The 72,089-nt window shown below is 39.1% G+C and overlaps 1 pseudogene; it reads right to left on the bottom strand.

The window, feature by feature from the left end:
• Nucleotides 1-11,794: 11,794 nt before the first annotated feature.
• On the bottom strand, nt 11,795-70,809 carry LOC149216667 (gamma-glutamylcyclotransferase 2-3 pseudogene; annotated as a pseudogene).
• Between the last annotated feature and the right edge of the window lie 1,280 nt (nt 70,810-72,089).

Raw genomic sequence — 72,089 nt, 5'->3', positions numbered from 1 at the left:
CCTATTTTTAGAAATTCGGTCCAAGTTTAATGTAACTGATTCTATTTTGAAGAAGATGGTTGAGCCCAATTCCCTTAATACAGGGATGAGATAAATGTATAAATTTTATGAATTTCATAGTGTAGAGGTTTGATTTTAGTAGCAGAGAGGTTATCTTGGATTTGTGTAATTTTTTTTCCTGAATATCATTTTAATAAAGCAGTCTTTTGCCCTTTGGATCTAGGATTCATCACGATGCTGATGTTTAGTATGTTTTTCTTCTAATTAATTTACACATTATGTTTTTTCTGCCTTGTTACAGCATTATCTAAGTGATATGTTAGGAATTCATCCGTAATGATTCTCCTTTCATGATGATTTTGTTGTTAGTTGTAATGGTTGTCTTAGCAGAATTCATCCTTAGCTACATGCTCTGTTGGGCAACCTTGTGATTCTCTTTCATCTAAAGTTTCCATTGCAGATCCATCCTTTGTCTGATGCCTGCAGGATAGTGTGCTTTCTCCCTTATAATTCTCACATTTACAATCTTCATTTAGCTGAACATGGCACTTAATTTGCCCCAGGTTTACCAGCAGAAACTGACATCGATTCCATAATCCAAATCATCCTTTCTCTTGTTGTTTCGACCCAAAACAAATCCAATCAAATCCTCTGAGCTAATATACCTAGCCTAAAATCTACATTAAATTCAGTCATCTCAAGCCTTAATTACCAATATTCTAATTGAGATTGACAAGGAGAGAGCCCTCTCCCGACCTAGTACGCTAGCTACCAGGTTAAGCGTGGTTTGATGTTACCCTAGACCTGCTTCCTTCAGCCTGAGGTAGATTTAGGCACTAACAAACAACACCATTGAAAATCTCAAAATCAAATGAAATGGGCTTACCATGCTGTAAAAGAACTACACCCATGGAATAGTCACTTGCATCTGTTTGTATTTCAAATGGTTGTTTCAAATCCGGTAATGCTAAAACTAGGGCTAAACTGATTTTTTATTTCAAAGTATTGAGTTCTTTTTGTTGTTTGCCTCCCACTGGAAGACAACCTTCACTCTAGTCAAAGCATGTAGTGGAGTTGCTATGGAAGAAAAATTAGCAGTAAACTTCCTCCATTACTGCGTTGATCCCAGAAAACTCCTTACTTCTGTGACTGATTTGGGTATTGGCCAACTTACAATGACTGAAACTTTAGAGAGGTCAATCTTCAGATCATCTCCTACAACTATGTGGCCCAAATACACTAAGGAAGTTTTCCCGAATTCACATTTAGACATCTTCAAAAATAATTGTTCTTTTATCAAGACATCCAACACTTTCCTCACATGCTTGACATGCTCTTCTCATGATTTGCTAAATATCAAAATATCATCCAAATAGACAATCACAAACTCATCAAGAAAAGATCTTAAAACATCATTCATAACTCTCATGAATGTAGCTAGAGCATTACAAATACTGAAAGGCACAACCAGCCACTCAAACAATCCCTATTTGGTTTTAAAATCAGTCTTCCAAATGCCTTCCTCAGCTATTCTAACTTCATGATATCCGCTTCTCGAGTCTAATTTAGTGAAATATTTTGCATTCTTCAACTGATCTAGCAAATCATCTATTCTGGGCAGCGGGTCGACTCTTTATTGGAATATTATTCAAATCTTGATAATCTACACAATTGCGTCGGTTTCCATCTTTATTGGGTACCAAAACAATTGGTGAACCACATGGTGAAGTAGAGGGACGAATTACACCTTTCTCTAACAATTCCTGGATCTATTTTTTGACTTCTAAACTTTCCAGAATTGACATTCGATACATACCAATGTTTGGGAGCAAACAGTCTTGCTGTAGCTGAATTCCCCTTTTTGGTGGAAATCCCTTTGGCTCTTGGAATACATATCCATATTGATTGACCACATCAACCAATTCATCTTTTAGCTTTACATCACAACCTGCAAAGGATTTCTACTCCGTGTCATTCTTTTGCTTGATCATAAGGAGCACACGACTCTTGACCAGTCGCTTCATTTTCCTTGCGCTTGCCAAAGACATATTAAGATTTTTGTAATGGGCTCTTACAATTTACTCCACTCTGTCTTTGAATAGATGATACTGTTTCTCAAATCGATGGAAAATGACATTCCTATCATATAAATACCGACTTCCCAACACAATCCCAGAAATATCCAATGGCACAACATATAATTCTACTTCATCAACGAAACTAGCAGTGATTGAAAACCTGAAAATGCATTTCCGTATGACCTGAAAATTGGCATCCTTGGTTATTCAACCCAATGGATATAGTTTATCATGAGTCACGATTTCCAAATTCAATTTCTTGACCAAATATGTCAAGATTAAATTGGCCTGGGATCCATTGTCAAACATTGTATCAATTTTGGTGTGTTTGGAAATAACTCAGATATGGAACAACTCTATTCTGTTTTCCTCATTTGAAACGTCATTGGAGTTATTTTCTATGCCGATGCTTTCCACGGATTCCTGTTTGCTTATATTTGCCACGACTTTCCCTTTAGTGACTATGGCTGCAATCTTAGTTTCATCAGTTGAGTCAGAACCTAAATCTTGTTGTGCAACAACGTTTGTCCTATGTTTCCCTTTATTGTTAAATTTATTCAATCTTAATTCAGGATGAAGCTTCTAGCAATGTGCTTCATCATGACCCTCTTTGGAACAATTCTCGCACATGAGTTTCTCCCCTTCTTTCTTAACATAAGAATTTTTATTATGCTTTCCTTTAAATTTATTCCTCTTTTCACCACTTTGGAATGGCTTCTTCTTACCTTCTTTTTGAACATTTTCCCCTCTTTCTTTGAGGTGTGTAGGTTGAACACGGAACTCATCAAGATTCGTGGGACTAAACATAAGAATGATATGTCAAAGATAGCTATGCAACCCTCCTATGTATTTCACCAAGGTATCTTGTGGCTGTAAGTCTACTCCTACAATAAGATATCTTCTCCTAAACTCTTGAGTATACCCTTGCATATTTTGACCTTTTAGTTGTCTGAAATTTTGTCAATTCATGATAGATTTTTGGATATGAGCTAAAGGGTAGAACTGTATTTTTATAGTAGTAATGAAATCATACCAAGTAATAGAGATCTTACCACGTTTTTTGATCTTGTCTTGAGTCCTTGATTCCCACCAAATGAGTGTTGCACCCTCCATTCTCAATGAAGCCAACTGAATTTTGATATCATCCTCTTGAAGGATCTGAATTCTACAATACACCTCTAATTGACGAATCCAGTTATCCAACTTCTCTGCATTCACTTCAACATTTTACATAGGCAACTCGAATTTAACATTAAGCTTTAGAAAAGGTGATTTACCAATCCCTTTTGAGGAATGGTGATGAGTATGAGTAGCGGTGGTATTAGTGGAAGAGTGTGAAGATGATTTCGAAGAAGAAGATGAAGAGGATGGTGGAGATGGTGGAGGCTTGTCTACATTCCCATTACCTCCTCCTGAAGAGCCTTCTCCTTTGGGAGGCTTGGAGCTTTCTCCTTGCAATCTGCCATTACTCTCTTCATAGAGGACCTTCACCATCTCTCTCATATCAAATAAATCCTTTTTGAAGTTATTCTCATCTTCTGTCATGATAGGTTCTCCTTCATGAGACATGATCTCTGGAGATTCAATTGCAACTTTTGCAACTTGAGTATGTACTAGTGTAGAAGACTTTGGAAACCTTGTTGTTCTTCCACTTGACCCAATTTCAGGGCTTTCAACCAACTTTCCTTCACCTATTTTGAGCTTTAACCTTGTAAGCATGACATAAACTTGCAAACAATTATATCCTTCTTTGCATAAGCAAATCTCATAAGAAAAACCAGTGCTCTGATACCAACTTGATCTGAAATGGAGAAGATTCGTAATGCTATGCTAATTTCGCATTTAGAATAAAACCCAAAATTCTTATCATTTTCTTTTCAAGTGCTTAAGGATTAAATACTTTTGCTTAATTAACTTATTCCCGTGAGTGTTTCTTATGTAAATGTTATAAAAAATTTAACATAAAAACATATGCTGAACAACATAAAAATAATAGCAAAAAACATCAAAATACAATACACATCAAGCACATGATAAAGGAGTTCACCCCTCCTGGGCTACGTCTCCTTGGTATAGCTTTCAATGGCTTGGGCCTCTCTATTATGCTCAAATTATAACAAAAAGTGTGTTTACAATGCTCAGATGCCTCTACAACCTGTCTCAATGAGTTCAGAATCACTAAAACTATTGGAATTGACTCTTTTTGCATCCAATTTAATAAAAACTGAAGAATTTATGACTTCTCCCAGTTCTCTCACTATTCGTTCCACAAAATATTCCAAATCCGACCAAAAACCACATTTTCACTTCAAAATCCGCCAACGAAGAGAAAAATTCGTTGCACCACGGGCCATAATTTTTCAGTCGTATCGCAAATCACAATTAGTGAGTATAGGTAGGTGGAAGGTCTTGTTAATACAACGAAACATTGCGATTGTGATATCAGTGGACTTGACGGGAACTTGAACTGTGATATATAAAATCCTGTGTCTGGGGTCTTATTGTTCATCGCAATCGGCGAAGAACTAGCGACAGTATTTAGCAAGACTTGTGTTTCTTGCGATATGCGATTGCGGTACTGCATCGCAACCCAACCTACTGGGGGCTGATTTCCATCATACAAGTCCATTTGCGATTTGCGATAACGATTAGATCACATCGCAACCTTTTTGCACTGGGGCTGATTCTTTAACCTAAACCACTTACCACTGCAATATGTGATATGCAAGGGCCAATGGCGGGCTGCCACTTGGCGCCTCCTCATTTGCTAAAGGGTTATGCCACGTCATCCAATCCTACCATGTAGACAAGTCAAACTTGAACTTTGACTTGTGCTAACTTTTGCATACAAACTCATATTTGAGTGTCGTTCACACCATTGGATTCAGAATGACGAGATATTCGATCTGAAGCTAAACTTACCAAGATTCTAACACTTTGATTTTTGAGCATAATTATGAGCACTTGATCACTCACACTCCCACTCCACGTAGTTTTCTACTTATATCTTACCTACCACATCCCACTCATCCTCTACCTCATATTTATACTCACCTCTCCTCCCACCTAGCCATTCCACATTCACTCTATTTAAATAAAACTCTTCTAATATTTAACTCTTCACTTCTTTTCATATAAGCCATGAACTATATGCACACAAGAGCACACATAGGGTGCCAAAAGAAAAATGTCAAAACCATTTGCTAAAAGCATCAACGCCAGCAAAGTAAAAAGGTGTTGATAATTTAAGTCAAATCCAAGGAAGAGGAGCCAATGATACATTTTCCAAAAGATGTTGAAAGCCATTCACAAATTTGAATTATTTATAGGGAAAAATAGAGTATCGATTTCCTACGATTGCTCTAGATGATTATACTCATCTCACAACTATTTGAAATCAACGGGCAAGGGAAATGAAATTTGGGTTCGTTAAATTCAACGATATCCTAGATTTTGTTGAATTGTTGCAAAAATGGATAAACTAGATAGATGGGCATCATTCAGAAGTGGAAGTTGTTATTCATGGCAATGTTTTGGTAGCTATTGGATAACGCATGGCAAGGACAAATGGATCTTAAAAATCAGAAACTCTTCACTTAATGTGCATATAATTTATTATCTCTAACCATGCACGTGAAGTAAATAGTAACTATACTCTACGTTTGAAGATTCATGAAGTGTATTGGATGACCCAGAATGAGTCCTATCAGGCATTACTAGAGTTGTTACAAAGATTACTTTGAAAAATAAGATCAGATTGAAATTCCAGATTTGAAGAGATTGATCATAGGTGGCACGGCACTTGTCAAAATAAGGAAATATCATTTCTCTATTTTTAATTATCAGTTAAATTATAACATGAGCATTTCTAGGCTAACACCTCGCAATCAAAGATTACCTTACAGATTTTTAGGAGTCGCTCCCAGTTTCAAGCAGTCAGCCATCCCAAATTTTATGGTAGAAGGATATCCTAGTTCCAGATTTGTTGGTAGAGTATTATTTTGCACAATACCAGATTCAAAGGGTTGAAAGGCTAAGTTTTAGTAATCAAAACTCAAATCCAAATATTAAGGATGCAGTTCCAGATTTGACTCCAAATACAAAGGATTTGACACCAACAACCTTCGAGACAGATTGCACTCATAATAAAATTTAATTTATTTTTATTATTTTCCATAGCTTGTATTTCCAAATAGATAGTAATAATTTTTTTTTTGAAAATTCTATAAAGACTATGATTTTGTAATGATTAAGGGTTAATCTTTACACTTGTGAAGTTTTTAGAATTGCATAAAAGAGCATGTAAAACCATGAATACAAACACTTAAAGAAGAATCAACATAAAAGGAGACCAATGAGCCCTAGAAATGGGTAACTATATGGGCCCATTCTGCCTATTATTTTCATTTAATCCACCATTCTCAATAGTTTTGTGAATGTTTTTGAATATATTTATGTCAATAGTGTGAATGGGGATGGTCACTTTGCCATGTAGTCTAATGAGTGTTTATTGCAGATATTTTTGACAATTTTGGACAAGGACCAGGAATTTATGGGCAAAATGATAGCCAAACTCAAGGAAATAGGGATGAGGACTTATAGGAGGGGTGTCCCCTTCATTAAATGACCCCTTCTTCGAATTCTTCATCAACAACTCGAAGTACAAAGGCCCACATTAATGATTCCAAGGGGCAGTCGAGCAAGTCAAGTAGGGTTGTTGTTATCTTTAGTTCTAGGCAGTTGAGTTCCTTAAGTTTAGGAGGACTGTTGGGATTCCCCACTTGTATAAATAAGAAGGCTTCAAGCCTCAGTAGGTTAGCCATTTCTTAGTCTATTTTCGCACTTTGGTGCAGCATTGTACTCAGCTCATTTTTGAGCTCTTTTTGAGACAATTTTTATGTGATGTAACTCCTATTTTTGATAATGAAGATGAATGAAGTTTTGAGCCAGCACTGATCTTTTTTCCATAGGGCTGAAGCTCTTGGGTTAGGAACTAACCCAAGTTTCCCAGGACCTCTTTTTTGTACTTATATGTTTTTTTTTCCATTCATGAGTTAATTTCTGCTGCATATACTCATTTTACTTCATTAGATTAGGTTGCTTTTGATGGTTAGAATAGTTGTTTTTGCTTCAAGTTGCTTAGGTAAGTTGCTGCAGTAACAGGAAAATATCGAAAAAGGCCACTAGCAGGTCTTGATTTCCTTTCTCCCTCCTTGGGACTATGATTTGAGGTCAAGGCACTACTGCTGCCACCAAAAACACAATTTTTGCTCTTCCAATGCAATTGCTAGTGTGATATTTCGAGTTGGAGAAGTTGATATTAGTTTGGATTCACATGCTTAGATCATTTTATGTTCATATACCATGGTTTTCTCGCATAATTTTCTGCTCATAAGGTTCTATTCAACATTTTTTGGGTTTTAGGTAAGAATTTAGGTTAAAACAGACAAAACTCTGTTTTTCGGTTCTTGCTCTGGTCAATTTTGAGAAGTAAGTGTGCAACTCTCTTGTAGAACATTCCATCTCATCATCCCTCCATTAAACAGGCAACACCAACTCACTTCTCCAAGATTTCCCCACTCTTTCGCCATATTTCACCAATCTGCCCTAATTTCTGCGTTTTTCCATAAAGTTTCTCTTTTGTCCTTGGAACAAATCCAACCATCTCCTTCAGCCTTGATCTTCCTTGACAAGTCATATACCCCTCAACACCTTCATCCAACCTTCATTTCCCATTTCCCATCATTTTTCCACCTTTAAACCTCCAAAAACCACTTTTGGCCTCCTCTTGTAGATCCTCCTGTAGAACCTCCTGTAGATCCCCTGCAGCCTCCTGTATAATTTCCTGTGAGCGATTTTTCGAAGTCTGATCACAATGAAAGTCTTCAGAAGGGTACTAGGGACTTCTTAGGACCCCTCCACACCTTCCTCACCTTCTGCAAAAGCCAACTCCATCTTCCTTTGCCACCAAACCTCTGCACAATCATAACCAGTCAAATCATAAGCATAATAATTCCACATAAAAATATTCAAAAGTACAAAAAGATGATTTCTTCTCATTTCTCTTCAGAAGTAGCATGAATAAATGCAATTTACCTTTTCAGTGGTTAATGGCACCCATTTCAGTAGTTTCCATCTCTTTTTGCAAAAGTAGGGTTAGTGGGTAAACTAGGGTTTTCTAGGGTTTGCGGTTCATTTCAGTTTTCCTTCTCCTTCTGCAAGTTGAATAGCCCATGTAGAGGTAGTTTCCTTTCATCACATTTAAAGCTTCTTTTGACAACTCATAGAAGTTGGCTTAAGCTCCTGGCGAACTTGCACCAACTGATCAAGTGACAACCTACAGTAAGAGCTAGTACTTTTGCATACAGCACCGTCGCTTCCAAGTTTGTTACAAACTACCAGGTTGATAAAAGTAAAGATGGAAGTCCCAGGAGTTGCAGCATTATTGCTGCAATACTGGAGCTCACCACTCTTTTTGGTGCCATTTCTAGGGAAGCGTCAGAGTACTTTGTGATTACTGCTTTTCTTCTATTTTCTATTGCAACATTTTACTAAGTAGTTTATTTCAACAAAAGTAGAGTAGTTGTTTCATTTCAATTCTGCAATTTCATTTCAGCAAGTGTAGATTAGCATAAATGGATTTGATTCTTACTGAACACTATGCCCTTTTTTTCATGTCGTTTACCTAGGGGCAGCAGGATGCTGTCGATTGCTTTGAGGTTGAAGGAAGGGAAGGAGGAAGAGGGGCCACCCCACATAGCCAACAGATTCGGACCAGGCGCCAAGTTCGCTTGGAACTTTCCTGAATCAGACATTCATCGGAGCGTAGTGACACCCACCCACCATGCCCAGTTCGATACGTGTGAACTGTTCTCGATACACCGTTTGAAGAGTTGATTGCTTGCTTTCTTGCACTTTCGGGGCAACGGACGGAAGCCACACGAGATAGGCGTTGGATAGAGGACAGCCTCACCACTGGCCGAGAGGAAGGATAGGGCCACGATACCCCACTAACCTTCACCACTCAATGCTGGTACTTGATGCCAGGAGTCAATGTATTCTCTTAAGGCTTCTTGCCGTGGACTACAGCTTAAGGCATGGGGAAAACTAATCAATATGGATTTGATTATTGAGTAAGAATTCCATTTCATGAGGTTTCTCTAAGCCGGGATGCCGTCATTAAGACATTGTACATGTTTGTCACTATACGACGTTGCATCTCTACGACCGGAGGGGCTCATACGAGGTTACGAGTGTGAGGTTTCACTTTGCCATTTTAAAAGGCATTTCCTGCTTTCATTTCAATTCTACAATTTCATTTCAACAAGCGTAGATTAGGCATTTCCTGCTTTCATTTCAATTATGCAATTTCATTTCAGCAAGCGTAGATTAGGCATTTCTTGCTTTCATTTCAATTCCACAATTTCATTTCAACAAAGTAGATTAGTCATGTCTTGCTTTCATTTCAATTCTGCAATTTTCATCTCAACAAGGTTTATTTTAGTTAGTTGCAATTTGTTGTTAAATCCATTTCAGTTTTGCAGGTACAAGAAGGAAAAAAACAAAAATCACCCAAAAAAGAGATTTCTTTTCATGCCTCGTAGGAACAGAGACAATTCAGGAAAATTCCTACCCAACACCCCTGTTATCACAAAACCAGTACTAGGGACTGCAACCAAGCAAGGTCTCATGTAACTGTTTCAGACCATACTTTAGATTAGGAATTAGCCTTCCTAATCAGAGAGGGCTCTCTCACAACTCTTGACAAAATCCTTCAAACACTAGATGGCTAACTCTTTATTTACTTATGAAAGCATAACTGGTTGGAAACACATCAAACTGGCTCTCATTGGGCTATGGAGTCTATAATATCAAGTAAACAAGGAAAAACACAGTGACCTCATAGAAATCAAGGCTCTTAGCATTACATGTCAAACATATTTCACCAAAACATAGCTTGCTGTATACACAGGAAGTCAGAGCATATATTTATGAATTCTGAGTGATTGCATACAACAAAACCATAAAATAACATAAAGTACCACACATCATCACTACATTTGATCATGACAATCCTTCGAGAATCTTGAGAAGAGAATAACTCTGTTTTACTATTACTGTCAAAAAAGGTCTTACAATGGCCCAAAACAACACTGTTTTTCTATTAAGTATCCAACCCCTTCTTCATCTAACCTTGGCCTATATATAGGCAAGCAAACTAAAACACCTCGAGCTTCCTCCTCCAGCATGAGGGGAGCCTCGAAGGTGGCTATTAACTATTCCTACATGCTATTTAATTAATGCATTTATTACAAAGTGCTGAAATGTAATTGCACATAATCCTAATCAAACTAAAACATTAATTCCTTTCTCCTCGTATGCTTGATTGCTCTTGGATGCTGGACAGCTGTATGATTTCCATTATAACTAAAATATGTTAAGGGAGCATTCACCGAGCAAGCTGGTCTCGGATGCTAGCTGTAAGACAGCTTATTAATTGATAAAATTAATCACCCTATATCCACGGTCCCCTGTCTTCCATTCCTCTTCATCATTTAAAAACCACACTCCAAGTTCTTTGAACCTTCAATTAATCAACGCATAACCACCATATGCTATATGATCTGGATGCTTCAAGGACCAAACAGGTGTATCAACCGAACATTCTGGTAACCACACCAATACCCTAGTAGCTCGGTCATAAATTGCCTTTGAGAAAACTTTATGAAAATAAACAAAATATTTTATTTTCCCTTCAAGACCTACACCTGTCATTGTTAGAGCTGTTATGAAACCCATGTATGATCTCCCTGCCTGAGTTTGAGACCTTCTTTTACCGTTAGCTGACCTCATCATCAAAATTCATTGTTTTTCCATAAAACAGCATTCTACAGCAGTTTCGTAGCGCGCTACGAAACTGCTGTAGATGTCAAAACAGAACCTATGTATCTTTGAAGCGTTTTCTGCTTAGATTCATGATCTCTTCAGACATTTGTACAGCTATTAGGAACCTAAATAGTTTTAAGAAGATGAAGCTTGCTTCTGTCATTACATATCACAGCCAACTTGATTAGCATCAAACCAAATAAAAAAACTTCATAAATCCCAACTGGAACATAAAGTCACTGTAGTATTCCTTGCTGTCTTCGAATCTTCAAATGAGGTGATCTTTTTCAAAGTACAGATCTTAAAGTTGGAAGGATTCAACACTTGGTCATTAAGCTCCTTAGGATTATCAAACCAAACTATCTCACCCTACTGTACCAATTTGACTGGGTCTACATATATCAACTTCGGCTTGTCTGTCAGAATCAGCTGCATCTTTTTGTTGTAAAGTTTCCGAATTTTCTTAACCAATGAAACCATCACAATGAACTCCCCTGGATCTAGAAATTTCACCCATTTAGAGTCAAAAGCATCGATAGTATAAAATTTAGCCTTGTGCTCCTAATTCTCTACTGCCACTGATTTTCTCTTGGATGAAGGATTCGATTAAGATATAATTCCTACAGGGACTCTGTTTTTTATGCATAGAACCTAGAAGTCAAAGCTGCAATGTGGGCACTAACAACTTTATCTCTCAATGGATCCACAATAACATCAGAGATATTCTAGATTGAGGCAGCGCATGTTATAGTACTCAAAAGGCTCGGCAAAATATCCTTTAAAACAATCTCGTGAATAAGACAACAAATTGCTGAAGTTCACACTGAAGTTTAGTACTTTGCATCTCCATTTGAAGTAGCATCTCCATCTTTGCATGTTAATACTTTCCTATCTGCATTTGCGAGGTCTGTCACGTGACTATCATTGCAACCTATCTCAAGTAGAGCTGTCTCTAGTTGAAAGAGATATTCAATGTTAGGCCCGGAAGGACTCACAGCTTCAACAATTTGATGAGCCATCATTTCCAATGGTGCAGGGCCCAGGTAATTCTTATTCGAATTCTTGTCTGTTGATGCAATGTACACAAGGACTCCAGCTATAGCTGGCTCTGTTGAAGCCTCTTCAAAATAGAAATCAACGTAGGCCTTTTGGTCATATTCCTTCTCTCTCACTTCTAAATACGATAAAGCAATATCTTCAGCTTCCTGTCCAAAAACCCTGTAAGCAACGGCCCAACTGGTGTGGTCATCGTGAGGCTCGAGTGTAACAGTCCTGCCGGGATTGGCAAGGGTTCCTCTATGGTCTGTGCTATCATGTTCTCCAGAAAACAAGGCGGAATTAACAACTCCATCGGTGCTAGCCAATATCAAAGGCTTCCTTTCTCCAAAAGGTATGTAAGCTTTTAAGAGGCAAACGTTAAAGCTTAAGATTGCCAAGTTTTACAAGTGAATCGTGGAGAGCGCTGAGCAGACATATAAATTCACCATATAATCGAACAACTGCCTTTACTCGACATAGCCTGCCGTGTCAAGATGCCCTTTTCTTAAATTCAATGTATGCATGCGCAATTTGGCGCATGGCAACCTTTGAACATCTGGCAGCTATAACGGCGCCACAATAACTTGAACATGATTAACTACTTCTCTGCTCTGGCGTTCAAACGTTGCTGATAAATCCCCGTCATTTACATTACTAAAATGCATATCAAAACAAGATTCATGAATCTGCTCACACTTATTCCAGAAAGAAACAAATCCACCATTACATTAATGACATCAACAGGTCCATTACTTGAAATAAATGCAGTCTCTGTTTTACCCAGATTTCGCAGGTCAAAGTTAATTTCGGGACAATCTTAAAACCAGCAAACATCGAAGCGGCTTCAACTGCATTCCTTACATCGCCTTTCTCATCATATTCCTTTTCGAGGATCTTGGTTTTGTGTAGTTACATACAAACTCCTCTTGCAGCTGTACCCTTAAATGAAAATCCTTGCTTATGATTCTCCAAAATTGAACTACGAGAGCATATCTGGGTTCCAGTTCCCTCACGATCAAACGATGGATTAGGGACCTCCCATAAACAAGAATCATGATTCTCCAGCTCCCCTATGGAAGGTATTAGATTCTTGACCTTTATATAACCTCCATTCAAAATATCAGCACGGCTATCTCCAAGGGAAGTATGATATGTTTAGAATTAATATAGTCCTGTGAGGCCACAGACAACATTTCCCCCAGCATTCTTTCTTCTTCAAAATATGCATCCATACGTCCACTCTTCTTGAAAACATGACATAAGACAAAAGCATTCTTTAAGTAACTCAGCCGGAGCCTTGAATTTATAAACCAGATTTCCTCTTGTAGAAGTACAGATCACAGATTAATAGCAGATTTGAAGTCACCACTGAGAGGCAGTTCTTGAACATTCAAAGAGGTGTTGAAGACATTGTTTTGAGCATAGCTGAGCTTGGTGACATTGTTGAGTAGTCTATTAAAGGACCCCTGAAGCATTCTTATAACACCTGATGTTGCGCCCTATATGTTTTCAGACATGCTAAGATTTAGACCTTCGCTGAAAACTCGAACCAATTCCCAATTTCGTAGCACGCTACGAAACCACGCAAACAGGTAGCGCTGCGAAACTGCTAAAAATAATTCAGGCGCTGCGAAAACACCCACTCTTTAAGCCAGGCTAAAAATTTTTTAACTACAGCATTTTCAGTGATAACAACCCCCACCACATCACTGAGTCACCCTTCTCTCTTCTTTGGTGGAAGTGATCCAGAAGAACCTATAGGTGAACCTCCAGAGATATACGAAGATCCTATAACAGAAGAAGAGCAAGAAACCATTCCTCCTGAGACCATGGCTGAAAGCAGAAACGTTAGAGGAAATGGGGAAAGAATAGAAGGTGCCTTTCCTATCCGAGAGACCAACGGGGACACAAAAATGAAAAACATAAGCCCTTTAGCCTTACCTCACTTCCATGGATTGACTACTGAAGATCTTGATACCTTCTTGTTTGAATTTTCTGTTCTCTGTCGAACTTATGACTATGCAGAATATGAGTAGAAGTTGAAACTATTTCCTTCTACCCTCAAGGATGCATCCTTGCATTGGTTCATGGGGTTACCTGGAAACAATATCACAAATTGGGCTCAGATGCAACAAGCCTTTAACAACAAATACTAGGACTACTGTAGGTCAAAGGATACCAAGGAAGAAATCTTCCGAATGACCATGGGAAGTGATGAATCTTTAGAAGACTATGAAGAAAGGTTTCAACTCAGTTATAAAAGGGCCAGGTGCACACTTGACCCCAAATCTATGAAATTGGTTCTGCTTAGAGGAGTCCTTGAAGACCTTCTAGATACCCTCCATTTGTTGGCTGGGGGAGACATCTACGAACTACCTTATGATGACATAAAGCCCGTGTTTAGAAACCATTCTAGGTCAGCTAGAAAGAGAGGTAGGGGAAGTCAACCTTTAGCCAGTACATCCTCATCTAGTTCATCCCTTAGAAATGAACTTGAGAATCGGCTGGAAGATTTCAAGAGCGAGGTGAGGCAGACTCTTGCCATGCAAATGGATACCTTGCATATCAAAAGGAAACAAGAGGAAGCCGAGAGGGATTTGGCCATCTTTTGTCCCAAGTGCACCAGAAAGCATCTTAGGAACGAGTGTCCATTGCACTCTATAGAGGTGTGTTTAGTTTGTGAAGAAGACCATCCTACAAGTCAGTGCCCTTCCTTGCTGGGAATCAAAGCTGCATATCAGGGGGTTGAAGGAGCCATTGAAACACTCTATTTCATGAACCAAAGGAGGCTACATGGACCCAGACCTTACCAGCAGGGAATGCAAGGGACATACCAAAACTATTACAACCCCAATTAAGCCACTTCCATGCCTTCTTGGGGTCCCCCTGCTCATCCTTCCTGGTCCACACCCCCTCCTTGGTCATATCCTCCTCAATACCAGGCTCCGCTAGTTACTCATTCGTTCCACTCTTATGCTCACCCACAACCTCAGTGGAATGCACCTCATCAGGGGTGGAGGCCCCAATATAACTCTCTTGCCACACTTTTGCCTCCACCACCTTCTCAACCACAACCATTACCTCCCATTCCACCAAGAAAACCCTAAATACCTTCTCAACTGAACCCGAAGCCTAACAACAGACAGGTCCAACAGTTATATATTGGAGAAACATCATGCCTGACCTACGCTGTGGAGATTTAGGAGATTAACCTATGATCTGGGAAGGTTCTCCTCGATAGCCAACCTCCTCCTAAGGATAATTAGGAAAAAAAATAGGAAAGTGAACCAAAAGTCACTCCACCCTTTCCTGAGAGACTAACTGGAACCACACAACCGACCCGAGAAGAAACCGAACTTCTGGGAGAACTGAAACAGTTAAGTGTAAGGATACCACTTCTCCAAGCCATAAAAGATGTGCCCATATACAACAAGATGATCAAGGAGAAGTGCTTCAGGCACCCAGGCAGGCGCAAGAGAGATACCCCAACTATCAATGTCATAGGACAACTATCCGACCTGATGTTGGGGCAGGTAATCTGTTCGAAATATCTAGACCCTGGGAGTCCTGTAGTCGATGTCCACATCAATGGCACCGTAATCCCCCATACCTTGATTGATTTAGGGGCTGCCATTAATGTGACGACCAGGGACACTATGCTCAAACTCAACCTTCAGGGTTTCTGAGAAATACCTCCACAGTACTGTAGTTAACAGACCGCTCCACTTTGACCCCTGAGGGGATTGTGGAAGATGTAATGGTCTCTATTGATTCCTGGGAGTACCCTGCTGATTTCATGGTTCTCCAGCTGAAGGCAAAGCTCACCGGGTATCCTCTCATCCAGGGAAGACCTTAGTTGGCTACTGTAGATTCCTACATCAGTTGTCGAGCTGGGAACATGAAAATCAAGAACGGGCATATGTCCAAACAATTAGTCCTATATCCTCCTACCCAACCTCTGTTAGAACATGATCCGCCAATCTGGTTGGAGGAGGAATATGAGGATGAAGTCTATTCCGCACCGTTGTGTACAGTAGAGGCTACCTTGGGGGGTCCACAAACTAAGGATGATATTATTGAGAACTTGATTCAGAATCCACCCCCCAGTGTGTTTCCATTAGAAGAGTTGGTGGAAGAAACCCAAGCCAATCCTTTAGTTGATCTCTGTGTGGCTGATCTGACCTCTCTCCGAGTTAAGAATGTGGAATTCGGCCTAGAAAAAACCTTGAAGATCAACTCATCCCTATCCACCTCTCAGGAGAAAGAACTATGTAGTTTATTGAACAATCACTTGGATGCTTTTGCTTGGAGCTATAAGGAGATGAAGGGAGTCCACCCTTCAGTTTGTACTCATCACATTTACATTAAAGAAGATTGTAAACCAGTTAGGCAGCCTCAAAGGAGGATGAATCCAGCCCTTAAGGACATTGTCAAAGAAGAACTGCAAAAGTTGCTGGATGCAAGATTCATCTATCCCATCTCTGACAGTGAATGGGTTTCTCCTTTGGTGCTAGTGCCAAAGAAAAATGGGAAGTGGAGAATCTGTGTAGATTATCAGGAACTAAACAAGGCCACCAAGAAGGACCATTTCCCTTTGCCTTTCATAGATCAAGTGTTAGATGGCCTGGTAGGGGAGAAGTTCTTCTCCTTCCTGGATGGGTTTAGTGGGTACAACCAGATCCAAATCATCCCGGAAAACCAAGATAAGACCACTTTCACTTGTCCTTGGGGTACTTTTGCCTACCGGGTCCTTCTTTTTGGGTTGTGCAATGCTCCCGCCACTTTCCAGAGAGCAGTACTGAGCATATTTGCTGAACTGGTGCATGACTGAAGGGACCGTGCTAGGTCATACAATTTCTCAGCAAGGATTACAGGTGGATCCCAACAAGATTGCTATCATCCAAAGGGTCCCACCTCCTCAAAAGGTAAGAGATGTTCGGAGTTTCCTAGGCCTAGCAGGGTATTATAGAAGATTCATTAAGGATTTTAGTAAGCTAGCCTCTCCATTATTTGGTATTTTGGGAAAAGATGTTGAGTTCATATGGAATGACCTTGAATTCAAATCCTTAGTTGAAAATGAGACTGGAAAGAAAATTAAATCCCTTAGAAGTGATAATGGAGGAGAGTAAGTGTCTAATTCCTTCAAACAATTATGTGCGAAGGAGGGTATTAGAACGGAGTTGGTTGCACCCCACAACCCACAACAAAATGGGATTGTAGAGAGGAAAAATGGAAGCATTGTAAAAGCTGTAAGAGCAATGTTGCATAACTAGGGATTGCCACTATACTTGTGGGAAGAAGCATGCAATACAACTATTTATTTACATAATAGGAGACCTCACAAAATTCTTGGGACGATTACACATGAAGAGGCTTTCACTGGGAGGAAGCCAAATGCCTCCCACTTTTGCATTTTTGGATCCATGGTCTATTGTAATGTCTCCAAAGATGGCAGGAAAAAGTTGGAGCCCACTACAGAAAAGGGGGATCTTTGTAGGATGCAAAGAGACACCTCAAATTTATCATTTGTACATTCCCTCACTCAGGATAACTGTTATGAGGATGGATGTGAGATTTGATGAGGAGAAATCCATGTGGAGTTATTTAGAGAAAGAGTTGAGCATACCACTAGAGGAGGAGCTTCTAGCTCCAAAGGAGGAGCCTTAGTAAAATCCAAAAGATTTTGGGGAGCAACCATATGTGGAGGAGTAGAGAGCAGGTTGAGTTGAGGCACCCACTCACATAGAGCCTTCTAAAGAAGGAAGAAAGAGAACCAGGGCGGATGACAGTTTGGTGCAGGAAGCTCAAGAGTAGGTTGGAGCTCTTAGTTCCTTGCACAGATAGAGGAGATCACCAGAAAAATATACCAGATATATGCACTCATGTCAAATTTGATTGATTATGATCCATCTTCTTTTGAAGAGGCGGTTTCCCAGCAAGTGAGGGTAGATGCCATGGTGGAGGAGTATGACTCCATCATGAAGAATGATGTTTGGGAGGTTGTACCGAGACCTGAGGACAAATTTGTTATTCATTCCATATGGGTGTATAAGGATAAACCTGCAACTGATGGCAGTGTTGAGAAATACAAGGTGACATTAACGAAATTTAGGGAAACAGACCTGACCCCCTTTACCTACTAAATTTTCCGCCACTAATATCTTCACGATTATGATTAATCACTAATAAAGGAGACATATTGCGACTTCATTACAGATAAGCGAGATAGATTGCACGCTAAACATTGACTAGCGATGCAATGTGGCACATATGAATTGAGTAAATTGATTGAAGGATAACGAAGCATCATACATGTATTCATTTAATAATGTTTGTTTATTTCAATTTAGATACCTCTGCTCCTTGATGAATGATAAATAAGTTGACTAAAGGTTTTATGCCTCTCCACTCAAATGGGTATGAATTCTATTGACCACCAAACTCATAGCAAATATGTGTTGCAGTTTGGAAATAGATACACAATGGAAACAATTTTGATAGAAACAAGCATTGACATGAATATGCAAACAAAAATATTTTCACAATGATTCCACCCATATATCATCACAGTGTCAAGTGGTAGTTCCATCCATTTGAAATAACTTTGTTGGTTGTCCATTTTGATGGAAGCTCTTCGAAAGACAATACCCTCTCCAACTCATTAATTACCATGCCACCAACCTCTCCTCATTTTATTAGCTGGGCCTATTCTCTATCCATCTATATGGCAAAACCAAATTGAGGGTGAGTGAGTGGAATGTCTTTAAACAATCATGTTCAACATAGAAAGTGGTCCAATTCACCATTGACATAAAGAAAAAGGAGAACTTTATTTCAAGATGCTTGTTATCAATACTTTCCACTATCTGGAGAGACAATCCAAAAAAATACCCAAAGGAAATTCCTAGAATACAATTGAAGGTTGAGCTGGATTTGAGGGTGAGAGATTTTATATATGCAGACTTGAAATGAGTTGAGGGATTTGGACTTGTTAATATCATTGTAGTTTGTGGTAGCGAAAATCTCTCATCATATTTGGTATTCTATGCTTCATAATACTCCCATCATTATGTGCAAGAAGATCAATGGAATCATATCTCTTGTCACCCCTTATGATGAAATAATTATCTTGGGGGCCACTATGTAGTCAATAAATGATATCTAAATCAATAAAGATGTGCAAATTCTTCTGATATCAACTCTTCATGGTGCTAACATTAAATAGAAGGTCCCAAAAGTGTGTGGGGTAAATGGAATGCTCCTTGTCTTTAAATATTTGGATGCACTAAATTACCTCAAATATATCTTCAAGGTCCCTTCCAAATGTCATTAATAGATAAATTAAAGGATATGGGAACTATGGCTATGGAAAAGAAGAGCCAGGCACTATAAGGCAATGAAACAACTTTATCATAAGGTCTAAAATTGATCCAATGAAAAGTGATAGTAATTGATACATCAATAGGAGAGAACAAGTGTTAAAAAGGATAATGAGTTTATTGTACATGATTTACATATAGTCGAGGTACAAGACAACAATATGAATTCTCTCAGTTATTTGAGGAGAGGGATATCGTCAAGATGTCTATATCCATTTGACAAGTTCTATAGATACCATCACACCAACAAATGCTTCAGATATCCTGTTAACATAAAATCAACACTTGTACATCATAAATTTAAGCCACTTCAGTCACATTAATATTTGTTTATTGCACCACACTTATGATCTATGTTCTTCACCATGCATTGTAGATCGTTGGAATAGTTTAGATTGAAACAAAATTGCAAGCTGAGTTAGAATAAATACAACTGGATTTCTTCAAATCTAATTCAAAGCCTCAAAGGAAACACAAGATTCTAGTAAGTTCACAAAGTCCTCAATTGAGATAGTGATGGGAGATTTGCATAGATAGGCCTCCACGTTAATGAATTGTTGTAAACAAAACCCCCCCTAAAAGACTCATGTCTTCCTCATGTTGACGAACTAGCTATTGGAAAAACAACAAGAAAAATTCTAGAGATTTAAGTGGAGCTAAAGTCAATTGAGCTTAATCTACATGCTAAATAAAGATAAATTCAACAATTGTAGGAACAAGTTCAATGCCTAGTTGAGATTTCATTTGGGGCCAATTTCGGTGACCTCACTTCTAAAGACACACCAAAATTTCCATTTATTGTATTTCTTTGTCATGTTGTAAATTTTATTTATCAAGAAAATATAGAAATAACAATATGAGCTGAAAAAGTCATTAGGATTAGAGGAGTCAATAGGAGTCTAAAGGTCATCGGTAATTGAGAGTCCACGGGGAAGGTGAAAGGTCACTTATCCCATTTGTATAGATGTCCCCATATCTACAAATAAGTGGGGAGCTTTTAGCACTTGAGTTCTGGTATCATTTACACACATGTTTGAACTTAGGTGGTTTGGAGCACTCTTGTTCTTGGAAATTGTAAGCTGAGTTTTGGTGAGGCTAGGAGACTATCTTGGAGATGATATAAGAAATCCTCATTTCATTATTGGATTTTGATGGGTTTTTGGTGCATGTATTTTAATTTGCATCTTTATTAGCGAGAAGCTCTTCAATTTCGACATACATTCTCATGCATTTCTCTACTATTTGTAAAGGATAATTTATACTATAGTCATGAATGCATGTGTACTTTCATGTGGGTTATATATTGATGAACTAATTCATACCTTATCGCTCATGTGTTTGCTTGTGTCTTTTCTTTTCATTCCACACTAATTCCAATAATCTATTGTGAACTAATTCACAATTAATCTCTAGCACTTTCTTATTCCTATATGTTTTAGATCGTTTTAGCTCAATGACTCCTCTTGAGGCATACTTATTCTTATTGTGTTGTTGTTACATTCAGTGTATTATGTTATTCAAGTTTGTCAATTGTGGGCTGATTTTGTCCCCATTCTTTGGGAATTTCATAATTTCATTCACATTAACAACTTTTCATTTGAAAGACAAGAGGAAAACCAACATAGTCATAGTCAAGCCCAGATACCAAATGGGGCCCCTATCCCAAACAATATGAGGTCCAATTGGGACTTCATATTGGGGAGACCCCCTTACTGTTGGTAGAAAATTTTGGCACTTCAACATGTATGTAGAGGGCTGGTGGATCCAATGAAATTACTTTAGGAAGAATCAGGGGCAAAGTGTACAAGATTACACCATAGAATTTAGAAAGATGGGCATAATGTTGGGTATCTCCTCAAAGAACCCATATGTACTATTATTTGGGGGTTTGCATAGCCACCTGTAGAAGAAAGTGATGTTAAAGCCTAGATCGATGGATGATCCTTGTGTACATGCATAATACTTGCAGAACATAATCCTAAAGAAATGCAATCAAGTGGATCGAAGCAAAAGGAACATTAGGACACTTCTAAGGAAGGGAATAAATGGAAAGGGGGAAAAGATAAAAAGAAGAAAACCACAACACACCAATGCAAGGATATTAAAAACCACTGTAACCACTATAATATTGATAGACATACAAAAGAGAAGTTCTAAACATTGCATCCAGAGCTTAACTCAAAGAACAAAAAGAAAGATAACATGAAGAAGAATCTCATGGCCATTGATTTGAGAAACCAAGTTGAAAGCAACAAGATCGTCTATACGTCAGTGCATAAAGAGGTGAATCTGAGTAGTATTCAACAATATTAAGAGAAAGAAACAACCAAACTCTTCCACATAAAGATATAGGTCAAGAAGACAAAGATTGATGCTTTGTTTGAATCAAGATCACAGACGAATCTCATTGCAGTAGAGTTGGTCAAAATCTTGGGATTGAAAGTTTGTGATCATCCAAGCCCATATCCATTATGATGGGTAAATAAGGAAACAAAGTTAAAGGTAACAAAACAACACAAAATAAGATTAGTTATCAATGTTTATTTTATTGTTGAAGTAGAAATAAATTTAGTTCCCCTCAATGTATGTGGGGTGGTGTTTGGAAGTCCCTACATGTATATGCCAGATGCAATCTTCATGAGGAGCGCCAACCAGTACCAGTGTATCAAAGATGGAAAATCATTGACCATCAACATGCACAAAGGCGAGTCAAAATTTTCATTGTAAGTTCCAACCAAGCCAATATATTGATGAGTTCTACCTAGAAGTATGTTTTCTTGTTTTTACAAGAAAATCAATCTATAGAAAATCTAGTAAGAGGTAAGACAACCTTGGAGGGGTGTATTAAGAAATAGAAACAACCACTGAAAGAGTTATTATAGCCATATAAGGATGTGTTTTGGGAGCTGATCCGAATTTAAACAAGAACGCAAAAAAATACAGAGATAACCATATACATAAAGATGCAGTGGAAATAATACTTCATTTCATTAATGTAAAATACTGAAATAAGCTTACAAACAGAAATGGAAATAAACTAGCTAAGGTGATGGTAGCTTATCTCTGAGAAGAGATGTGGCAACTACATGCCTATGAACTGTGTTACAATGAGGCTCGAAGGCCTATTTATTATTGGCAAACAATGGAAAACCATAAACATCCAAAAACCTAACCCTAGAAGATGAAACGCCAAACTGTGGGCCCCGTTTGGGTAAATTAGTACATCAACTTCCCGAAGTCGTAACTTTGGCATACGATCTCCTTTTGACATGCACAATATCTTGTTAGAAAGATCTATCCAAGAAATACAACTTTGGGAAAAGAAACATCGGTCCATGGATCCATGTTGCTCACAATTTTCCCAAAAAAACATCATTTAGGGCCTCAAAACGGTTCCGGAAGTTCAAGACTCAAAAAACTGCTAAAAATAGTAAACTATGCTACAATTAAGGAAACTGAAAAGCTGAAAGAAACAATGGTGGGGGTCCAAGTGGACTTGTCAGGTGGCCACCAATATCCACCTGGATCATTCCTTCCCCCCTTAGGAAGCAATGGTCCCCATTGCATTGAGTTCCTCCATGAGTTGAGGAAACTTCTGCTGAACTTGGTCCCTGGTGAGCCACTTGCCCTGGTGAAGGAGTTGGCCTGCTTTGACAACTTGATACAATTGGATATTCTATTGTCGAGTGTGCTTGATCTGTGTGTCCATGATCTGATCAATTTCATCTTGTTCCATGCAATCTGGATTTAACTCTGTGGGTGTGAGCTGTTCTGCAATGTCGGATGTGTCTAGTAATGGTGGAAAGTATGGTCGAAGGCGGTCCACATTGAACATTGGGTGCAAGCCAAGGAATGGGGGAATGACGAGCTCAAATGCATTGTCTCCCATAGCCTTGGTAATGGTGTAAGGACCATATCGGAGTGGTTTAAGTTTCCTGCTCTGGTAAGGCGTTCCTTTTACAAATGAAACCAGATTTTATCACCCACTTGAAACTTGTGTGGCACCCGATGTTGATCATGTCGCTGATTGTACTTGGCATTTGAATTCTCCAGAATTTCATGGGCACGTTGGCGAATATGTTGGATGTGCTCAATGAAGCTGTTTGCCTTATCTGTTTCAGACTGGACATGAGCCGAATCTGCGTGAGTAGCTGCAACTGGCATGGCCACATCAATGGGACATAGTGCCCGGAATCCCAAGCCCACCTGAAAAAGGTTGTGGCCAGTTGAGCTGTGGAGAGCCCAATCGTAGCTATGTTGAACATAGGGGAGGCTCTCGTCCCATGTGCGTGGATGCTTTGAGTTGTACATGCGCAGAATGTGTACGATCATCCTGTTGACAACCTCTGTCTGGCCATCAGTTTGAGGATGGAAGGTTGTGGACTTAGTGAGTTTGGTGTCGAGCACCGACCAAAGACTGGACCAAAATGTACTGAGGAACCTGCTATCCCGATCTGATATGATAGACTGTGGAATCCCAAAGTGTACCCACACTCATTCAAAGAAGAGTTTAGCAGTGGCTTTTGCTGTGGTATTATTTTTGCAGGTGGCCATAATGGCCATCTTCGAGAACCTGTCGATGACCACAAAAACACAGTTGTTTCTATGCTTGGTGGAAGGAATACCTGACATGTAATCCATGGAGATGGATTCCCAAGGTCGACTAAGGGTAGGCAGCAGGGTATAGAGGCCTTGCTTCTTGATGGTCGGATTGGCAATGGCGCATGCAGTGCATGATCTGATTTACTTCCCGACATCGTGTCAAAGATTCGACCAATAGAAATACTTTTGCAGTACTGCCACTATTTTCTTGACCCCGAAATGTCCAGCAGCCCCACTGTAGTGTGCTTCCCAAATCATCTTGGCACGCTCGCTTGAAGGAACACAAAGGTGAACCACGTGGCATAACAGGGCATCCTGGAGGTAAAAATCTAGAACATGATGACCCTCCAAGAGTGTCTCGTATGTGTGGCTGAATTCTGGGTCGCTTTTGTAGAGAAGTGGTCAATCAGAAGTCTCGTGCCCACAAGAGTTGAGCACAATGGTTAATGCCATGATCGGTGGTCGACTGAGGAAATGTGCAACATTATTGGTGCCACCCTTCTTATACTTGATATTCAAATGGAACTGTTGTAGGTATGTGGACCACTTCTGATGGCGATCATTCTGCAATTTCCCTTGGGTTTGTATGAACTACAGGGGTCGGTGGTCTGTGTGGATGACCGTTTCCTTCCCAAAAATGTAATGCTTCCATTGTCTACAGGCCTACACAATGGAATACATCTATTTGTCATAAGTGGGATACTTCCGGACTGTGTCTGAAAGTGTCTCACTGTGATATGCCACTGGATGCTCGTGTTGAGTAAGGACTGCCCCAATAGCATAGTCAGAGGCATTTGTTTCGACCTAAAATTGTTGTTGCAAGTCTGGTAATGAGAGCACGGGTGTCGTGAAGAGGCAATCTTTCAACTCTGTGAATGCCCTCTGTTGATATTCAGACCAAAATAATTTTTCTTTCGCTCCTCCCTTGGTGACTTGACTCAAGGGCCAAGTGATATGAGAAAATCCCAACACGAACTTGCGGTAGAAGTTGGCAAGACCTTGAAAGTTGCGGAGCTCTATCAGAGTGGTTGGAGATGGCCAATCTCAAATGACTTGGATCTTGGATGGATCCACATTCACCCTCTGTTCATCATTAATGTATCCCAGATACTGAACCTGGGTCATGCCAAAAGTGCATTTCTCCAAATTGGCACATAACTTGTGTTGCCGCAGTGTTTGGAGAACCTGTCGGATGTGATGGAGGTGTTCTTCCCAACTTTGGCTGAAGATCAGGATGTCATCCAAGTATACCACTACAAATGAGTTGGTGAATGGCCACAAGATATCATCCATTAGCCTCATGAAGGTTGCAGGAGCATTTGTCAATCTAAAAGGCATCACCAACCATTCGAACAAGCCCTCCTTAGCTTTGAAGGCAGTATTCCACACATCGGAGGGTTCGATTGGTACCTGGTGATATCCTAACTTCAAATCGATCTTGCTGAAATATTTCCCCCCCTTCAATTGGTCCAAGAGGTCATCAATCTATGGGATCAGGTACCTATTATGAAAAATGATCTTGTTCAATGCCCGATAGTCAATAAAGAGTCTCCAAGTCCCGTCCTTCTTCTGTACCAACACGATTAGGATCCCACAGGGAAATGAACTTGGACGGACGTGACCTTTCTGTAGCAGCTCCTGAATCTACCTCTTGATTTCATCATTCTCCAGCACGGAGCGCTAATAGATTGTTCCATTGGGTAGCGGCGCACCTGGGGTCAAATCGATGGAGTGCTTGACCTGACAGTGCAGAGGAACCCCTGCAGGGGAGGTGAAAATGTCCTCGTATTCCTCCACGACCTTGTCCATCTATAGTTGTCATGCGGAGGGGCCCTATCTGGAGGTCGTGGCCACCATCTTCTTCTTTCCTTGAGGGCATATCATCAGGAAAACAAATTTCTCGGTTTTGGAAATGAGCTTACTGCATTGTTTTGCAGTAATCAAAGAGATGACAGTAGGCGGTGCTACCTTTGGTGTCCTTTACAACTTAGTTCCCAAAGTAACAATAACAACACGGGCCTTGATTCATACACAGCATGTCGCTTCCACAAGTATGGTTGTCCTAGTAATACATCACAAACTTCAAGGGGAGCATTGTCACACAATACCTCATTTGTGAAGGGCTTGATGTTGTATGGAAGGCGACACTACTGGCTCGCGCGAAGATCCCGTCCTTGGTGAAGTCACTCAATGGTGTATGGTTGTGCATGTGTTGTGGTTGATAAGCCCAGCTGCTTCATGACCTCTGCCGAAATGAGTTTCTTTTGGCTTCCACTGTCGACAATGAACTGTAGCGGGGAGCCCTTTACCCACATATGGGAGTGGAAGAGACGCTCTTCCTCCTCTGGATCTTCAGGTTCCTCCTTCTGGATATTTTCCGTGGAAACATTGGTGTTGGGCTCCGCATCGATAATCTGCTTCCCTTTTTCATTCCCCTTTTCGAGTTCTGACTCAGAGTCGGAACCTGCATCCAATTTTGAAACTTTTAGCCCAGCCACCAGTGACTGCTTGGCCTAACACTCACTTGTGTTGTGAGTGGAGCTCTTATGGAACTCACACCACTTTCCCATGTCCTTTTTCAGCTTCACAACACTGTTCTTTGCTTGCAACTTTGGTGGGTTGTCTTGGGCCACCCCGCCTTGGCTTTTTCCTTTTTTCTGTGGTTTGGGGGCACCTTTTCCTTGCTTCGGATTCACAGATCCAAAGTCTCGCTTCTTCTGTTTAAACTTTTTCTCAACCCTGACAACATATCGGTATGCAGTGCCAAGCGAGGAGATGTTCAGGAATTCTACTTCTTCCTGGATGTACTTGTGCAGGCAGCCGCGGTATTTGAGTACCAAATGCTACTCTGAATCCTTGATACCCAACTTTGTGCAAAGGGTATGGAAAATATTGGTGAACTCTGGCACATCTTGGTCCCTTCCCTGCCGCAGCGTGGTCCACTTTATGTAGTGATCCTCATAGCTTCCGACAGGGTAGTACTGCTCCTTGATGACTTCCAGAAATGAATTCCAAGTGGGTGAGGCCGAAAATAGTGAGCATGTGCTTTCATCCTTATGCTCACAGTAGGTTTCCCATCAGTCCTTGACGTGGGGGGCTTCTTTGAGAAGAGCGAAAATAATCTTTTCCCAACTGGAAAAATCATGAACAAAAAAATAACCCTCTAGCAGATTTAACCATTTATTGATGGCATCTGCGTCTATCTGACCCTCGAATATGGGGATTTTAAAATTAACTTGTACCTTAAATGGTGTGGCATTTCTAGAGTAGCTGTTGGAAGCCAATGCGTCACCCCTGGGTAGCCACTGAAGGATCTGGGAAAAGTTGTCCATCATTGCATTCCTTTGTCGCTTGAGGGCTTCTTCGAACAAAATTTTGATAGGATCTCCTACCCCCTCGTCTTTCTTATCATCCGCCATGGGAGGCCATCGAGATTTGCGAGGCTGGTCTTGTAAAGGTTCGACCAGTTCAAGCCCTAACTCCTTATATCTCGACCTCGTTGGGGACATGCAAAGAAAAACAAAGAAAAAAGCAGACCACTCTGATACCACTGATTCGGATTTAAACAGGAACGCAAAAAAATATAAAGATAACCATATACACAAATATGCAGCGGAAATAATACTTCATTTCATTAATGTAAAATACTGAAATATGCTTACAAACAGAAATGGAAATAAACTAGCTAGGGTGAAGGTAGCTTATCTTTGAGAAGAGATGTGGTGGCTACGTGCCTTTGAACTGTGTTACAATGAGGCTCAAAGGCCTATTTATTTTTGAGAAACAATGGAAAACCCTAAACTTCCAAAAACCTAACCCTAGAAGATGAAACGCCAAACTGTGGGCCCCGTTTGGGTAAATTGGTACATCAACTTCCCGGGGTCGTAACTTTGGCATACAATCTCCGTTTGACGCGCACAGTATCTCGTTAGAAAGATTTATCCAAGAACTACAACTTTTGGAAGAGAAACATTGATCCATGGACCCATATTGCTCCTAGTTTTCCCCAAAAAATTCATTTAGGGCCTCAAAATGGCTCTGGAAGTTCAGGACCTGAAAAACTGCTAAAAATAGTAAATTATGCTACAATTAAGGAAATTGAAAAGCTGAAAGAAACAATGGTGGGGGTCCAGGTGGACTTGGCAAGTGGCCACCAATATCCACCTAAATCAGGAGCCTAAATGGTTACCACCTAAGAGGGAAGTGGAGCAAGATATTTAACAATTTTTTAGATTCCCCATTGCTAAACATTGGGCTATATAGGAAGTCTATTATAAAAGCAAGTGAGGTGAAGAAACAATTGCACCAACTATTGGAACAAGGTGTCATTCAATATAGTATATCACCATGTGCTTCACCCATCATCATTATGCCAAAAAATGATGAGACTGTGTGGATGTGTATTGATTACAGGGCACTGAACAAAATAACACTTAAGAACATGTACCCCTACTTAGAATAGATGAACATGTACACCCTACCTCACCAAGCTAGACTTAAATTCTAGATGTCACTGGGTTCAATTAAAAAAATGATACTTGGAAAACTGCCTTCAAAATCAATGAGGTTTGTATGAGTGGATAGTCATGTCATTTAGCCTATGCAATGCACCAACTACATTTATGACGTTAATGAATGACATATTCAACCCTTTGATATATATTTTTTTCATATTGTTTATTTGGATGATATCCTGGTATACAATGCTTTCTACGTGGAGCACATGTCACATTTGATGTAGGTGTTGGAGACATTAAAGAAGCACCAATTGCTAGAAAATCTCAAGAAGTGTGAGTTTACACGATAATCTTTGGTATATGTGGGGTATGTGATAAGTGAAGGAAAGTTGATGATAGACCTGCCAAGATGGAGGCCATCATGAAATGGTTGGTTCCTACTAATGTTTATGAGGTTAAGAGTTCCGTTGGGGAGACACAATACCTGAGGAACTTCATAGCCTCATTTTCAGTGTTAGCAGCACCACTCCATGTAGGAAGAGGTCAACAACGAATCTTTGAAGAGTTACAGAGGAAGACCAATCAAGCACTCTCTCTGACATTATCAAAATTGCATTAGCCTTTCAAAGTGGAGATAAATGTGAGTGGGTACACTATGGGAGTAGTATTGATGCAAGGAGGAAGACACATGTGCAACTATTTTGAAGTATTTTATGGGGAAGTTCTTAACTTCCCTACCTATGACAAGGAGCTCTATGCCCTGGCACAAGATGTGAAGAAGTGGAAGCACTATCTTATGGAAAAGGAGATAGTAATCCACACAATTCACCAGAAACTAAAGTACTTATAGGCCCAAAGTAAGCTACAACAGACCAAGCTTAACAAGTGGATGGGGTTTCTACATCAGTTATATTTAGTGATCAAGTATAAGAAAGGTAGCATAAACAAGTTGGGTGACATGCTTTCAAGGCCACCCACATCAAAGATAATAGTTGTGGGAACTCTGATGCACATGAAATCATTCACCCATGATTCATATAGAGAGCCATTTTTAGAGGATGAGAACTTCAAGGAGATGTTTCAACAATTGTAGAGCTAGGGTCATGTGCAAACTGGTGATAACACCATTAATTACCATCTCTAATATGAGTTACTCTACAAGTTGGATAAGTTGTGTTCGTAAAAGTAAGTGATTGCAATTGATCAAAGAGGCATGCACCTACAAGGTTGTAACACATTTTGTGGGGAAGATAATATGTAACTTGCAGAGGTATGTGCAAATGACCCAAGATATAAGAACATGTAGTTATGTTTATAAGAGTATGGATGCGTTGTTGTACTAGCAAGCCTAGTAACATGAAACAATGTCAATAAAATCCCTTAATTATACCCATTCGTCTCTAGGAAATCATTTCCATGGAATTTGTGGGAGGTTTACCAATAACCAGGAAGGGAAATGACTACATGTTCGTGGTAGTTGACAAGTTCAACAAGACGTGTTCTGGTGCCTTATAAAAATACCATCAGTGGTCAAGAAGCAATGAATTTGTTCTTTGGACAAGTCTTAGTTCTCTTTGGGATACCAAGGAACATCGTTTCAGACAATGGAACCACATTTCTCAGTGCATTTTGGACTATATTATGGGAGAAGATGGACATAAAGTTAAATAGGTCTACAACATTCCTTCATCAGATAGATGGGCAGACAAAAGTAGTCAACATAACTTTGATGCAGCTTTTGAGGGGTTACAATTAGAAGCATCCAAAGACTTGGATGAAAACATAGTTTATATACAATACTCTTATAACGAAACAATCCACACTTTTGTTGGTAAGTCCACATTTGAAACTTGTTTTGGATATTTTCCACCTTCACCTTTGGATATTTCATATGGGAATTAATGAGTAAGGGAGAATGTTACAAGGTATGCCTTGAGGGCTGAAAAATCTATTGAGACGATCAAGTGAATATATATATATATATATATATATATATATATAGAGAGAGAGAGAGAGAGAGAGAGAGAGAGAGAGAGAGAGAGAGACTACAACAATCACAAGAAAAATACAAGGCTTAGCATAATCAACACAGAAGAGAGGTTGTTCAAGGTGGGTGAAAAAGTATGTTTATAGTTGAACAATGACAGGCTATAGGGTCCTAGTAGGAAAATTAGGGCTCTGTGATATGGTCTCTTTGAGATACTGGAAAAGATGGGAGATAATGATTACATACTAAATATATCCCCATACATGTACATTTACTCAGTTGTGAATGTAGAGAATTTGAAACTCTATGAGCCTTCCATGTTCGACCAGATTTTCATCCCAAGTCTTCGGATGCTTTTAATTATAACCCCTCAAAAGTTACACCAAAGTTCTATTGACTAACTTCTGTGGAGGATTTGACACCCGAGAGAGCTTGTCAAAGCAGGTAAATGTGAGAGGGGGCATTATAGGGTGATATCAGAGCAAGTTTCGTTCTCTTTGGGTGATATATGATACCATAGGATGGTATCAGAGCTTCTAGGTTCAAACACTTGGATTATATAGGCTAAATGTATATTGCTATAAATGCATTGCAATGGTTATGGTTATCATGCATGTGTTTGTTATTGTAGTCTTGTGTTATCATGCATGATGTTGATGTGTTGATTTCATGATGTATGTATATGTATCGTGCTAATATAGAATGAATTGTGTAGATGAGATAGCCTCCCATGAACTTCATTAAGGTACAATTTTGATTATGTTTCTATTTGGTTTATTAACATGATATGTTTGCAGGAAGAAGAAGATCAGAGATGACGAACAAAATGGTGGATTGCAGTTCACATGACTCTTCGTACAGATCAACTAAGTAGCAAGGAGATCAGTATTCTCCTGATATAGAAGATACGTTGAGAAGTCTAAAGACAAACATCAAAATTTGTAAGGCAAGAAACAATAGGTTGATTGAGACATAAGAAAGGCTTGCCAAGGCTCAAGAAAAGAAAGTTGAGGTTAATGCAGTGATCCTTGAGAGCCTATCATGTTTTCAAAGACAAGGACAACTAAGGATCAATCATGGATAAGAGGAAATGACTAATGGGACATATGGTAGTAGGTATCGATTAAGATATAGGTTAGATAGAGATGACACGGTCATAGGTGGCAAATGGTTGGATACTCCTGACATGAGAGGTAGGGCTTACGGTTCTATTCTAGTTATGGTTCACCGCCATCATACTTATAAGAGTGAGGAGAAATATTTGCTAGAGGAATTCAAGAAAGCCAATCCTCCTACGTTTAATGGAGAGCTGAAGAAATTAGAGGATGCAGAAGCATGGTTTCTTAGGATGAAGAAGTTCTTCGAATTGCATGATTGTTCAAATAATATGAAAGCCAAGATAAATATCTTCATTATCAAGGGAAAAACATATATTTGGTGGGAATAAGTGAAGTGTGTCAGAGGCATCAGGGTAAAGAATCTCAATTGACATGAGTTCAAAAGACTCTTCATGAAGAAGTACTTGTTCGAGAGATATTATGATGGAAATGCCAAGGAATTCTATGAGTTGAAGATGGGTGTTATCGGGAAATCTAGTGTCCACTTGGAGCTGCTAGTCCCACTAAGACTGGTAGCTATCTTAGAAAAAAAAAAAACTAAAACTATTTTTGCTTTCCTTTATGAGAAGTAGATAAGAGGGGAACAAAGGACACCAACCTCATTCTTGCGCTTAGTTCCTTTCTTGGTTCCTCTCCCTTATGACAGATCCTTACCGCTTTGCCTTCGTCTATCCAGCTTCAAAGAGCACCTGTGTAATCAAAGAAGCATAACACTATCGAAGAACAGAGATCTACAATCACAAACAATATAGGACCAGATATATATTGACCACACAAATGCATATATCATCAAACATACAAGAATGTGGAGGAAAACTTGAATAGCTTTATTAATATCAATAATAGCAAAGAGGATTACAACCAATTGTTCTGACCCAGCGTCATCCCCCTAGCATGAAAGCCCTTCTTCACCTCATGAAAAGCTTAGATCACCCAACACTATGATGTTCCACCAAGAAACCAACAACATTTCCTTACAAGATACAAAATTCCAGCCTCTGGATCTCTGGGATGAGGGATCCATATATAGATGATTGTAGGGGGGTGAGTCAGCTTCTAGGATTTTGATTAGTGTCCTCTCTCTGATAGTTCTTGATTCCACTTGGAGATTGATGATCTCTTACTCATCCCTAGGCGAATTCAAAGAGGCAAGTGTCACAGGAGAAGTTTCTAGAAGATTCTATGATCATCCACCTCGCAAACTGTCTCTGCCATTTGCTCACTCTCGCCCATCGCACCCTACATAAGGGCTTTTCAGTATGCATCACACCCTTTACACTGGGCAGGTGAGATGCATCACACCCTTAGCATTGATCAACCTATATGGTCCAGTTTTGACCAGTTCTGAGCAGTTTCCTGTGGAGAACTTCTGGGAGATGATGTAATTAGCTGACATTGTTCTTTTAGGGTATGGAACAACACTTTTAGGGAATTAAGAGCCCTTGGTTTATGGACATGTATGATTGGGGTTGCAGTGCCCAAAAATGTCTATAACAATGGGTTCCATGAAAAATGAAGAGTATAAGTCGAAGTTTTTGGAGTTGTTGAGGTATGTGCCCTACCTTAAGGATGAGAAGACAAAGCTCCAAATATTCATCTTTGATTTTCCATTAGCATTGAAGGATAATATTAAGTATGACGAGCCTCTGACATTGGAGGAAGTCATCGGGAAATTGAAGCATTGTTATGAGCAGTCAAAGCGCAAACCTAATCCTAAGTGTGATTAGAAAGGGAATTAGAAGGCTAAAGGAAAATGGACTCAGAAGCGAGGAATACCTTAGGATGCAGGTGAGAAAGAAAATGTGGCTCCTTACAAGAAGTTTAATGAATTTGAGAAGGGATATGAACCTCAGTCTGGAGAGTAGCATAGTAAAGGTAGTGGAAAATAATTGTTGCAGTGTTGGATTTATGGCAAGGACCATCGTAAGAAGGATTTTCCATTATACCATGGTGGCAAGCCTCAGACCTACAATGCTCAGGAGGCACAGATAGTGGAGGATGTTGGTCAGAGAATTCCTTGGATATATGAAACACTGGATAACAAGAAGGCAGACCATCATGCATCCATTATTGAGATAGAAGGTAATATTTTCGATCGAGTTGTTTCCATTTTGATTGATCCTAAATCTAATTATAGTTATGTTAGTCCTAACATGGTGGATAAGTGTGGCTTGAATAAATAGGTGCATGTAGGGCCTTGATTGATGCAGTTGCCTACAGGGACCAAGAAAATAGTTCATCATTGGGTGAGAGCTTGTGCATTTGAGCTGAATAGTATGCTTACATTAACACATATAAATGTGTTTCCTTTGGGCTCATATAGTATGTTTTTGGGCATGGATTGGTTGTTTACTCATATGACCAAAGTAGACTGCTATGAGAAGGCTATTGATTGCTTGGATAATTATGGAGAAAATAGAATATTGCAGGGAAATAAGAAGCCAACATCAATAAGAATGGTGATAGCCATGCAAGCTAAGCGCAATTGCAGGAAGGAGTGTGTATTGTTTGCAATGCATATTTATAGTGACAAAGGGAAGGATGTTGAGGATGATGAAATCTTGAAGATGTACATTGGTTTGCGGCACTTGCATGATGTGTTTCCTGCATAGATTTCAGAATTACCACCTCATAGAGAAGTGGATTTCTCTATTGAGTTGGTGGGAGAAACACCTACATGAAAGGGACCATACAAAATGAGCACTCCAAAATTGGTGGAATTGAAGTTGCAACTTAAATAAATGCTTGATAAGGGATACACAAGGCCAAGTGTGTTGCCTTGGGGTGCACCAGTATCTTTTGTAAAGAAGAATGATGGTACTCTCAGATTGTGCGTTGATTACAAACAATTTAACAAGGTGACGATCAAGAATAGATATCATTTGCATAAGATTTATTATTTATTTGATCAACTAAAGGGAGCAACAATATTCTCAAAGATTGAGATATCATCAGGTGCACATCAAAGAAGAAGATATCTACAAGATCACATTCCGTACAAAGTATGGGCATTATGAGTTTGTGGTGGTTCCTTCCGGTTTTACTAACGCTTCAACCACCTTTATGTGTTTGATGAACTGAATGTGTTGTATCCTTATTTGGACAAATTTGTGATAGTGTTCATTGATGATATACTGCTATATTCCAAGAATCAGGAAGAGCATGCAAAGCACCTGACAAAAGTATTGAGATTGTTGAAAGAGCATCATTTGTATAAGTGACACTTTCACTTCATCACAATGATTGTTTGTGTTGGGTAATCTTCTTGATGGTCAGCATACGTTGGTCTATCATACCATCCATTAATTTGGTTTTGGGTCAATGCTGCGAATTCATTTAGTGTCGCAGACATGTTCAAGAGAAGTTTCTCAGTTTAAATTCATCCTTTGCAATACTCATAAACCTTCATTTTCATGGTCGCCATTCCTGAACCTTGTGTCGTCAGTCACATTCCATCTTTAAAAATCATTACACTCCTTTCGTGTCGTTGATGTGGGATACATCTGTTGGCATTAAGTTTCTGGTATGGCTATATGTTACAGATGTTGTACTTGATGGCAACACCCATGGCAAGGCTCTCAATATGTTGAAAAGTAAGAAGTACGCAGGAGATCAGTTCAGAAGGTGCGTACCCGCAGGTACACCGTGAAGGGACCGTGGCCCGTTACGCAGGTCAGCCGTTCAGGAGGTGCGTACCCCCAGTGAACTCATTTCAAGGCAGAGAAAAGCACACGTGGGGTTTCTTATGTTTAACCCTTGGTATTTAGCCGACGGTATTTGTGTTATTATGGTTTTGGCTCGTGGTATTGATCCATGTTTTTAGGAGGAGCTTGCCTATATAAAGCAAAGGAGATCACTTGGCTAAGTATCTTTTGCAATTGAATATCTTAAGATCTGAAATATTGGGTTATGGTCTTAAAAGCTTGATCTATATGGAAGGGAAGTTGAAAGCGAATCTGTGAAGGGTGATCTCTCGAGCACATGATCAGATCTGAGCAACTGTGCCACTCTAGTGGACTACCAATTCGGCCCTAATCAGAAGTACGCAGGTGTTTAACAGGAGAGCTGCGTGGGTACGCAGAGCAGAAACAGGAGAGCTGCGTGGGTACGCAGAGCAGAAGAAGGAGAACTGCGTGGGTACGCAGAGCGACAAAGGTTCAGGTGCGTACACACAGTAAAAGTACGCGGCGCGATAGTATCTCTGGGTGCGTACATGCAGTAAAAGTACGCAACGCCATAGTATCTCTGGGTGCGTACCTGCATAACAGTACGCGGCGCGATAGTGTCTTTGGGTGTGTACCTGCAGTAACAGCACGCAGAGCGGTCGAAGAAACAGTGCGTGGACACGCAGGGAAGCAGAAGGATCTCTGCGGATATACGCAGGGAAGCAGAAGGTGAAGTGCGTAGCGACGTAGGCCACAGAAGGAAAAACTGCGTATCTGTCTTAAGATCTTCTGTTGATTGAATTTTTCTGTTGATTAGGTGTTCTGGGTTAGTTCTGGTATTGCTGATCTGATTACTGCAGTGGACTGTGTAACTTACATGTACTTGATGATCATTTGATGCTTTATGAAAAGAAGTAGGGGGTTGTAGCTCCCTTCCAGGAAAGACTGGAAAACGAGAGAGAGTTGTAGCCCTCTGCAGGTTGCAGCCTGTGTACTGGTAAAGGATTGCACCAGTATAAAATCATTGTAAAAGGAGTTTCTAATTTGAAAGAAGATAGAGACATATTGCAGCAGGTGGTTTTCACCCACATTGGGTTTCCACCTTACATCTGGTGTTCTTTGGTGTTTTTTCTTGTTCATGCTCATTATTTTATGGTACTGATATGCAAAAATAATTCAAAGTATAAATAAGGAAGATTTGAATTTGATAATACTGATTCACCCCCCCTCTCAGTATTATTTCCAACAATTGGTATCAGAGCAGGTCCTTCGAAGAAGCTTGATCGCTTGAAGGCAGATCATTCATCATGAGCAACTACGAGAGGGAAGCATCAATTAGGCCACCAATTTTTGATGGGACAAACTTCAATTATTGGAAGGTAAGAGTTACTGCCCATCTTCAATCTCTTGGTACAGAAGTTTGGGATATCATAGATACAGGCTACGCTTTTCCTTCAACTACTCCTACAGATGCGGCCGAAAAGAAGAAATATGAAACAAATGCTAAAGCAGTCAATACTTTGCTGGGATGCTTATCTCAAACAGAATTCGTAAAGGTTATGCAATATAAATCCGCAAAAGAAATATGGGACAAGATTGTCTTGAGCTACGAAGGAGATGAATAGGTAAAGCGTGCTAAACTTCAAACTCTCAGGATTCAGTATGAGAATCTCAAGATGTATAATGATGAAAGTGTGGCTAACTATTTTCTTCGGGTAGATGAGATTGTTAATTGCATGAAAAATTTGGGTGAAGAAATAAAAGAGGCTATTGTGGTTGAAAAAGTTCTAAGATCATTGTCCCCCAAGTTTGAATCTAAGGTGTCTACAATAGAAGAAAAGGAAAATCTACGAATTCTTACTATGTCTCAGCTTCACAGAATTCTAACTGCTTATGAAATGAGAAAGGGAGGTCCTTCAGACAGAAGAGAAGTTGCTTTCAAGGCTTCAGGCAAAGGAGATTATTATGAAGCAAGCCACGTCCCATAAGAAGAAGAAGAAGAATCAAATTTTGTCAGAAATCTTCAAAGGGGTTCTGGAAGGTTCATAGGTAAGTTACCCTTTAAATGCTTTGCTTGTGGAAGAGTAGGTCATTATGCTGCAAAATGTCCTTATAAGGATAAAGGAAAGGAACCTGCTAGATGGAACAAGAAACAGAGTGCAAATAAGAAAAGCTACTACACTCATGAAGATAGTGATGGTCTATCAAACAGTGATGAAGATGAACGAGGTAATGAATATAAATTGTTAATGGCATTTGAAGATGATGATTATATGGATGCTATAGATGTGGATAACCTTTATGAAGAAATTACTAGACTCAAGAGATGTATAGAAGAAAAGAATATGATCATTGATACTCTACAATTTCAAATTGATGAAAAGGAAAAACATCTTGAAAAATTAGAAGGTGAAATTGTTGGTCTTAGAAAAGAGATTGAGAAAACAAAAGCTATTAATCTTAAGTTTGTCAAAGGATCTGAAACTTTGAATGAGATTATCAATGTACAACAGTCTCCACTAAACAAGACAGGTCTGGGCTATAATGGAGAAACTTCTCAAGCATCCACCTCAAAAAGTTATCTTGATGCAGCAAGAAGAAATGAGCAAAAGCACAATGGAGACCATCAGGTAAAGCAGGGACGAATTGCAAACATAGACTATCAGGGGCAATCCGCCTTAAGGGTGAACAAAAGCTACAACCAGCCACAGGTAAAAACTTCTCAATTTGGTTCAAGAATGGATGACAATAGAAATTACAATCATTTGGCTGGTAGATTTTATAACCGCAGAAGTTTCTTCAATGGACAATGCTTTTCTTGCCATAACTTTGGTCACAAAGGAGCTCAATGTGTTGCATATAAAACGATCATGACGATAGAAGCTCAAAAACAAAGAAGTATGATCGGGATTACAAAAAGGACCTATAACAATTTTTCGGCTCTTGAAAATGAAGTTGAATGTTCTATTTGCAATAACTTTGGTCATGAAGATTCTGAATGCAGGAGCAGGTTTCAGCAGAAAAAGGAACAAGCCTCAAGCACCAAAACATGGAAAATAAAGGAACCACAAACAGAAAGATGTGGGATAGCATTTTATGCAGAGGGACAGGAAAATCTATGGTACATTGACAGTGGATGTTCGAAGCATATGACAGGTGATAAAGAAAAACTTGAGTCACATTCTGCTTTAGAAAAGGGAAAGAAAGTTTCTTTTGGAAATGATACTCCTGCAACTATAAAAGGAAAAGGCATTGCTCAGTTAAAAGAAAAGGTCAAGGCTGGAAATGTTTTGTATGTTGATGGATTGAAACATAATCTTCTAAGTGTCTGCCAAATGTGTGATCAAAGAACCGAGGTGATATTCAGATCAAATGGATGTCTTGTTCGTGATCTTGATACAGGTAAAACAGTGATCAAAGGTAAAAGAACTCCAAATAATCTGTACATATTTGAAGAAGGACAACAACAATGCTATCTGAGCAAGGATGATGAGCACTAGTTATGGCATCGAAGGTTGGGGCATCTAAGCTTTTCACAAATAAGGAAAGCATGCAAATATCAGGCAGTTTGCGATCTTCCAGATATCAAAATTCCTGACAACACCATATGCAAATCATGTCAGTTTGGAAAACAAACTAGAACTAACTTTCCAGAGAAGGAAGGATCAGCTAGCATGCCTCTTGAGCTAGTACATACAGATACATGTGGTCCATTCAGGAAAAGAACACCTCGAGGAGAAGAATACTTGATATTATTCATTGACGATTTCTCCAGGTTTGTCTGGTTAGGACTTATGAAGCACAAAGATGAAGCATTCGAAAAATTCAAATCCTTCAAAGCCTTGGTTGAAAATGAATCAGGTCACAAAATTAAGTGCCTCGGATCCGACAAAGGTGGGGAGTTTACCTCAAATGAATTTTTCGATTTCTATGAAGAACATGGGATAAGAAGAGAATTCTCTACAACTAGAACTCCTCAGCAAAATGGAGTTGTGGAAAGAATGAACAGAACAGTCCAACAAATGGCTCGTGCTATGCTTGATGAGTCAGGAACTCCCGCAACTTTCTGGGGTGAAGCTGCACATGCTGCGGTTGTTATTCTCAACAAGACAAATGTCCGGGTGAACAACACTCAAACTCCTCATGAGCTTTGGAGTGGTAAGACTCCTTCGGTAAAGCACTTCAAAATCTTTGGGAGCAAATGCTATATCAAGAATACTGATGAGCAGCTTGGAAAACTTGAACCTAGAGCAGATGAAGGCATTCTTCTTGGTTACTCTCCACATAGCAGAGCATACAAATGCTACAATAAAAGACTCGGCAGAATTGTTGACAGTATTGATGTAGTGGTTGATGAGAAGGGATACATTCCTAGGCAAGTACATCATGAAGACATCGAAGAAGATGAAGGCTACCCTCAACGACAGAATGATGAAGAAGAAGAACCTCAAGAAGAATCTCAAGAAGAACCAGAGGAGCAGACAAGAATAGAAGAAAAGACTCCATCCAGATATGTTCAGAAGAATCATCCAGAATCTCAGATTATGGGGCAGAAAGAAGCAGGTGTACAAACAAGAAGAACAGTTGCAGAAGCTTCAAGCTATTTAGCATTACTCTCCTCCACTAAACCACAAAATGTGAAAGAGGCATGCAAGGATGAATGTTGGGTGAAAGCAATGGATGAAGAACTTGAGCAGATCGAAAAGAAAAACACTTGGGAGCTGGTTCCTAGACCAAAGGATAAGAATGTTATCGGAACAAAATGGGTCTTCAAAAATAAATTGAATGAAAATGGAGAAGTAATTAGAAACAAGGCCAGACTTGTTTGTAAAGGGTATGCGCAGCACGAAGGAATAGACTTTGAAGAAACCTTTGCTCCTGTTGCAAGACTTGAGGCCATCCGAATGTTCCTTGCTCTCTCAAGTTTTCAAAACTTCAAAGTATTTCAAATGGACGTGAAATCAGCCTTTCTGAATGGAGACTTGGAAGAAGAAGTATACATTGAGTAGCCAGATGGGTTCATTCTTGGAAATGATCCAAATCTTGTATGCAGATTGAAAAAGGCTCTCTATGGTCTCAAACAAGCTCCAAGGGCTTGGTACTATCGTTTGGACAAATATCTTCATCAACAAGGTTTTTCAAAAGGATCAGCAGATAGCAATCTTTATATAAAAGTTGAAAATGACAAATTGCTAATACTTGTTGTGTATGTAGATGACATTATTTTTGGCAGCAATGAAGAAGCTATGAGTCAAAGCTTTGCCTTGGTCATGCAGAAAGAATTTGAAATGTCCTTGCTGGGAGAACTAACATATTTCCTTGGTTTGCAAATCCAACAAAAATAAGGAGGAATCTTTTTATCTCAAACCAAGTATCTCAAACAAATTTTGAAGAAATATGGCATGGAAGATGCAAAACCAGTATGTACACCCATGGTCACAGGATGTAGCCTCAGCGCAAATGATGAATCTGCAGCAGTACATCAACCAACCTACAGATCTATGATTGGAAGTCTACTTTATTTGACAGGTACCCGACCGGACATCATGCATGCAGTAGAAATAGTTGGAAGATTTCAGGCAAATCCAAAGGAGACTCATCTTCAGGCAGTGAAGAGAATTTTCAAATATCTTCAAGGGACACAAAATTATGGCTTATGGTATCCTATAGATACAGATCTCACACTTCATGCTTATACAGATGCAGATTGGGCCGGAAGCGTGGATGACAGGAACATCACAAGTGGTGGTGCGTTCTTTATGGGTTCCAGATTAGTATCTTGGTTCAGCAAGAAACAGAGTTCGATTGCCTTGTCTACAGCTGAAGCGGAATATGTTGCTGCTGCATCTTGCTGCACTCAACTCCTTTGGATGATGCAGACCTTGCAGGATTTTCAAATCACTTGTACACCACCTATCTCCATCTTATGTGATAACACAAGTGCAATCAGCATCTCAAAGAATCCTGTCATGCATTCAAAAACCAAGAACATACCAATCAAGTATCATTTTCTCCGAGAACAAGTGCTTGAACAGAAAGTCAAGTTGGAGTATGTTCCTTCTAAGGAACAAGTTGCTGATATTCTCAGCAAACCATTGCCCAGGGATACTTTTGAATACCTCAGGAAAAAGATGGGGGTTGTTGATGCATCATCTTATTGTTGAAACTCTTCTGATTGATGGTTGTACGCATGGTTCATCAGGGGTATATGCGTACATGTGTTGGGTTACGGCACAGGTTCAGGGGGAGCATATAATGCATTTGTTGGCATTATGGAGGATGTACAGAAGGAGATCATGGAAGCTGGTCTGAATATAGCTGCAATATGTCTCTATCTCTTTCTGGTGGATTATGGTTCTTCTTTACAGATCTGGTTCATATTCAAGGGGAGCATGTTCTAAGGGGGAGCATAACCCTTTGCCCTTGATGTCAAAGGGGGAGAATGAAGCTGAAGTTTTTGAGGTTGCCATCAAGTCCAAAGGGGGATATTGTTGGCATTAAGTTTCTGGTATGGCTATATGTTACAGATGTTGTACTTGATGGCAACACCCGTGGCAAGGCTCTCAATATGTTGAAAAGTAAGAAGTACGCAGGAGATCAGTTCAGAAGGTGCGTACCCATAGGTACACCGTGAAGGGACCGCGGCCCGTTACGCAGGTCAGCCGTTCAGGAGGTGCGTACCCCCAGTGCACTCATTTCAAGGCAGAGAAAAGCACACGTGGGGTTTCTTATGTTTAACCCTTGGTATTTAGCCGACGGTATTTGTGTTATTATGGTTTTGGCTCGTGGTATTGATCCATGTTTTTAGGAGGAGCTTGCCTATATAAAGCAAAGGAGATCACTTGGCTAAGTATCTTTTGCAATTGAATATCTTAAGATCCGAAATATTGGGTTATGGTCTTAAAAGCTTGATCTATATGGAAGGGAAGTTGAAAGCGAATCTGTGAAGGGTGATCTCTCGAGCGCATGATCAGATCTGAGCAACTGTGCCACTCTGGTGGACTGCCAATTCGGCCCTAATCAGAAGTACGCAGGTGTTTAACAGGAGAGCTGCGTGGGTACGCAGAGCAGAAACAGGAGAGCTGCGTGGGTACGCAGAGCAGAAGAAGGAGAACTACGTGGGTACGCAGAGCGACAAATGTTCAAGTGCGTACACACAGTAAAAGTACGCGGCGCGATAGTATCTCTGGGTGCGTACATGCAGTAAAAGTACGCGGCGTGATAGTATCTCTGGGTGCGTACCTGCATAACAATATGCGGCACGATAGTGTCTCTGGGTGCGTACCTGCAGTAACAGTACGCAGAGCGGTCGAAGAAACAGTGCGTGGACATGCAGGGAAGCAGAAGGATCTCTGCGGATATACGCAGGGAAGCAGAAGGTGAAGTGCGTAGCGACGCAGGCCACAGAAGGAAAAACTGCATATCTGTCTTAAGATCTTCTGTTGATTGAATTTTTCTGTTGATTAGGTGTTCTGGGTTAGTTCTGGTATTGCTGATCTGATTACTGCTGTGGACTGTGTAACTTACATGTACTTGATGATCATTTGATGCTTTATGAAAAGAAGTAGGGGGTAGTAGCTCCCTTCCAGGAAAGACTGGAAAATGAGAGAGAGTTGTAGCTCTCTGTAGGTTGCAGCCTGTGTACTGGTAAAGGACTGTACCAGTATAAAATCATTGTAAAAGGAGTTTCTAATTTGAAAGAAGATAGAGACATATTGCAGCAGGTGGTTTTCACCCACATTGGGTTTCCACCTTACATCTGGTGTTCTTTGGTGTTTTTTCTTGTTCATGCTCATTATTTTATGGTATTGATATGCAAAAATAATTCAAAGTATAAATAAGGAAGATTTGAATTTGATAATACTGATTCACCCCCCCCCCTCTCAGTATTATTTCCAACAAAATCAAGGCCCTCCTGCGATGAGTCACTTCTTGTCTACATCAGCACATTATCCAAGAAGTTGACTTAGAAACACTCTTCCAGTACCTTGAGGCTCACATACATCAATGGTAGGTTTCACGCTTCCGGCGATAGGTTGAAATCACTGGAAATCGACCGAAAGACTTTGTATGGTGTTCGACATCAAAACATCCATTTACACCATGTAGAATGTACTGTGGTACCTTGAGGATCATTATCATTATCGGTGATTTCTCTTGCATCTATTAACAACTTACATCATTGGCTGGTAATTAGATGGTGTCTTCCCATGTTCGACATCAAATCACATATTCACATGGTTAGACTCGTACTAGAGAGAACGATTGAACAAGATAGAATACCCTGGATCTAGTTTCATCCATCCGGGCTGCGATTTCAGGAATGTACCAAATAATCTATACAATGGCTTTACACTGATGGTCATCTTATCATGGGTCTATATTTGTAGATGACTATCTATGTACTTGTAATGAAAGTTTAATGCTGAGCATGGGAATGCCTTCCCTCAGCAATTCATGAGAAAAAATCGAAATATCATGATTTTATGTATTGTAATCGATGCAGGTCACCATCCACTTTGGAATCGCCTCATTACATCGTAAAGCATATCACTCGACATTAACATTTTCGACTTCATGCTTTAGGGGGCAGTTGTTACAGATCCATTTGGTCACATCACCCCCATCATTCAGATCAGTACTATTGGGGCTCATCAAACCCTAATTCAGTTGCTACATGCCTTAGACAAGTCAATACTTTGAATTCCTTCTTCCTTGAGAGTTTCTTGGCTTGAAGCCCTCCAGAAATGCCTCCTTGAGGGACCAACACAACCTTGGTCAAGAGTAAGTGCACTTCAGTGTAGGTAGGCCCATGTCAGGGTGCTTTCCAAACCACTTAGGCCCACTTTGACCTGCGCTAGGCGAGATTGAGCAAAATCATCATAGGGTTCTGAGAATATTCTTATCTTCTGGAGCCATCTAGAAGATTCCCACATTTATCATCTCCTATGAGCTCGAAATTGGATAAGGAATGAATTAAGTAACCTCCTATCCTCTCATCCCTTCCTCCATGGAAACTAACTCTATGTTTGAAAGGCCATTCAATACCCTCATTTATGACCAAACCACCATCATTTTCCTATAAATTGAGCACTCATCTAAGTGATCAGGGGTTGGACTTTGAGAATTTATAAGGAGATATTGTTGGTGTGAGGTTTGAGATTGTAAGCAAGTATTTTTATGTTGCTGGAGTGTTGTGCTTTTGATGTGATGTTGGTTGGAACCCAAGTTGGAAGAGTGACAATGGATCAGAATTCATGGTTGTAATTCTTCCTTCTACTTAATAAATTTGTTTACACCTTTTCCGATATTCTTGTCTTTATGTATGATGATTATATGTGTAAATGCTTTCGATTCCATTTGCTTATAGTAGATAGATCTCTTACTTTGATTGGTTTTTGTCCTATGTTTATGATTGTAGGTACTTTTCGAGCGAATTAAGTTCGAGAACGAGCGACAGGAGCCAAAAAAAGGAGACAAAGGGAAAATGAAAGATAGCAAGTAGGTCCCTTGTCTTATTTATCTTCTATAGAAAAAGGTTAAGTGCTTTAAATATGTTGTTCTAGGTGTAGCTACCCACCTAGGGAAATTGTGTTTATCCATAGATGCAAAATTCCACATAACAAATTGGCAACTTCGTTGGGGAACGATCATCGTTCTGGGTAGTTTACCTTCATCTTAGTACACCCTAGTAGACTTTACTTGCTTCCATTGATCTTGTTTCAGCCTTTTTGAAGTGTTTTTTCATAAAAATTATGCTTGAAAGCCCCTAGGATGGACTCTCTGGCACCATCGCAAGCTTGTTCAAGACACAGAGCGTTGTAGAGCACCCTTGGCTTGAGGATAGTGCTTTGATGCGCACTATCTCCCATTCAGGGTTGCGCTGATCTTCCTTAAGTAAAAAATCCCACCTAGCCCTAATTTGGCCTTTATTGTTTAGTGTTTCTTAAATGATTTCTTTATCACTATCAATTTGTTGTCAAAGTTAGATTATAGTCGATTAATCTTTGTTCAAAAGAAAGTGTCGTAAAAGTCTTCATTTCTTTCGAAAAGGAACTGTCGTAAAGTCTTCATTCTTGCAAAAATATTGATTGATTGTATGCGCATTAGTTTACTTTTGTTCATCTCAACATTAAGGGAATTGAAAAGAAAAACTTGCATTTTGCATATGGTAGTTTGTAAATGCTTGATAGGAATAGCTAGGGAAATTGCATTAGGTGTGCTCTTTGCTCTTTGTCAAAGATTTGATTTCTCTATCCCTTACTAGCTACGATTTTCATTATTAATTGAATGAAAGAATGTTTCTCATGTTAGTTTCATTCTAGGAATTGCAAACATACATCACATGGTGAACCTTGAAAGGCAAACTATTAAGAAGATCAACTTAAAAGTTATCTCAATTAACCTAATGGAGCATTGTAACTTAACGCAAAACATTTAGAGGTCTAGGCTAGAGATGTGTTCCCACATTGTTAAACATAGCAAATGTCGCTAACTTGTCTACGATACATTCCGAGTGTGATACCTCATTCCACGTACGTACTTATATCATATCTCATCCACGTACCTTCAGGTATATAGGGTTATGCTCTCATTATGTGGTTTCGCATTAGACAACGCTAACACAGATTGGGCCTCCACGTACTTTCGGGTATATATGGGAGGACTACATTATGTTGCTATCCATCCTTAGGTAACCGAGTCGGCTGCCTTGTACACTGTGATACACCGAACACAGCGTTCGAGGAGATTGCCTGCCCGTACTTCTCAATTTGTCGGGAGGTATTCTGCAGTTCACAGTTGCTTGGTAATCCTTTTGCCTAGATTATCCATATTTTGTTTTGTTATGTTATTTTGATTAAAATAAAATTAATTTACCGTGGATAACTGTTGGCATTATGACTTAGGTTTGGCACTAAGGCATAGGTGTTGTCCTTGATGGCAACTCACTCAAAGGGTAGATCACAGTTCAGGCTCTCAGAATGAAAGAAAATAAGGTATACGCAGGTTCCTCTTAACCAGAGTTGCGTATACACGCTGTCTTCACTAACTGAAGTAGCGTATACAAATTTTTGTGCGAATTGAAAAGATTTTAGTAATGTTGATTCACCACCCCTCTTATCTCAATCAGAATTTGTCAAGGTTATGTAGCTCAAAACCACAAAAGAAATATGGGACAAGATTGTTCTGAGCTATGAAGGAGATGAACAGGTAAAACGAGCAAAACTACAAACTCTTAGAATTCAATATGAAAAGCTCAGGATGTATAATGATGAAAGCGTGGCTAACTATTTCCTACGTATAGATGAGATTGTTAATTGCTTGAAAAACTTGGGTGAAGAAATAAAAGAAGTTGTTTTGGTTGAAAAAGTTTTAAGATCTTTGTCTCCTAAGTTCGATTCAAAAGTTTCTACCATAGAAGAAAAACAAAATCTACAGAGCCTTACCATGTCACAGCTACACGGAATCCTAACTGCTTACGAAATGAGAAAAGGGGGACCATTAGATAGGAGAGAAGCTACATTCAAAGCCTCAGGAAAAGAAGATTACAATGAGATAGGACATATGTCAGAAGAAGAGGAAGAATCAAATTCTGTCAAGAATCTTCAACGGGGAACTGGAAGATTTAGAGGTAAGATGCCTTTCAAATGATTTTCTTGTGGAAGAGTTGGTCATTATGCTACCAAATTTCCTCATAAAGATAAACTTGACAAAGGTAAGGAACCAGTTAAATGGAACAGAAAACAAAATGTAAGTAAGAAGAGATATTATACTCATGAAGACAGTGATAGACTTTCAAATAGTTATGAAGATGAACAAGGTAATGATGATAGAATTTTGATGGCCTTTGAAGATGATGATTTCTTGGATTCTATAAATGAAGAAGGTCTTTATGAAGAAATTTCTAAACTTAAAATTTGTTTAGAGGAAAAGAATATGATTATAGATACTCTGACATTCCAACTTGTTGAAAGAGATAAACACAATGAAGAGTTAGAGTGTGAAGTTGTGGGACTTAGAAAAGAAATTGAGAAAACAAAAGCCCTTAATCTTAGATTTTCTAAAGGATATGAAACTTTAGATGAGATCATCAAAGTGCAGTGTTCTCCTCTAATCAAGACAGGTCTCAGATATTCTGAAGAAGCATCTCAAGCTCAGAAGCCATCCACCTCCAAAAGTTATCTTGATGCAGCAAGGAGAAGTGAACAGGTTGACAATCGACAACAAAAGCATAATGTAGAACGCCAGGTAAATCAGGTACCATTTGCTTCAAGAATGATCAAAGAAAACCAGGGGCAATCTACTTCAAGGATGAACAGAAGCTTCAACCGACCACAAGTAAATCATTCTCAATTTGGCTCAAGAATGGATGTCAATAGAAACTACAATCATTTGGTTGGAAGAGTTGATAATCACAGGAATTTCTTCAATGGCCAATGTTTCTCTTGTCATAACTTTGGTCATAAAGCTGCTCAATGTGTTGCCTACAAGACCATCATGACTAGGGAAGCTCAAAAACAAGGGAGTATGACTGGAATCATGAAAAGAACCTACAATAAATTTTCTGCTCTTGAAAATGAAATAGAATGTTCTATATGTAACAACTTCGGTCATGAAGATTCTGAATGCAGGAGTAGGTTTCGGCAAACAACTCAGAAGGAGCAAGCTTCATTGAGTCCCAAAACATGGAAAAAGAAAGAACTACAACCAGAAAGATGTGGGATAGCCTTATATGCGGGAGGACAGGAAAATTAATGGTACATTGACAGTGGATGCTCGAAACATATGACAGGTGATAAAGAAAAACTTCAATCATATACTACCTTAGAAAAGGAAAAGAAGGTCTCATTTGGAAATGACACCCCTGCACTCATAAAAGGTAAAGGTTCTGTTCGTTTGAAAGAAAAAGTTAAAGCTGGAAATGTTATGTATGTTGATGGCTTAAAGCATAATCTATTAAGTGTCAGTCATATGTGTGATCAAGCAAATGAGGTAATCTTTCGATCAAATGGATGTATTGTTCGTGAGCTTGATACAGGAGAAATAGTGATCAAAGCCATAAGAACTCCAAATAATTTATACATACTAAAGGGAGGACAACAACAATGCTATCTAAGCAAGAATGATGAACACTGGCTATGGCACAGAAGATTGGGGCATCTAAGTTTCTCTCAGATAAGGAAAGCATGCAATATCAGGCAGTTCGTGATCTTCCTGGCATTAGAATTCCAGACAATACAATATGCAAATCATGTCAGTTCGGTAAGCAAACCAGAACTAATTTCCCTAAGAAGGAAGGATCAACCAGCAGGCCACTTGAACTTGTCCATACTGATATATGTGGTCCAACTAGGAAGAGGTCACCTCGAGGAGAAGAGTACTTTATATTGCTCATTGACGACTTTTCAAGAATGTGTTGGATAGGACTCATGAAGTATAAAGATGAAGCTTTCAAAAAGTTCAAATCATTCAAAGCTTTGGCTGAAAATGAATCAGATCGCAGAATCAAATGCCTCAGGTCTAATTGAGGAGGGGAATTTACCTCAGATGAATTTTTTGATTTTTGTGAAGAACATGGAATAAGAAGGGAATTTTCTGCTGCAAGGACTCCTCAACAAAATGGAGTAGTGGAAAGGATGAATAGAATGGTTCAACAAATGGCTCGTGCTATGCTTGATGAATTTGGAACTCCCTCAACCTTCTGGGGTGAAGCCGCATTTGCTGCAGTTACTGTTATTAACAAGACAAACATCCGGGTAAACAGCACTCAGACTCCTCATGAACTTTGGTATGGTAAGACTCCCACGGTAAAATACTTCAAAATTTTTGGAAGCAAATGCTACATTAAAAGGACTGATGAAAATCTTGGCAAGTTTGAACCTAGAGCAGATGAAGGCATTCTACTAGGCTACTCTCCCCACAACAAAGCATATAAGTGTTACAATAAAAGACTTGGTAAAATTGTTGAAAGTATTGATGTAGTGGTTGATGAAGAAGGAAACACTCCTAGGCAAGTAAAATATGAAGATTTCGAAGATGATGAGGACTATCCTTCAACATAAAATCAGATTAATGATGAATAAGAAACCCATGAGGCATCAGAAGAATAGATAAGGATAGAAGAAAAGACTCCATCCAGATACGTTCAGAAGAATCATCCAAAATCTCAAATTTTGGGGCAGAAAGAGGCAAGTGTACAAACAAGGAGATCCATTTCAGAAGCTTCAAGCTATCTAGCATTGATCTCCTCCACTGAACCACAAAATGTAAGAGAGGCATGCAAAGATGAATGCTGGGTCAAGGCCATGTAGGAAGAACTTGAGCAGATTGAAAAGAATAACACTTGGGAGTTGGTTCCTAGACCAAAAGATAAGAATGTCATAGGGAAAAAATGGATTTTCAAAAATAAGCTGAATGAAAATGGAGGTGTGGTTAGAAACAAGGCAAGACTTGTTTTTAAAGGGTATGCGAAACAAGAAGGTATAGACTTTGAAGAAACTTTTGCACCAGTTGCTAGACTTGAGGCTATAAGAATGTTCCTTACTCTCTCTAGTTTTCAGAAGTTCAAAGTATTTTAGATGGATGTAAAATCTGCCTTTCTGAATGGAGACTTGGATGAAGAAGTATACATTGAACAACCAGATGGGTTTATCCTTGGAAATGATCCAAAACTTGTATGCAGACTCAAAAAGGCTCTCTATGGCCTTAAACAGGCTCCAAGGGCTTGGTATTATCGGTTGGATAAGTACCTCCATCAATAAGGTTTTATAAAAGGATCAACTGATAGCAATCTATATACAAAAATTGACAATGATAAGTTGCTAATACTTGTTGTGTATGTTGATGATATCATCTTTGGTAGCAATGAAGAAGACATGAGTCAAAATTTTGCCTTGGTGATGCAGAAAGAGTTTGAAATGTCCATGCTTGGTGAGCTCACATATTTTCTTGGTTTAAAAGTTCAACAAAACGAAGATGGCATTTTTCTATCACAAACCAAGTATCTCAAGCAGATCTTGAAGAAATATGGGATGGAGGATTTGAAACCAGTATGTACCCCTATGATAACACGATGCAGCCTCAGCGCAAATGATGAATCAACAACAGTACATCAACCAACCTATAGATCCATGATTGGTAGTCTGCTCTATCTAACATGTACCCGACCAGACATTATGCATGCAGTTGGAATAGTTGGAAGGTTTCAGGCAAATCCAAAGGAAACTCATCTTCAAGCAGTTAAGAGAATTTTCAAGTATCTTCAAGGAACTCAAAACTATGGCTTATGGTATCCTAGAGGTACAGATCTCACACTTCATGCATATACAGATGCAGATTGGGCAGGAAGCGTGGATGACATAAAAAGCACTAGTGGTGGTGCATTCTTCATTGGTCCTAAATTAGTATCTTGGTTCAACAAGAAACAAAGCTCTATTGCATTATATACAGCTGAAGCAGAATATGTAGTTGCTGCATCTTGCTACACACAACTCCTTTGGATGATGAAAACATTGCAAGACCTTCAAATCACTTGTACTCCAGCTATCTCCATTTTTTGTGATAATACAAGTGTAATCAGTATTTCAAAGAATCATGTCATGCATTCAAAGACCAAGCACATAATGATCAAGTATCATTTTCTCCGAGAACAAGTGCTTGAACAAAAGGTCAAATTGGAGTATGTTACCTCTAAGGAACAAGTTGTTGATATCCTCACCAAACCACTGCCTAGGGAGACATTTGAATACCTCAGGCAGAAGCTGGGGGTAGTTGATGCATCATCTTGCTGTTGAATCTTGTCTGTTTCAGAGAAAAGTGGTTGTATGCGAGTTGAATAAGGATGATCTGCGTACATACGCTGGTTTATTAAGGTACAGTTGCGTATATGTTGGTTTGAAGAAAAGCAGTGGGGCCAGGCTCAGGATGAAAAGAGTCTAACATGGGTCTGACAGAGACCATCTGGCACAGGTTCAGGGGGAGCATATATTCTTCTAAAATTGCATTGTTGGCATTATCTTAGAAGATCTTGGTTCAAATTCACAGTTGGTTTAGTTTCAGGTGGAACAAGTGCAGAAGGAGAACATGGGTGCTGGTCTAAATAATGATGGACAAATGCTGCTGATGTTTGTTGTTGATAACTGTCAGAGTCTTGCTGTAGATATTTTTGTCTCTATGTCTTATATTTCCTTTATCAAGGTCATGTAATGGCCTATCTTGGTTTCCCCACTATGCCTGGGATGGATGATGTAATGTCCTTGTTTTATCATGTATCCCCCCATTTGTTTGGGTGGATGAGTCAATATTGGTATCTTCCCACTTAGTTGGGAGTTGGATGTGAGTCTTTGGTGATAGGAAGGTCAATTATGATGTAAAAAGTCATGTTTCGTTTGTAGAACATCTTCTTGCAGACCTTGCCTTCAGTCAGGGGGAGTTTGGACAACACAACAGAGCAAAGAATTTAGCAGGTACTCAAGGGGAGCATAACCCTTTTCCCTTGATGTCAAAGGGGGAGGATGACTTTGAGTGACTTAGGGTTGCCATCAAGTTCAAAGGGGGAGATTGTTGGCATTATGACTCAGGTTTGGCACTAAGGCACAGGTTTTGTCGTTGATGGAAACTCACTCAAAGGGCAGATCACAGTTCAGGCTCTCAGAATGAAAGAAAATAAGGTACGCAGGTTCCTCTTAACCAGAGTTGCATATACATGCTGTCTTCACTAACTGAAGTAGCGTATACAAATTTTTGTGTGAATTGAAAAGATTTTAATAATATTGATTCACCCCCCCCCCCAGTATTATTTCCAACAATAACAACCTCCACGCTCACTCCTTAGTTGATCTTAGGTTGAGACATATGGCAACAACTCCGGAGTCCACCGATTAAGGAATTCATTTTGATGGAAATAGTCCTTTTCCTCCTTTCGGAAATATTGGTGCTCCTTATATGGCTACATTGTCCCTTCCGAGACTTACCATCGACTTGCCAGTATGGTTGTTCTCAACTTCCTTGGCCCCGCAACCGAATATTCCTATAATTGGACAAAATCAACCTCAAGTTGATCCTAAAGTTGACCCTTTTTCTTCTTCCTCGGTTCTTTCTTCTTCCCCTTCTTCCTCGGTTGTTTCTTCCTCCCCTTTCATATTTCTGTACTCCTAAGAAAAAGCTTCTTTATGCTCCTAAAGGACTTTCAGCAGCTGTTCGGATTGGGAGTGGGAAAGGTTAGGGTTAATATTCAATGTTTTCCGTAGTTCAATTTCTACAAGAACATTATTACGAGGTACAATTTCAGGAATGTTTTCTTCTTCTTATTCTGGTTCAATCTCTTCCTAAATAATGCAACTCATGGTAGTTTCTAACAACTGATGGGTTGAGTTAGAAATAGAGTCAAAATTGTTGAGAAAGGTGCTAATGGCATCGTCCTCCATTTCATCCTTAAATCAGAGAGCCTCGTTGATGGTAAGGATGGGTCTAATTTCTTCATTCTCATATTTGGGCTCTTTGGTAGGTAAAGAAATTTTAATCAAGTTAAATCCAGGTTTATCTGATGAGCTTGGTTCTACAGGGGGGTAAAGGCTAAGGTTCTTTGTAACTTCCCCATTGGATATTACCATGTTCCGAGACCAACACCCAATATAAGCATCTGTGGTTGCGAGCCACGATCTTCTTAAGATCAAAGGATGCCCACCGACTGGGGATTGGGTATGTAAGACTAAAATTTCAACGTGGTATTTCCATGAACCTACCAAAATAGTGATTTCTCCCAGCTTTCCTACTGATCTAATAGTAGACCTATCTACCAATTCTACGACGGTGGGAGTTGGTTTAAGATTCCGCAGGCCCAAGGTAATCACGGTTGGAGAATCTATAACATTAATCACTACCCCCAAATCTACCAGTACATTTGGGATACCCACCCCATTAATCTGCATCGTCAGAATCAAATTCCCGAGATCCCCATATTTGACAGGTATAGACTTCCCCAAAATGATATATGATAATTTATCCATAACATGATTAGTAAGTGGGTCCTTTGGTTTTTGGCCAGGTCTCTTATAACAATATTCTCTAATTGTCTTTGCATATATCAATACATCCTTCATGGCCTGTAGTAATGGAATTTTAATGAATAAATTATGTAATTCTCCCAAAAATTCAAATTGAAGATGAGGACTTTGTTTTCTCAGAGATAATATTTCAGGATAGGGTGGACTAGTCTGAAACCCTCTAGTAACTATAATTTATGAAGGGGTTTTTTTCTTTATAGGAATATATGTTGGCTCATCCCATATCGTTCTTTGTTCTGGTTCTAAGACTTCATCATCGATATGTTCAACAATTACAGGTGAAGTCTGAGTATTGACCACCTGACCAGATCGAAGATTTAGTTCATTACATTCCATAATGGCAATACTATACGTAGGGAGGTTGAGTGTCTCAACCTATTGGGCCCCTTTGTTATTTGGATTCAAATTAGGTTGGGCATGTAGTTAGGGACAAAGAGGAGGATTACTAGTGGGCGCATTAACAAGTAGATGTAGCTGCTGTTGTGGTACAGGTTGGGAGAATTGTACAGAAGGAGGAAGAGGAGGTCCGCACCAATTTTGGGACCATGAAGAATTTGGACCAAATGGAGGATACCAAGGTTGCTAAGGAATTGGGTATCGGTAAGACTATGGCCAAGAAGGTGAAAAAGGTACAGGTTGCTGACCAGAATTCAAATTATTAAAATACTGAGTTGGGTCTTGAGGCATACCTTGATTCATGTTCAGCAGTCGTGGTTGCCACGGTTTCCTTGATCCTATGAAATAATTATAATCTATTTCTTCATTCATCCCCTGAAATATTGCCTTCAACCCAGGAAGATACAGACAAGGACTAGTGGAATGACCCTATTCACATATCGCACAAGTCTCCATAGAATTTAATAGACATTCCTTCAATAGGTGCTTCTTCCTGCATTCGGGGAAGAAAATAGACATGGCCTTCTCTGCTTCTATTTTATTTTGCTTCACCTGCAACACATCTAGCTGCAATGATAATGTACTCAGGATATCAATTCAGTAGATTCCCAATTTCAGCCTTTGTAACTCCACTGCTGGATGTTTTGAGAGTTTGGATTCCTTACCTTTATCTCGTGGCCCCTCGTGAACACTAGATGCATAATTCACAGATGGCATCAAATTCCTCCTTTGATATTTCTCTTTTCCCTACTACTCTCAATAGCTCCAGATATTCCTCCCTCAGTGCTTTGAGAAGTATAATCTTCAAAATATTCTTGTCCAAGTCACTATGGCCCTATCTCTACAAACTATATTGAAAACGTTCCACAAAATATTCCATATTCTCATCCTCTTTCTACATAATCTTTAAAATTTCTTCCTTTGCATCTGGGATTTGCAGTAGTCCTAATATTTCTTAAGGAAAATCAACTTCATATCGTCCCCTGTCATAATGGATTTTCCTCCTAAACCCATAAACCATCTCAAAGTTCTACCCTTCAAGGTAGGAGGGAATATATTTAATGTTTGAGCATCATAAATATAATCATATCCCCGACAAACAACTTCAAATTCAAAAAGGAATGTGTTTGGGTCCTCAAAAATGAGGCCATGGAAATTAGGTAGTGTTGTCAAAGAAATAGGCTTCATTGGTGCATCACCTCTAATATCCCCAATTGGAAATTGAATTGAATAAGTTGTCGAAGCCATGAATATCTGCAAATAATTTCTCGGAATTTTAATAGGTTCTAGCTCTGGTTGTTCTATAATAGGTGGTGTAAGTTGTTTAACATCACTCCCTTGATCAAATGGTTCCAATAATTCCCTTAAATATTCTTCCTGTGAACTTGCAATATGCAGTTCCTAAGATCCTCTGCTTGCTACTTCTTCCCTGAATTGCACTTATGCTATTAGAGGAGGCTTTGGTTGTGAAACTGACTATCCTCCAGATCTCGTATGAGACCTTACCCTAGTAACAACTTGTGATGATGCTCCAAACTCAGTCCTTGAGATAATCTCTTGGATGTAAGTTTTTCTACCCAAATCAACCCCTTTTCTTTTCGGGGGTCTGCCTCTGCCCCTTTTATTGGTGTCTCTATTCATACAATCATGAAATAAAAGGGAAACATTCAAGCAAATTAAAATATCAAGACCTAGAACAGGATAAGAAATTCCCTCCCTAGGATGAGAGAGAGGCCCCTAAGGAAATCAAAAGAAATAAAATAATCAAATCACAAAAATCAAACTCAGGACCTCGAACAGGGCGAAAATAAAACTTCCCTTCCCATGATGAGAGAGAAACACTTAAAAATCAAAACAAGCAATCTAAAGCTCCATGTTATCGGGAAATCTAGTGTCCACTCGGAGCTGCTAGTCCCACTAAGACTGGTAGCTATCTTAGAAACAAACAAAATAAAACTACTTTCGCTTTCCTTTATGAGAAGTAGATAAGAGGGGAACAAAGGACACCAACCTCAGTCTTGTGTTTGGTTCCTTGCTTGGTTCCTCTCCCTTCTGACAGATCCTTGTCGCTTTTCCTTCATCTACCCAGCTTCAAAGAGCGCCTGTGGAATCAAAGCAGCATAACACTATTGAAGAACAGAGATCTATAACCATAAACAATATAGGACCAGATATATATTGACCACACAAATGCATATATCATCAAACATACAAGAATGTGGAGGAAAAATCAAATAGCTTTATTAATATCAAGAATAGCAAAGAGGATTACAACCAATTATTCTGACCCAGCGTCATCCTCCCAGCATGAAAGCCCTTCTTCACCTCATGAAAAGCTTAGATCACCCAACACTATGATATTCCACCAAGAAACCAACAACACTTCCTTACAAGATACAAAATTCCAGCCTCTGGATCTCTGGGATGAGGGATCCATATATAGATGATTGCAGGGGGTGAGTCAGCTTCTGGGATTTTGATTAGTGTCCTCTCTCTGATATTTCTTGATTCCACTTGGAGATTGATGATCTCTTACTCATCCCTGGGCGAATTCAGAGAGGCAAGTGTCACAAGAGAAGTTTCTGGAAGATTCCATGACGATCCACCTTGCAAACTGTCTCTGCCATTTGTCTACTCTCGCCCATCGCACCCTACAGAAGGGCTTTCCAGTATGCATCGCACTTTTTACACTGAGCAGGTGAGATGCATCGAACCCTCTACACTGGGCAGTCTGTATGGTCCAGCTTTGACCAGTTCTGAGCAGTTTTCTGTGGAGAACTTCTGGGAGATGATGTAATCAGCTGACCTAGTTCCTTTAGGGTGTGAAGCAACACTTTTAAGGACTTAGGAGCCCTTGGTTTATGGACATGTATGATCAGGGTTGCAGTGCCCAAAAATGTCTATAACACTCCAGACCTGGAGCAAGGCGATAAAAATTTCCTTCCCTAGGACGAGAGGTTAATCCTACAAAAAGAAAGTAAAGAAAGAAACCAAAAAACCAAACCATCTAACACTCAGGTCCTGGATTAAGGTGTAAGCTTCCTTCCCCGGGATGAGAGACTAGTCCTATAAAAAGCAAGTATTGAAAGAAACCAAACAACCAAACGATCTAACAATAAAAACCTATAGCAAGGTCTAAGCTTCCATACCTAGGATGAGATATTAGTCATATGGTCAATACTAGTTATAATTTCACACCTTTGATAGTGTCCCCAACAACGGCTTCAAAATGTTGATGTCTAAACATGAATCATGAAATTCACCAAATCCAAATTTAATTGTCAACCCAGGGCTCTACCTCTTGTTTCAAGGCTATTGTGCACTATATGTGTAGGCCATAGTTTCCCTACCCAGCATTGATCATTAACTATAAATTCATCAATGTGTAATAGCAAGCAATATTGTAACAACAAATAAAGTACAACAAATAATAATTGTAACAGAAATAAGAGTAATAGCAAGAAGGACTCATAACAACACACTGATAAACATTGACAACAATAATTAACTTACGAAAATAAACCTACCGCACATCTAATCCAGCAGAACCTGGTCAAGAGAGTGGGCCCAGCTCCCTGATCATGGTTGTGGCGAGATCAACAAATCATGATATGCCCAGAAGATCAAACTGTCATAAATTAAAGGAATATTACAAGTGTGTTGTTACAGACTCAAAGTTAGAGCAATTGTCTGTAACCTTAATGACCTAAAACAATGATAGCTTTCACAGCCTAGACTCTGATTTATACAAATTATCAATAATACACCTCCTAGAATCATGACATTGTCTGCCTTTAATTACCTGGTGGTTTCCCGAGCAAAACAAAATGTAAAATATAGCAGTATGTCAATCGAAATATTGATTCACCGTTGCAGCCAGTTTCCAAGGATAGAACTGCCAGCTTTGATGGTACCATGCAATGAGTCACGATCCTGGTCTTTCTCCCTTTAAATCTGTAGAAATAACTAAATTAGAAAATCACTTAGGTAATAATCCACTAAGACTATGCTTCATTGAAGAATAACCCATAAAGACATGACAAGAGGTATACCTGTGTATTTTAAGATATCAATTAACCACTATAGGAGTGAAATGAATAAAAAGGATAGGGTAAAAGGTAAATAAAAGTATGCAAATCTAGCCACCAACAATCATCAATCAAAGGGATTGGATACCTATTCCATACAATGATGTTGTTCAGTGCCCGATAGCCAATGCAAAGTCTCCAATTTCTATCCTTCTTCTATACCAACACGATTGGGCTCCCATAGGGTGATGAACTTGACCTGATGTGCCCTTTCTGCAACAACTCCTAAATATTCCTCTTAATTTCATTATTATCTAGAACAAAGCGTTGATAGATCAATCCCTTGGGTAGCAGTGTGCCAGAGGTTAGATCGATGGAGTGCATGACTTGACCATGTAGAGGTACCCCTGTGGGTGAGGTGAATATGTCCCTCTACTACTTCACAACCTTTTCCAATTGATGTTGTCGTGCAGAGGAGCCCTGTCTGGAGGTCGTGGCCACAATCTTCTTATTTCCCTAAGGGTGAATCACAAGGAAAACAAATTTCTTAGTATGGGAAATGATCTTACTACACTGCTTCACAGTGATCAAATAAATGGTGGTAGGTGGTGCTACTTATGGTATCATGTACAACTTATTTCCCAAAGTAATAATAACAGTGTGAGGCCTAGACACGTACACACCATTCTGCTTCCACATGGTTGGCCTAACAATACATCACAAACTTCAAGAGGATCAACATCACATAGTACCTCATCTTTGAAAGGCTTGACATTGTAGGGAAGGCAACGTTGTTGGCTGACGTGGAGATCTCGCCCTTGGTGAAACCACCCGATGGTGTATGATTGTGGGTGTGGTGTGGTCAGTAGGCCCAACCACTTCACGACCTCCAATTAAATGAGGTTATTTTGGCTTCCGCTATCGACAATGAACTGCAAAGGAGAACCCTTCACCCACATATGTGAGTGGAAGAGTCGACCCCCCTCCTCTGTATCTTCAAGCTCATCCTTTTGGATGTTGGTGGTGGCAACAGTGGCACTAGGCTCCGCATCGATAATATACTTCCCTTTTTTATTCCCCTTTTCAGTTTCTAGCTTAGAGTTGGAACGTGCAACTGATGCAGAAGTCTTCAGCTCGGCCACCTTGCTTGGCTCAACACTCACTTGTGTTGTGGGTGGGGCTCTTATGGAACTCACACCATTTCCCTTTGTCCTTGTTTATCTTCGTGGTGTTGTTCTTTTCTTGTGGCTTCGGTGAGTTTTCCTAGGTCATCCCACCTTGGCTTTGTCCTTTGTTCTGCGGTTTGGGGGTGCCTTTCCCTTGCTTCAGATTCCCTTTAGAGTGGCTACTGGATGAATATGTCCCTTGTGGGTAGTTTCCGAAGGAACTAGGAAAACTTATCCATCATCGCATTCCTCTATCACTCGAGGGCTTCCTCGAGCAATATTTTGAAAGGATCTCCTTCCCCCTCATATTTCTTTTCTTCCGCCATGGGAGGTCTTCAAGGTTTGCGAGGCTGGTCTTGCAAAGGTTCAACTAGTTCGAGCACTAACTCCTTATACCTTGACGTCGTTCGGGACATGCAAAGAAAAACAGAGAAAAGGCAGACTACTCTAATACCACTGATCTATACTTATGCAAGAATGTAAAAAAATACAAATATACACATTAACATAGAGGTGAAATAGAAATAAAATTTCATTTCATTAATATCAAAGAACTGAAATATGCTTACCTACAGAAATGGAAATAAACTAGCTCGGGCGATGGTAGCTTATCTCTAAGAACAAATGTGGCAGCTACATGCCTATGAACTGTGTTACAATGAGGCTCGAAGGCCTATTTATTATTGAGAAATAATGGAAAACCCTAAACATCCAAAAATATAACCCTAGCAGATGAAGCGCCAAAAGTATGGGCCTCGTTTAGATAAATTGGTACATCAACTTCCTGAGGTCATAACTTTGGCATACGGTCTTCGTTTGGTATGCACGATTCCTCATTAGAAATATCTATTAGAGGAATATAACTTTTGACTGCAAATGTAATTGAAGTCTTAAATTTGCCTTTTTCCAAAAAATATTGTTTAGGGCCTCAAAATGGCTCCAGAAGTTCAAGACCCGAAAAACTGCCAAAAATAGTAAATTCTGCTACAATTAAGGAAACTAAAAAATTGAAAGAAACAATGGTGGGGGTCAAAGTGGAATAGGTGGGTGGCCACCAATATCTACCTTGATCACATCTTTTTTTTTTCAAAGTGAAGTATAAAGCTTTGAGGTCACTTCTTCTTGCCCTAAAGGTCAAGCAAAGTAGTCCTTGATGCCTCCTTGACCGAGAAACAAAGTCCCTTTTCATCATTCTCCTAGACTCCATTCTCCCCAAGGTATTAGGCATTGATCTACCAATACGTGGTCACTCAAAAAACCATTTTTCTTCACCTTTCCCCTTCTCTAAGTCTAGCCAAGTTGGGTCACCTAAGGCATCACTTTCCCAATAAAGTGGCCATAGAAAATGTTCGATTGCTTAGCCTCTACTGTGTCAGTGTGTCCTCAAGGTATCCTCCAAATTTGAAGAAATTTCTGTTAGAAAATCATATATTACATAGCAATGGAACACATAAAATATATTGCAGAAATATAAACATAGAAAACACATAAAACAAGAGAAACACAGATATACGTGGTTCACCCAATTTGGGCTACATCCACGAAGAAACAGCCAGTCCTTCCTTTTATATTATCCAGCAAACTGAAGAGATACAACCTACAACAGATCCGCTATAATTCCATCTTTGCTCTCACACAATCTCCTCTCTCTTTCTCACTTAGAATACAGATCTACATAGACGCAATACAATTCCCTCATATATAGCGAGGGGTTTCCTTCTAGGGAAAAAAACCCTAAATTAAACATAGCTTCTACCATCATATCTCTGCCTAATGAAGGCCCAGATTGAATATGAAATTACAACATTTTACAAGGCAATTTTACATCGTTTTTTAGCTTCGAGGGCACTGCCCCTGATCCCCCATCGAGGGGGGGGGGGGGGGTGTGGCGCTCCAAATAATCGTCGTCACCCTCCCTAGACCCCCCTGGTGGCATAAACTTACGAGCAGTGTTGCTGCCACATTACCAACTGGGGTCCAATGCGGCGATACCTCTAAATAAAGAAGATAATCAGGCTCCACACCCAAAAATTCTGACAGTGGGAACATGAGATATCCCAATCCCTAGCTCTAATATCATAATTTTCTCTAATGTTCCCTAGGCTAGTACCTCATTGGATCAATTTGACACCTTTAAGTGGAAACTTTTGTTTTGATCCTTTCCCCTTCTTTGTCTAGGTTAAGATCATCATTGGCTGCTAAACTCCCTCCCCTTAACTTAGGCTAGGTCAACTTGGTCCCATACCTTTAAAAAGTTAATTCTTCAAGAACCACTTGGAAAACCAAGTTCAATACGGATTTTAGGGATTAGGAAACTCCTTTACAAGTCATATTCCCTCAACCTAGCCCTTAAGTACTCATCTCCTTCTTCTAGAAATATTTGTACCTTGCTTGAAGAGCAAGGAAGCTCCATTCTTAACCTCCATCTAGGAAAAGGATAATTAAGGTTACTTCACATCCATTTGCTAACTTATCCTTCACAAGTGATTTTCTATACACCAGGTCTCCTCCCATCGATGAAAATACATAAAGAGTAGCGAATCTTAGCTGAGGTGACAGTGGGCCAAGTCTCCATTGTTTCCCTTAATCTAGAAGTTGTCCCTTTAGGGGTCCCTTTTAGGTCCCCTTGCTAGTTTGAGTGGTAGCAGGGCCTGCGTGATGTATTTTCATTCTTGAAGATTAATGCAGTAATTTCTAGTGATTCCAAGAATTGGGATATGTAGTATGTTTTCTAGCTCTATGTGTCACTTCATGTGTTTTTTTCTTCTTCATAAATTGTATAATTGTAGTTGATGGATTCAATCTTTGGTCACATATTTACCTATGTTATGTTGTAGTAGATGGTACCCATGAGATTCCAGATTTACCTATGTTATGTGAAAGAAGATGGTACCTATGAGATTGCATATTTACCTATGTTATGATATAGCAGATAGTACCTATGAGATATTGAGTTGAAAGCCTTAAAATGTGCTCCATGACTTCTGCACCTCATTTCCTTAATATTTCATGATTCTACTGGGATTTATTGCATAGGATTTTGTGTTTGTCCAACCCTATTCACTAGGTTTCTTTCTTATATTTCTTCTTTCCACCTTTACTACAACGACTAATCAAGTTGCATTCTCTATGTGTATGCCACCAAATCTGAACATTTACTCTTAGGAATGATATATTATTTATATATATATATTGAATTTTCCTCTGATTAGGGTAATTAAACCAGACTTAACTTATTTTACATTTATCTCTTGAGAAACACTAATTTATCTTCAAGAGACATTAATATGTCCTAGGCACTGACCCTTCTCCTCAACCTGAGGGTTGTCTCTAGGAGTGACAACATCTTCTGGCACCATTGTCGGGGATCGAATCAGAATATATTTCCCTGGGTAAAAATTTGTGTATTCCTTTGTCTCGTGAGAAAAGGAAGTGTGGGTTGATATCTCTCACCTAAAGGGGTTTCAAAATGGCTCTTCTTTCATTCTTAGCCAAAAAAAATTCCCCATTATATTTTTCTTTTGTTGTTGGTTATCCTAATCATGTACCTCTAGTTCAAGAATGGTATAGGTGCTTTCCTACATTTAGTGGAAGTTCATGTGAAAGCCCAACCCAGTACCTCAAGGACTTTCATGAATTCCTAGAGAAACAAGGTATTGTTCATGAAGATGTGAAGATGAAGTTGTTCATGTATTCTTCAAAAAAGGACGTTAAGACTTGGTACAAAACTCTACCTCATGGAAGCATATCTTCTTTGAAGAGTTTTCACATAGCATTTAGTTATTTTTAAAAATGTTTATATCCACCAAATTATTTGTTTTAAGATTGCTATGAACATTTTAATATTAAAAATATTTCTAAGACTGATGATGCCGGTGAAGATATTTGTGGATCCTAACTCCAAGAAAACATAAACCTGCATCAAGAAGCGCTACCCAACAATCAAGAAAAGGAAGAAGGAGACATTGTTAAGCTACAAACAAACCCTCAGAGATCTTATTTTGTTGAATTTGATGGTTCTCGTTTATATGATTTGTATGACTCATATGGGGAGTTGGTTGTTTCATAAAAACAACAGTCCCAATCATGGGAAGCTATACAAATAGAGGAAGTTGACAATGGGGTTAACAGAGAGACTCCAGTTTATGACTTACATCCTTTAGATGGAGAACAAGGTATGATCATATGCCAAAGGCAACCACAATAAGGAAATGATTCCCAACAAATAAAGACAATTTATTCTTTTGGGTATATATCAGTAGTTGTCAATCAATTTTACTTGCCCATGTTTATGCCTATCTCTATTTTTGAAGTTCAAGAAGCTGGTAATAAAGTTGATGAAGATTATCTAATCTATGATTCATATGATTCAAAGGAGGACGAGATTGTTGCATATTTTCAAAAGGATTTGGCTACAAGCAAGTGGAAGAAGATTACCGACAACAAATTTCTCAAGAAGATCCTAAAGTTGAAGAGTCGAGTAGTAAATGTGGCTACCCTATGCAAAAACATCCACACAAAGAAATGTCCAAGAAAATGAATCAACCAAATTTTTCTTCCATCCATTTTGTGACCCAATAACTGACTACATGGCATCTTTTTTTGGACAACAACATACATCAGTTCCGAGGTATGTGCCAATTTTATTTTTTTTAGGTTTCCATGTCGTGCATGCATGTTTTAATTGTTGACTTTCAAGAGCATAGTGGCATAAGGTCCAGTACTCAGATGTTGGGCTGGTATCATTAGAAGGTTGACTTCACTCAAGTGAATTAACCCCTATACATGAGTAGGAGAAGTAGGAGTTGTACATAAATAATCTCATTACGTGAGCATTCAATTTCTAGTTTTTAGAAGTTATAGTTCTACATTTTAGTTTTTATAAGGAGAATACTTCCTTTAAATAAAGTTTAAGGACATTTTCTAGTTTTACAGATTCAATATATTTCTGACTCCATGCCCAACAAGGCTACTAGTTTGTAGGTTCTCAATGTCTTGCCAGCAAGGCCTTATCCCCAATTAGAGCAGATGTTGTAACCTCCTCATCCTCCCTTTTATTCTTCCATATAGCAGAGGAGATTTGTTCTTATATGCAGGGAGGGATTGAAACGTCCAGAAAAATAAAATGGGATTAAAAAATAAAATCAAGGCTGAGGCATATTCAAGGGGGAATTTGAAGAAGAGTTCAGGAGGATTCGTGCAAATAATAACAAAGTTTGAAGCCACTTTTATGGAAGAATACGAGCTCAAAGACCATATCAAACTCACTCGACTAGAAATTGATCTAGAAGAGCTTTCCAATGGTATCCAAAATATTGAAAATGGCCTACTGGATCATGAGATAGAGCCAATAAAAGTTGGTGACCACAAGCCAAATATTGCAGAACTAAAGGGAATTTGGAGGAGCCTTTGGAGCATAGCCAAAGTTCGATTAAGTACCAAACTCGGTGGCAACGCTAGCAAAGCCTCTACGCAAAGCTCCTGGTAGACATGGCTGACACGTTAATATCATAAAGCCACTCTATTGGCCACAGGTGGAACCCACATGGTGGGCTTTCCCAGACAAAGTTACCTTGGCGGAATGTTAAGTTTTAAATAAATTTGAGCTCTATGATATAAAGGAGTGGGTGGGGCCACCTAATAATAACACCCCGGAGGAAACATATATGGCGCAGAAGTGAAGTGTGGGATGAAACTAAGTTGACAGGGTCCACCCGATAGTGTATCCTGGAGGAATAATGCAAAGGACTTTGGAAAAAGACAGAAGGAATGGGCCTCACCTCCATATTGAATGGAAACAACTAACATACGAGCAAATAGCAGGCATATCACCTTTATTTCTAAGATCGCTTAGTCCTGGAAAGCATTTCGGTGGGGTAACTAGCATTGTAGATAAGCCAATGTTGACCCCCAGAATGGTCAAGGTCAATTATTGGGTATGGTAGATCAACGACCAAGATTCGCACTGGGGGGCTCGAGCCCTTCTCCTAACCTTGTTCATTCACCCCGCATGAGTAGGGGGACCACACCCACTAGGAATGTGCTAACACAAAAATAACGTAAGAAAGTAAGCGTGATTTTTGTAGTTCTGAGGGCCTCCCCCCTCCACTCCTCATCCAACACCATGGCTCCACGTGTCCTTCACAAACTTCTCCACACCATCTCCCCATCCATGTGTCACTCCATTGTGTTCCCAACCTATACTTCTGTCACATGCTAGTCATTGAAATATCAAATTTGTTTTTTGCCAACAATGTCCCTCTATTGCTACTCCTGTGCTTGAATCCATTCAACCATCAACTAGTACAACCAGGGATTTTGATCCAAATGGGTGAGAGGAAGAACCATACAAGAGAGGAAAACTCCAAAAAGGGGCAATTTAAGCAGTTAGAGGGAGAAAACAACATGGGAATTTGCAAGTAACCGTGGAAGGAATACAATGGCAGAGGCGTGGCCTGACCATCAACCCACCATGAACCTAGATAATGGAGCCTGGGCCCACCTTAGGAGATCAAAGGAATCAACAATGGAGATATTTTGTTGTGGAAGTCATGACATAGTCATGTCATTTATGCAATGTTATTAATATTTCATTTTCAATAAAAGAATCAAGTATGTTATGTAATCATTAGGATAGTTAGGCTAGTTGCACACTCAGACAATTGTGTAGTTCATACAGTGGTAGCATCCAAATATATTTTTGTAAGTTGTTCTTATTTTGGTTCTCCCTATAAAATGGGATGAAAAACTCATTATAAAGATGTGATTTTCCAGTTCTGGAGGTTGTAATTGTTCTGCAAATTTCGCAAGTTTGGGCATGTGAGATGTATTTTCATTCTTGAAGATTAATGAAGAAGTTTATATTAATTCCAAGCATTGGGATATGTAGTACGTGTTCTACCTCTTTGTGTCATTTAATGTGTGTTTTTATTCTCTAGAAATTGTGTAAATGTAGTTGTTGGATTCAATATTAGGTCGCAGATTTACCTATGTTATGTTGTAGCATACGGTACTTGTGAGATTGCAGATTTACCTATGCTATGTGAAAGAAGATGGTACCTATGAGATTTCATATTTACCTATGCTATGATATAGCAGAGAGTACCTATGAGATATTGAGTTGAAAGCCTTAAAACAAACTCCATCACTTTTGCACCTCATTTCCTTTATCTTTTCATGATTTTATTAGGACTTAGTGCATAGGATTATGTTTATATCCATCCCTTTGCACTGGGTTTCTTTCTTATATTTCTTCTTTCCACCTTTACCGTAACAACCAATTAAGCTACATTCTCTGTGTGTAGGCCACCAGATCTGAACATTTACTCTTTTGAATGATATATTGTTTATATGTATATTGAATTTTCCTCTAAGTAGGGTAATTGAACCAGACTTAACTCATTTTATATTTATCTCTTGAGCAACACCGATTTATCTTCAAGAGACACTAAGATTTCCTAGGAACTGACCCTTCTCCTCAACCCGATGGTTATATCTATCAGCGACAACAACTGGTATGTTGATCAACAAATATTTTACTTGCAAGGTTATTATAAACCATGCAATAATGCACACTTATTTTATGTTATTTTCTTCGTTCTATAGGAATGCACAATGTATACTCATATAGTGTGATGTTAATTTTTTTATAATTTGTCATGGTTGAAGTTCTATAGCTTGATTTGTGGAAGGAACACCTAGAATCATGGTTGATCAAAGCTACGTAGTTGAGGTTGTGCCTAATGTTGACAATTTTATGTTGCATGGGCCATTGTTAAAATCCCTCCATTTCTACATCCTCCATCCCCATATTGTCATATACCTACCATACAAATGATAGGTCAACCTTCAATGATCACCACAAAAGATTTACATGTTGTCATGGAACCCATTCTCACTAGATTGAGGGGAAAGGAGGCCTAGAAAATAGACTAAGTTACTAAGAAAACTTCATAACCCTATTATCCCACTCGCACAAATATGCATAAATATGAATGAGTAGGTGGACATATGGTAAATTTCCCACTTCAGAGATATTGTGTCATGTTTAGTGTTTAGTTTCCCTATTAATTAGACAATCTGGCCAATAATATCATAACTTCTTAGATCATCCCATAAAATATCTCTTATCACAAACCAATCACACTTCAAGCTTTGTTATCCTAAGACTTTGGGCTTTTTCAATTTAGATTCAACCCTCTCTGGCTCCAAATCCCAAAATTTATGGAGACTATTTAAAAGTGTGGGTGCATTAGGGAATAAAAACTCAATGACATGAAAGTCACCCATAAGGATTTGGAAAAGTTCTCTTACATCTTCCTTGGAAAAGAAAAAACACAAATTTAATCTCAACTTAAAGATCTCTAGCTAAGATGGAAATCGAGGATAGGAAGAAGAAAGAGCCTTATACCACAAGTTCATTAAGCCTTCAATTTTGAAGAAGAAATGTGGAATCCTAAATCTAGAGTTTATGCTTGAAATCATGGGATAGGAATACCTCTTTTATGCATGGGAAAGCCACAACTAGGTTAAAGAGCAATAATGTCAAAAAAAAATCCTTTAGAATATGGTTTAAGTTGCAAGATTACCTAGCAATCAAAGAGGCATCCATAAAATTCACTTGTTTCTTTTAACTGATCAAGCTACAAAATCTATAGTAGTAGATCCAACCATCATTTTGAAGAAATATATTATGAATAAGAGGAGGAAGATTCCAACTCCATCCATACAATACCAGGAAGCATACCCACTTTGATTATGGTGATGAAAATGCTAATTTAACCAGAGTTATAAATGAAGAAAAAGTCATCAATACTATGTGGGGCTTAGTCCCGAGAAAGCTCTAAAGACATATGCTTTCATCATTCATTTCTTCTAGGCTTATTGAAATATATTAAGAATTGAATTAAATCACATGCTTTAGTATGTCCAAAATCATAAAATTGATAGCAATAAAACTCCTATTTCCTTGCTTTAATCTCGAAAGAAGCAATTGGTGTCAAATGGATCTATAAAGTAAAATATCATAATCTTATTATATGGATGGCATAAGGAATTATTTGTTCCCAAGTGTTTTGCCAAAAAAACGGAGGACTAAATAGTTATAAAACCTCGACCCTCATGGTAAGATTTGACACAATAAATTCCATGTTGGTACAAACATCACAAAATAGGTGGATTGTATCTCAAATAGATGTAAAATAGGTGGATTGTATCTCACATGGATGGAAAATCCACCTTTCTAAATGCGTATGTAGATAAAGAAGTCTATGTGAAGGTAAAGAACCATTTATTTACGAGTCAAAAAATGTATTAAAATGATTGGATTAGGCTCCTCGTGCTTCACATGGAAGGATTGATAGTAATTTCTTTAAATATGGTTTCAATAGAAGCAACTAAGAGCCAACCTTGTATATCAAATGTGTTGAAAATAAAATGCTTAGTATAAGAGTTATTTTGATGGTATCAAAGTAATAACAAAAGTTTAATGGATAAATTTGGATAAATTTTGGGTAGAGATGATGTGAGAATTTGATATTATATATTTAATGGAGATGAAATTAAGTGTGGGAAACATAAACTTTCAAATTAAATATGTGAAGTTTTCTTTAGATAAATTTGAAATAAAATTCATTAACATTTCCAATGTTTTTGAAATAAAATTCATTAACATTTCTAATGTTTTTTGTTTTTGTTTTGTTTTTGTTTTTGTTTTTTTTGTTTTGTTTTGTTTTTTTTTTTTTTTTTTTTTTGTTTTTTTTTTTTTTTTTTTTCTGAAGGTGGCAAAACTTATCAAACTCAGGTGTCAAACCAACAGTGAGGACAACCATCTCTGGCTGCTATCCGCAAATGTCAGTTTGACTCATCACTGTTATCAAGGAAAACCACGCCACCTGTAATAACCCGCTGGTGGTCCGTAAGGGAGCAGGCTTTCACTCCTGCCAGATGCCTCTGGGTCTTGGGCCGTTAACCTGTTTCCTTACGTCCGAGGAAGACGAGCTCTTAGCCAAGCAAAAACAATTTTACGACATACTCCAGACCGATTAACATTTCCAATATTATTAACACCATGCATGAAATTAAATATATATATATGCACACATGCACACCTAATTAAAAGGCCAAATATACCTCACTACACGTGGGCAATACAATACGCATGTGGAGACTCTAATATTTTTTTTTCATGTACGATTCGCATGAACTTGAATGGTAACAAAAAGGGTTTAATGTGTGCGAGTGGTATTTCAAATTTTCATATAAATTAATTTTCCATTAACAAGCTTGAGATATTGAGTTACATGGATTTCGATTTGAACTAGCTTAATGGATGATAAAAATATTCAACCGTTTGTTATCTTTCTTCACTTCAATTTGAGAGTGTGCTGGAGTAATGAGAAGCAGATAATAGTTGTCACATTAATTAGTTCTCCCACCATCTAGTTTAGAGGGATATCCATCTAGTTTAGAGGGATATGCAGTTGTCACTTTAATTAGTTCTCCCACTAGGGATCTTACAAGATCCACAACAACCACAAGAACATACCACCACTATTATTAATTTTGAGAACATTATTGTGATGACAAAAATATCTTATGCTTCATGTAAAACAAACCACATCAAAATCATAAAAAAACACACATTAAAACCATCCACCGTTATGTTATAAAATTAGACAATCACAGTTTCATATAAAATGATAGGAAGTTGATAAAATCTTTACCAAGACCTTTTTAGAACAATGATTTATAGAGATGCAAAAACCGTTATGAATGATTCTATAAGGGTAGGGGGAGAATAAATGGTAAATTCTAAAATTGAAATTTAATTATAAAGTTTATTTTAATTTAGTTAATTGGTTTTTTTTGTAGATATGTGTTTTTATTTTAAAATAAGGTTTTTAAAATTTGAATTTATTATTAATAATTAATTATATGAGTGATAGAGATTAAACTTTTATGAAATATTTTAAAATATTTATGTTAATATATAGAAATGAGTGGTTGAGATTTTTCTCCAAAATAGTTATGTTTTTTCTACCATTTTAATTAAATTGTTTAATTAGAAATGTATATGAACAAGAGTTATATGGAGTAAGTTATGATCTTTTCGTCATGTGGTATTGATAAGCCATGATATTGGCTCATAGTGATGCAACAAAGTTTATTTATAGATTAAAAATCTCTATTATAAAGAGGAGGTAAATCCTGTGATTAAGTTAAAAGATTATAGCTTAAGTGGTAGCTAGGTAATTTACTTTTTTGCTCCTAGAATTCTCTTCTCCTTTGAAATTATGGAGTCATGTTAGCATGTATGGAAAAAACATATTTTATTTATTTTTTGTGAATATTTTATTTATAGTAATAGTGGAAATACATAAATGATAAAATTTGTTCAAAATTTTTTAAGTTAACAATTAACAAAAATATTATATACACATATTGTAAATAAATTAAATTTAGGTTTTAAGTAATTCTTTTATTAAATAGAAAAATTATTTATTTATTAGTGAGATGTTATTATTAAGATAATTTAATTATCTTAAAACCTATTTTCATGTTAAACCTCTCCCTTTAATGTTTGAACTTAAAATTTGTTGGAAACTAAATCCCACTCAAAATTATACTATAATATTTTTAAGAAATATAATCTTCAATTCTTACAACATTATCATTTAGCTTTATGCTTTTGCTGGAGATGGCGATCGGATTATGGTTTAGATGCTGCACGTGCATGCATCCTACAACCACTGAAGCTCGCTTGCGCCTGCCCCCGTAATCCTTTACAGGTCATCTTCCTTCCGTTTCTCCCCACTCACTCCTTGGATTTGGGTTTCACCACCGACTTAACCCCTGCTGCTGCGGTTTACTTCTTACCTCCTCAGCCATTTCACTGACCTTCACCGTTTGCAGTTAGCTTTTGTCCTCTTCTGGCAGCTGTCATTGGAATATTTTGACAGTTATGGATGAGCTGGGCGATTTCGCGGATCCTTCGGAGGATGTGCCCATCTAGACACCCACCAGGACCACTGCAGCTGGCTTATTTCCGTTCATGTCTGATTTAACCGACGATATTGATGCCCTCCCTCCCATTTCTCGCTCCCGCATACCGCCTGTATCCCTTCCGGAGGACGCCCCTTCTCCCCCTGAGTTCATTACCCAGCCACTCTCGCCGCGCTCTCTGGCTTTCACTGACCCTCTGTCTAACCCTATCGGCCAATCTCTCGAAGGAGAACCTACCCAAAACCCTCCTTCGTCTGTGGCTAGCATCCCCTCATCTGAACGACCCTTGGGCTCTGTTGTTCTAGGCCCCGTTTTATCTGCTCCCCTGAACACTGCGACTCCCCCTCTGGGGAATTATACTGGAATTGGACCTATCTCGGGGATCTTTGCATCCATTCCGTCGACGGCGGCCGAGAATATTAGGGTTTCACCTTCTTCGGAATCTACTCAACCTACCTCGACTCCGGAATCATCGGCTACGAGGATTTTTGGGGTTTCAAGGAAAAAAAGGTGTTTGAAGCTTCAGTCCAGTGCGGTGCTCCTCAACCTCACAGAGGACACACAACTTCTGGACTCTATGGACACAGCTAAAAAGGTACTTGTGGGTCGGGTTCGCGGCCGACATTATAGTGTGGAGAAGCTACAACAATGGGCCTTGGAGGTCTGGGGAGAACATCTGAAAGACATCCCGAAGGTACAGACATTTGTAAAAGGGTGGTTTGCCTTGCACTTCAGTTGTCTTGCGCATACCAACTAGGTGCTATCCACGGTCTGGCACATTGATCAGGCCCCTATTTTACTTCGAAGATGGACACCTCTATTTGATCTGGAGCGGGAGCGGGTTGATGCTGGTCCTATATGGGTTCGCCTTCTCGGACTGCCTCTACATTTCTGGATGGAGGACGTTTTCAAGCGGATTGGGAATGCCCTAGGAATTTACCTTACATATGATGGCTCATTTCAGTCTTCGGGGCGGATGGCTTATGCCAGGATTTTGGTACACCTGGATCTCTCGGAGGGTTTACTAGAACACATTGACATTCAGTGGCAGAACAACACCAGGAGATAGCTGCTGGATTATGAGGGTGTGCCATTTCGATGTCAGCGGTGCCACAAGGTAGGACACCTCTATAAAGACTGTCCTCTATTAGGCAAGACTCAAAAACAGTCCCCGGTACAGGAAGCGGTGGCCCAACCGCCCATCTCACAGGACGTTCAACC

The sequence above is a fragment of the Pinus tabuliformis genome, chromosome 1_1, assembly GCF_031772625.1.
Source record: "Pinus tabuliformis cultivar Carrire ecotype Pingquan chromosome 1_1, CPIR1, whole genome shotgun sequence".
Classification (NCBI taxonomy): domain Eukaryota; kingdom Viridiplantae; phylum Streptophyta; class Pinopsida; order Pinales; family Pinaceae; genus Pinus; species Pinus tabuliformis.
This window is presented reverse-complemented; position numbering and strand designations above follow the sequence as displayed.